Raw genomic sequence first — 72,089 nt, 5'->3', positions numbered from 1 at the left:
TTTAGATGCGATGGTGATTCTCATACAAAACTTTTTCACTGTGATACCTACCTTTTGTTAGCAAAAATAAGCCAATTTCAACTAAATTGCTGTAGGCATAGAGTTCTTTTTAGATTGTTCGAGCATTCGGGTTAAAGTTTCTGAAAAACTAGCCCTCGTTTAAAACTTAGAAGCGTCAAGGCAATAAAACACTCTCGCTCGAAGTGCTAAATCACTAATTGTAACTGTTGTAGAACGAAATTAACAACTAAGTGGATGTATATTGACTTGATGGAATGTGGAGAGTTTGTTGTTATTTTTAAACGATTTTTATAAAGAAAATAAAAATACTTTTTAATTTTTGATGTTATTAATATTATGTAATATGGTATAACATAGGCAGGTAATGGTATTAATTAAAATATAATTAAATTAGTTGGAATCGAACTTACAACAATCGTCAAAGTAACTACCTGAATGAATGAAAATTGTATAAAAAATCTAAATAGGTTCTTGGTGTGTCCCGCATATAACAGGGAATAGAGGAATTCTAGTGTCAAAACACTCTGTTACCCACTTTCCGCCTAGCTATTGAAACATTGCGTTTGAGTAACGGAGCTTAACGCCACGTTTTTTCTTGTTACAGAGCGAGAAAATTATAATAATTGATTTCCCCGACTAAGAATCAAACCCTACATTTCCGCCATGATGGCCTCAAAAAATCTAAAACAGTGTTATAATGATAATGTAGTAAGTTAGGTTAGTTACTATTCATTAAAATATGCTTTCACTAACAACTGTACAACAGAAAGGTGTAAGCTATCATAGCCAATCGTGGGCCTTCCGTTTTGTGGTTCAGCTAAGTGCTGGTGAACTTGATTCTTGGAACGCTAACTGTACAGATGAATTACTTCTCTAAGCTATATTGATATAAAGGTGATAATGATGATAGCAAATTTAAATCTATTACTTTATGAAACACTGTTCGTGACTCACCTCAAGTGTTATCTACTTGGTTTGATTGATGGAAAGCTGTTTAAAGTGTTCTTGTTAATAAAATCAAAAGAAAAAAAAAGAAGGGGAAGAAATGTATAGTAAATAAGTAAATATAATGAGAGAACCACTTCACGCTGTATCCCACATATAGCAGGGTAGATAGAGGACAAGCCTAGTGTTAAGACACTTGGCTCTTCACTTTCTGCCGAATTTTTCAAGGCCGAATGTTGCAAGATTTTGTGGCGGAAATCATAGAAAAAAAGGAAATCATAGGAAGAAATAAAAATAATAAGAAATAACAATTCATTCCCCCGTGGGGAGATCGAACCCGCAACCGTCGCGTTACAGCGACACCCTTGTGCCCCTACGCCACAACAGTCTCACTAAGTTATACTATGTATATATTTTTTTACTATAAAACTTAATAGATATTTACTAAGAAACCATCGATGTGGCTAAAACGTTAACAAATAGTTTGAGGCAGATATTTAGATTACCCTAAATGTTGGCGTACAGGAAACTGCTTTTGACAGCACTTTGAACTAGCCAATATTAATTAAAGTTTTCAAATAAGGATACTTGTATCTCGACGTGAACCACTTATATGAAATTTTATATGGCTTAGATTTTTCTTGAAATAGTATGTCTTTGATATCTCGGTAGATATTTTTATTACCTACTCGTATCTTTTGAGTTTAATCCAAAGGCATTTTTTTTTAATTTTAACTTTATAACGATTAATTTAAAACTTAGACATGAATTCATGAAATCGTAAAAATGTAATATAAATAAATGGATGAAAATGCCCCTCCAGCTTTTAAGAGTTAAATGTTATATTTACAAACTAGTTATAACATTTTCATTGTATTAAGCTTAATTTATAATAAATAAAATGTTAATTTAAATACAATAACTCAGCCCAGCGACTGTAAACTCGATTTACAAGTCGTTCTGGTAACAGGACAAACTACGCAGCTTCGTCGCTTCACAGACGGAGTGCTTTAACACTACTTTCCCTCCACCCATACCCAATAGCTAAATTTAAAATAAAAAAAAAAGTCGTCACCTTTAACAATAATTCCAATTACATGAAAATTTATCATTTGAATCAATGTCAGTCAATCCAATTACAGAGCATCCATACATCAAGCTGTTACATGGGCATACCAAATACGTTGTTAAATTCCACTCAGAAAACGCACCTCGCGTCGTGCCAAAACTGTATTTATACTGCAATAGTGAGTGGTGCTACCAAAGCAGAAATTATTGGTTGGTGGCGACTGGTTTACTAATAGCTCGCATCGAACTATTAATATAACTTTGAATTCGAAATGTATGACAGAATTATAATTTATGTATATGTACATTTTAACTATGTGCTGAGGCCATTCGTAGTGCTTAGCACAAATGTGGGACTGTATGTGATAGGGTGGGAGTTCGATCTCCACTCGGGGAAATGAAATTTAATGTTTTCATTTCTTTACTCTGGTCGGTGGAACGAGCGAAATCTGGACAACGCTGATATTTGAATATTTACATTGTCTGGTGGGGCCATTTCTCAGAATTATACCAAACTGTAATAATGACCATAAAGGAAGCATCAGCTTTCTAATAAAAAAAGTCGAAAATTCTAAGATAACAAACACAAAAGAAGTATAATAGAATTGATAACCTCCTCCTTTTAAAGAAGTCGGTTAGGTACTAAAAAAAATATAACTCAATGTAAAGATTAGAAAAATATGAAAATATTTGACAACAATAGAAAATTTTCAATTTGTTTGTATTGTACGTATGAAATTGCATAGTTAATGAAAAATAACGAATGCCGGCGGCGCGGTGTGTCGCAATCAATAATTTTGATTTACTATTTCAAACGGTTGGCTGTCACCAACTAAAATCACTGACTTCTATTACATTTTGTCAATCGCTTTATTAAATTAAATATTTTCGAGGTAACTCTGGCCGCAAGTTACATCAAAATTATTAATATTACGGAAGTCTGTAGTCTTCCTCATAAAGTAAATAAACTATTCAGCTTTCTTTCTCTAGACATAACACGTTGGGCAGAGGGAACCTGGGAACCTAATGATATGTCTCCATTTCCGTTAAGACTCTTTCGTTTCTTACTTTCCGCCGTATTCTGGAAGCATTGCGTGTTGTAACTCAACGCCAAGCTTTGCCTCGTTACCAGAGCGCAGAAATGAAAATATTTAATATTTAATTTCCTCGAATGGGATACGAACTCACAACTTGTCGCATTACAGTCGCACGTTTGTGCACTTACGCCATGAGTGTTCCTTTTTACCTTTATAATATTAGTAGGTAACAATTAATTCTAAAACTTTATAGAACAGAACACTAACATTTTCTCCATAATAAACGTAGGAGTAAATTCAAACTGAACGTGTTATAAACTATACCGTGTAAGGTTATATTTTCAGACTTGGGGAAAACGCTTTGAATATGCGTTAGGAATGCATATTAATAATTTTATTTATATTTATAATCTATGTTTTTATATAGTTTTGAATGTGCGAAATACTCCTGAAAGTTACTTAGATGGGAATCCTACTCTAGATTTCCCACAATTTCCAGTGGAAGAAAAAAAATTAAGAATAATATTCTAACAAATTTTATGGTATAAAGTAAAAATTCTGAAAAAATATGTACAATTTTCATATGAAGCTTCATGTAAAATTTTAATATTTTCAAAAATAAAAGACGCACGCAATTCCCTCGCAATATTAACTTTTAATACGCGATATTACCAATTCGGGGTGGTGGTTAACTGTTCACGCGATAATAACCTATAATTTTGTACAATGCAGTTTTTCGCTTGTAGGCATTACGGGAGCGTATAAAAATGTATTTTTGATAGCTAGTGCCATATAGCACTACGTCATCGTGACGCAGTGTGGTGTGTTATGTATTCACAGTGATTGTGGGTTCGATTCCCACGCAGGGTAGTGAAGATAAGGTAGAAAGAGAAATAAATAAGTCTTTGTAGTCTCTGCTTATTTTTTTTACAAGGGTTTTAAATTTAAGATTGGTGATAATTTTTCTCCTTCGCGGCTTGTCCTTCGACAAAGGCCTATTCTTTGGCGCCTTTACTCTTCTCCATTTTTCGCTGTTCTGATCTACTGGATCGGCCACAATTTTAATATCATCTTCCCTTTATTTCATTTTATTTCTTCTACTAAATAATATTGAATGAGCCTGTTTGTGTGCATTGTTGACACCCCAGGGTGTCAAATTCACGGCACCCAAAGACTCATCTGCCCCAACCGCTATCATTCCGTTGACAGACATATCCAGCCCACTACTTCAAGTATTATATAAGCTCCTAAGCACTAGCTAAAAAAGTCTCGTTCCCTAAAAACCTAAGGTTTCGTTGTATTAAGAAAACGATCACCCATCTAATTTAAATTCAGTCACGGCCATCGCACCCAAATCAAGGGTGTTTATTTATACCTTTTCCCCCTTTCCTTCGAATACCTTGTTCTGGCTTTGCAATTGACCTCTTGTTTATTTCACAGTTGATCGCGCTGCGGTATTTTCTTTATGGGCTTCCTTTGTAAGAATAATATATTTTACATTTTCAACTCTTTCCCTAAAGGAATAGGGTTAAAATGTTTTGGTAGCTTTGAATATTTCAAAACACGTTGGACTAAAGTTTTTTGCGTTTATCAAGAAACAAGTTAAGTGTAAGCGACTACCCATTGGTCTGTTTAGTTAAAATTTTCATAATAAATTAATTATCTTGTGAGTTGAGGCCAGTCTTGGCGCACGGGAGAAATTACCTGCGATTTTTTTTTAAATTTAATGTAAATAAAAAAATATTATACAAGATTTTTTTTCAGCTTCACGCTGTATTCCACATGTTGCAGTTCCCAATTCCGCCGAATTCTGCATTCGTTGCGTGATAAGTGGCGGAACTGAACGCCGCGTTTCGCTTCGACCAGGGCGAATTAAAAGAAAATATAACATTTTTCATTCCCACGAGTAGAACGAACTCCTATCGTATCCTATATTCTTTTAATATAATTATTATAAATAGATTTACAATAAAACTAGTCTATTTATCAATATAAAAGAGCGATCAGGCTTAGGCTACCTAACAGGCGCACGGTAACACTTGGCAGTTTGTTTAGGATGATCCTATATTGTCTCTACTCTGTGTTTATACACCCCTTCATACAATTTCATTTGCAAACATACGTTATTTTCATTACTTGATTAATTTCTATATTCTTTTATAATTCAGATACGTTTTTAAGGTTTTATTGAAAAAAATGAAACATTTATTTAGATTTTCTTTTCTGATTTTTACTAAAATTTGTATAGGATTCCTGGTGATTTTGACATTTTGGTTGTTTTTTATTCCAATAAGTACTAATAGTAATATTTAACTAAATGACATGTACCTGACGTCATGCTCTACAGAGTCCCCATATCCCTTTTACGTGACCTTTCTCTTATATTGAACCCGTTTTCGAAGGTCGATTTTTAAATTTTAGATATATGTTCTTTCTTCTTTGTAAATAATTTACAATTACTTATTTATTTACAAATTTTAGTTCTAATAATAACTTATTATTATGAAAATAAGCAATTCTGTTGTAGCTTTCGTGGCGCTGATTTCTTGCACAGGCGTGTGACTATAAATAAACACAAAGATTGTAAGTTCGATTACCACTCCGGGAAATGAAATATTTCATATTTTCATTTCATCACTCTGATTAGGATTATGAGATAAAACTTGAAAAGGTCCGAGAATTCAACACGAAAGTGGGTACCGAATTCTCTTAATGGGAACGTAGTGTTTTAACACTAAGTTCACAGTGATATAGCGTGAAGGTGAAAAAAAGTTTGGTTTTCTTCGTAGTGCAACAGTACAGCGTCTGATTGTAAAACGCGCGCGAAGGTTTAATATTCGATTCCCACTTACACGAATGAGTTTAATTTCATTTTCATTTCCCTAAATAAAATAAATAAAAATTGTTTATTAACCAATTTGTTTTATAACGAAAACCTGTGAGATCACCCAATTTTTTTTTGGTTAAATAAAAAACTTACACATAGAATTTAAGTTACTTCCTTGAAATAGGTATTCCGTTGAAGTGAAGTTTGGGAGCAAAAATCTCATATAAATCTTCACATCATGTAAGTTACGAGCAGTTTCGCGATAATAATTTTGCCAAGTCTGTATCAGAGGGTCGAAACTTTATGATATTAAGATTAGCTTCCTATGTACTGATTCATATATTAAAATGTAGAGTGCATACGCTTTGAAAGTATCAACAGATAAGTTTATTTTTAAATATTTTTAAAGTGTTATTCTACACTTAGGCAAGGAAAAAAATATTTATTAAGAAAACGTATAAAAATTTGTACGTAGCGGGATTTGAAACCGCACCTCTTTGGAAACCGTACAGGCGCTCTAACTATGGCTTAGTAGGTAGGCAGAGGGAACCTAGTGCTAAGACACTCGGCCCCCCACTTTCCGCCGAATTCGGGAGGCATTGCCTGTTGAATTGCGGAACTTAACGCCGCGCTTTGCCTCGGCACAAGAGCGAAGAAATCAAATCCTCCCCTTTCACCCCATGACTGACCTCCATTGTACTTTATTCATTAAAGTTACTTTAAGTGATTCTTATTATATCTACTCATTTAAAAATATACTCTAATTTTTATTACTAGCAAAATTGAAATATTACTAATACAGCACTCAAATCTCTTAAATTTATATATAAACAATTTACTATATTTTTCCTCTGAATATTCAAATTCTCTCTAAACAACTGCAATGGTTTCTATTTCTTACGCTCCACGGCACTACCTTTTCACCCGGTTCAATTTACCCTAAGCCCTGTAATGGACATAAAGAGGAACGCTCATGCAAAATGACAAGAATCTTACATCAGAGTTATATATATTTAGGAAATTTTAATAATAAATATTAATGTTTTTTTTTTGTTAATATACGGTGTGATTCGAAAATGCTAACTGTTATGCAAAAATAATGGATTTCGTGTAAATTTTCAAATTGAAATAAATAAATTTAGAATAATTTAATTTACGTTTTTTTTTTACTTTGGTTCATGTATATGCATCTAGGTTCGGTATAGAGTACTCAATAAGAAGATATTTGTTCTCCATCATCCGCCCAATTTTCGAAATATCGTGCTAAGGACAGCGCAACCTAACACCGCGGCCTAACTTTACTTATCTTTTCAATTTTTTCAATGTTTTAAAGTATTTTTATATTTACTATTTTTTATATACATTGTAGTTTCATACAAAATTTACAAGTACCAGATATATTTTCAAGATATGAATGCTTAACGGATGGCGGAACAAGCTTTCAAATCAGATTCTATAAAGGAACCGAGCTTGTTACGTAACGTAGAGTTATTCTTTACTAAAAAATTCACATTCTAAATCAAGACGACAGCTATTGCAATTTAAAAGACGTACATGTAGTAAGAAAAGTGAAGTATCTAACATTATTTAAAGCTTAATTTCTTCATGTTACTTTGGAAAGATTAAACATACAATTATTAGAATATCTTATTGGATAGATAAATATATGAGATATAAGATAGGTAAAAGAATATATTAGATTTATAGTATATAGTAGAATATATAATATATGATAATATATTAGATATAAGATAGATATAGATTTTACATGATTATTCGAAAGGTGAGGCAAGTCCTGGTGCAGGGGCACAAGCGTGTGACTAATTGCGACAGGTTGTGAGTTTGATCCCCATCATCTTCCCATAAGGAAATGAAATATTTAATATTTTCATTTCTTCGCTCTGGTCCAGAATTCCTCAAAAAGTGAGGAGCTGAGTATATTAACACAAAGCTCCCTCTGTCCTCATCTCCTCTCTATCTTAAAAATATTGCCAAAGACCCACTTCCACTCTCTCCAAGATTTCAGTTCACATATTTAGTCATTTAGTCCAACAAATAAATAAACCATGGTCTCTCTACCCTACCACTCCGAACTACGAATATGACAAGGAGTGTTAAAATCAACTAATTCTGAACAGATCGACCGAGGGTCACTTTACAATGGCAACGCAAATTGTTATAAGCGATAGAAGGGTTAATTGCTACCGTTCTAGTTCGAATCGTTCGGGTTTAATGACGATTTAACGGAGTATTCATGGGTCTTTTGGAGGCTTTCTATGTTGCGATAACGTTGAAGTGGATTAAATTCTACGAACTTGTATGGATTTCGCTAAAAATAGTAGTGTAAGAGTTTGTAGGCTGATAATATTTTTTTTATACTGCAGGGTAGACAGAGGGAAACTAGTGTTAAGGCACTTCGTTTCCGATTTTCCGGAGCCATTGCGTGTTGAGTGCGCGGAAACTCGGATCTCGACTAGCAAAGAAAATGGAAATTTAAATATTTTCTCGAGTGAAATTCGAACCTAGAACCTGTCGTGCTTACGGCCACACCTGTGCCATCACTGGCTTCAATAGAACGAGAGCGAAAGAGTTTGTGGGTTTATAATATATCTTTAATGCTTATTTATAGCTGTTGCGATGTCAATTTGTATAAATAAATAATATTTAACCAAGATTTAATAAGGAAAAATATTCTTCTATTTATATTTTTGTATATTTTTTGTGTATACCTTTTACTAAACTCTCATTATTATAGGACTAGCTTCTACTGAAAATAAGTAAAAAAACCCTCAAAGAATAACGTCGCTTACACACCTAACATTAACATGGAAATTTATTAAGCAAAAAATATATAAATACTGCAATTTAATTTTCAATATGCCTTTTATAACACTCGAAGACTTTGTAACTAACTATTATAGCAGAAACACTAACTAAATTTGTTGCAATTTTAAAAATGAAAATTACCGTACAAGCTTTTACTGCGATAAGTAAAGCTGCATGATGTTATTATAGCACGATTCGTCGATAAAGAAAATAATGACTTCGCCTTTTTACTTGTATCGTATGTTTTTAAACTGCAACATTGCTTCTATTAAAATCGAATGATAATATCGATATTAGTTTTCTTAAAAAATATTTTTCTATATTTTTTGCATCATATTACTGTTATGGTGTAGGGGCACAAGCGTGCGGATAAAACTGGAGCAGGACATTGTGGGCTCAATTCCCACTTGAGGAAATAAAATCTTTAATATTTTCATTTCCTTTGGGAAATTTCCTTTCATTCCCAAAAAATTCGGCAAAAAATGGGGAACGAAAATGTCTTAGTAGTAACAGACTGTCTTAACACTAGGTTCCCACATTTCCCTTGCCTACCCTGCTAGCGATATACAGCGTGAAGTACTTGTGAGCAAGTACTAACTTCTAATGAAAAAAAATGTTTAAAATTATTTTAATGATTCTCAGTAAAAGTTAATAGTATTTAATAGAAAAACTTTAAGTTTAATAAATATATATTTATTAATAAACTTCAAGTATTTTCTTACAAGTATGAGCTATTCTCTAAAGACTAATAAAGTTTATGAATCGCATGGATGGAGTGGGGTAATTGACTAACATTAGGACATATAATGTTTCAGCGAGGCTATAATATTTCTTAATATAATATGTTTTATAATTTTATCTTATTAGGCTATAATTATATATTTGAACATTGCACTGTCTACAAGGTAAACAAAGTAAACATAGAGTTAAAACACTCCATTTCCCTCTTGCTACATAATATCATAGACAATGCTTATCAAATGGCGGAACTCAACGCCGTGCTATTTCTATTACGTATAACCTAGCTAACTTTTATAGCTACATGTCGAAAAATTGAAAATTTTGTTTTCTACTACGAAAATCACAAATAATCGAAATTGAAAGAAATATATTTAAAGTCAGCTTTTACAGACGGCCACCATATCCCAGGAAACACTTCAAATCAATGACGTCATTCTGGACATCATGGTCAAAACCTAACACTTTTCAAGGCAATATAAAAAAATGTCAAAAGTAAATTATTAAGGTACTTTTAACTTAACGGAGACTATTCTGATCTCGTTCGATAATTTAACGAAAGAAGAAAAAAATCTGGAAAGACAAATGTTGTAGTCCTTGCCCTATTACAAATATTTCCATATTTAGCGCAAAACCGAATTATAAACTTTCTCTCAATATAAATAGGGTTGAAATTTGTATGGCGAGTAAATTTTTGCCGGCCGTTTAAGCTATTGAACTACGATAGTAATGTAGGACTGTTATCGGCGCCAACTCGATTTATCGTTTCTATGTTAAAGACTACGACCTCTGGGGTAGCGAAAATACGGAAGACTTGGGGCAATTTTACAATACATTTAGCTTGTTTGTGTTCTTGCGTAATGGCTGTGTTAGATTTAGGTGTTTCGAAAATTTGAAAATATACCTACATATTATTATGCTTTTAAAATTCAGCTTCACGCTATATCCCGCATACAGCAGAGGGAATCTAGTATTTAAGCACTCCGTTCGCCATTTTTCTGAAGGCATTGCGTGCAAGAAAAGAGAAGAAAATATAAATTTAAATAATCATTTAATTTCCTCGAGTGGGGATCGAACCCACGACCAGTCGCGCTTACAGTGACACACTTGTGTCCCAGCGCCACGACTGGTCTCATTTAATTTTATATCTAAGACTTTGAAAATAAGAGTATCTGTAATTTTCAAAGTCAACTTTGGTTTCCAGTTACCGTAATTTATTAAGAGCTATTAATTATGAAATCAGACACCGTAAGTAGCTAATTAGATAAATTCTATTACAAGTACCTTCTGAGGTATATTATTGTTTTTAGGTAATTTAAGTGTTTAATGTCGTTTTACTTTCTTGAAATTATTTACAGATATTTCTACTTACGTAACAGTTATGGATTCGATTCCCATTTGAGGGAATAAATAAATTCGGTGTGAGCGGAAGTATAGTAATGGAGAATGGAGTTTCTTGACACTAGGTTCCCATGTTCCCTGTGCCCACCCTGCTATGTACGGGATACAGCATGAACCTAAAGAACTGAATAAAAAATAAAACTGGAGAGACTGCTCTTAATCTCTCTTTTTTTTCTGTCTTATTGTGAAAATGCTAAAAAATAATATATTTATTTATACATACATTGGACCTGATTAGATTTAGTTCCAAATTAACTTGCACAAGCTAATCTAACCAAATTAACTTTTGATCCCCGAAATTTTGTTTGTTGCCGTAGAAGTTTCCTAATTCACTATTTTGGCTTAATTTGAAACAGTACCAACTATTCACAATATTATGCGCTGATGCTGGACCCGAGAGGCCAGGAGTCGGAGGTTACGAGGTTGATTAATTTTATATGAAAGAAGCAATTTAATGTTAACAATTTTTATTGACATAATATATGAAAAGACATGTCTATAATATCAAATATCAATTCGAAAGGTCTTACAATAATGTAATGTAAGAAAATAGCGTTACGAATTTTCTTGTTTAGCAGGTTAGGTACAGGGAACCTACAGTTAGGACACTCTTCTCTACTTTCCGCTTATTTTTTGAGTAGTGTGTTGTGCTGAATTCAACCCCGTAATTGTAATATTATTATTGATGGTCTCAATAACAATATTATTATTAATGTTATGAGAATCAAACCTACTACCTTTTGCTTAGTAATTTGAACCATCAAGCGCTATACCTAAAAAGTTATCCCAAATTACCTCTACTAGATATTAATATGATAATAATAGATGAAACCAACTGTGAATCTAGGTTATATGATAATGAATCTATACCGCCGCTATACCTTCTATTTACTATATAAATATGTATTTATATGTATAATATACGATAGTTTATTATTAAGGAACAGTTGATTAATTATTCTTCGTATGTCTGAGGTATTTACAATAATTAATTATATTATATTATTATATAGACAAATAAACATAATAATGTTTATTTGTCTTCATTTCGGTAGTCTTTTGAGGTGTTTTATGTCGTAGGTTTGTGGATTCTATTTCCATTAAAGGTAAATATTAAATATTTTTATTTTTCTATACACGCGGCGCATCTATACACTATATAAAACAGATTAACAAAATTAAGTCAAAAAAAATATATGAAAAAGTAAATTTCTTCAAATGTTTTCTTTTTAACGTAAAGCTGTATCCCACTAGTACCCAGGTAGGCAGAGAGAATCTTAGTATTAAGATATTCCGGTTCCTGCTAGAACCGTTCCCTATTTACCGCTGAATAATGAAAATATTTCATTATTGCGAGTGGGAATCGAACAGGCAACCGTCGCGCACGAACGCCTTTATAAATATACACAATATATAAAAAAAATTGTTTCCATAGTCGTCGGCGTACTTCCTAACTAACAGCTTTGTTGTTTATTTCATGTATATTTAATAACACTACAAAGTCCATCATCAATATGCGACAGCGTGCTGCATAATTTTTTCCACTTCCAACTATGAGAGCTTAAAAGTACTTCAAATTGATTGAAATTGCTGTAAAACTATTAATATAATATGAAAAATGGTAGCGTCTGCCTTTATACTTAAAATATATAATAAATCGAACCCGTCGTGGTGTTGTGGCACAAGTGTGCGAATGTAAACGCGATGAGTGTGGGTTCGAGTGCCATTTGCGAGAATGAAATATTTATTGTTTTCAATTCCTCGCGTTAGTGATAGAGCAGAGATTTTAACCAATAACATGGAGTGCCTCCAGAATTTGGTGAAAAATGCTGAGTAATTAAAGCTGTAGCATTTTGTAATATTGATAAGAAATCGTCTGTCTGTTTAAATATTAGGTAAATAACAATCTTTACTATGAATACAAATTTATAATGTTTTTTTGTTCAATTAATTTTGTAGAAAAAAAAACTAATTTAAAATAACATGCAAATAACTAATTTTAAATAACAGCAAATTATACGATTGCTATTACCTTCGTAAAAAATCTGTACCACCAAGAAAATAATACAACGCTTATTTTAATGCAGAAACAAAAAAAAAAACATTTTCACAGTCCCCATAAAAAAAAACTATTTACCATTCATTTACTAGGTACAGGTACACCACAAACACAGAAGCGCTGGTGAAGCGAAGCGAACAATCACATTAATTAATCACCCGCCACCTATGAAATGGTTTTAATGAGCTATCAATCAGTGTCATTATGTTTTTATTTGTGGAAACATCATTTTTTATCTGTTTTTTTTTAAGTAAAAGTCATTATTTTTGTAGCTTTCGAAGCTTTCGACGTGATTGTACATTGAAGGGTTTCTACGGATAAAGAGTAATGTTTTTCTGCGTTACTTCTCTTCAACGCACGAGGCACGAAGTGTGCTGCAAATTTCACTGATTGTGGGTTCGATCCCCACTTGAGGAAAGGAAATATTTAATTAAATTCAATTTTCATTTCTTCGCTCTAGTGTCGAAGCGAAACGCGGCGTTGAGTTTCCCCACTCAACACGCAATAGCTCCAGAATTCGGCGGAAAGTGGGAAACGGTGTGTCTTAACACGAGGTTCCCTCAGTCTACCCTGCTGTGAAATGGAAATATAAATTTAGATAAATGTTTCATTTGCTCGAGTGGGGATCGAACCCAGAACCGTTGCAGTCACACCCTTGTGCCTCTGGGCCGTAACGGCCTCAAATTATAACAGAATATTTTAAAACTAAATTTTCTCTAAGAAAGAAAGCTAGTAACGAGATGCGTGAAAGTTAAAAAATAATATACCCCTGTTATCGACAGTTTAATAAAACTACGTTTACTATAAACTGAGCTAAAATAGTATTTAAAGTATATGAAGAGACTTAAGTTATTCATTCAATTTAATAAAGTGATGGAAAGTTTAATTTGTAATTTTAATGTGGCGTAACTTCGGACTAATCTAGCGTAGTCAGGGCCGGATTAAATAAGAAGTTTGTGAATTTATTTTACAGTATTTTTTATTTAGTTTCTCTCTGTATATAGAAGGTTAAGCAGAGGGAACCTGGGAACTTGGTGTTAAGACCGTTTCCATTAAGATACTTTTATTCTCCACTTTCCCGAAATCGTTACCGTAGCGAGGGAATGAAAACATTTAATGGAGTGAGATTCGAGAGTGGGATTCGAACCCATAACCTTCCCGCGCACACAACAATCACACGCTTGATATCGTATGCACTTATTTTTAGGAAATTAGTTATAAATTTGTTTGAAAAAATACGTAGTTTGATACCTCCAAGCCATCTCGAGATAAATATTAACAAATATTCTGTAAAGGTTCCATTTTTCCTTTTGAAGCACGAAACCCTAAAAAACCCCATTCACCTACACACCAATTAAAAACCAAAGTAACTCCATTAATTGAAAATGCAAATAAATCGCAAGAAAAACTTTTTATTTTCAAACAACAAGTAAGTTAGTGAAGAAAATTGAAAAACTAGTTCCTGGCCCCATCATTCCGCATTAGCCGCTCTCCTCGTTAATCAGCCGTTTAAGCACAGCTTAAACTGTACTTAGGTATTACTCAAACTTTGATCCGGTGTCGGAACTAGGGTAGCTGGGTGTTTTATAGTGCAAAATTAAGCATGGCTATTTTATTTAGAGGGAAGTAGCGTGAATGACAAACTTTTAATCTATGCACGTTAAACAACTTAGTTGCGGGTAAGTAGTTCGTGTAACACACTAGTTCTATTTTATAATGGCTATTGTTTACTTTAAAGCGATATTTGTAATATAGTAGTATTAGTTGGGTAAAAGTTTGAAAATTTTATAGGTAAAGCTTACCCATGAAGCTCTTGTAACGATTTTGTACCGTCATTGGTTTAGAAGACCTTCGTGGTGTTGCGGCCCGACGCCTGACTGTAAAAGCAACGAATGAGAATTCAATTCTTACTCAGGGCAATGAATTATTTCTAATTCCTGTGTCCTAACACTAAGTAAGAGATAGCATAACGTTAAAATATATATATAGCCAATAGATAAAAATAAATAGAAAAAATATTATCACTTTTAAAATTTTGAATATAAACAAATTTCTAACTCCAGTTCTAAAAAGCACGAGTTCAATATCTGATACAGTCAACGAATTGTATTGAATTTTAATAAATTCAAAGCCTAAGCCAGCCACGCATAAACACGATCAAACAATTATGCTTATACTTCTTTTGTTTTTTATATATATAGGTATTAATGTTTTGCCATCGCTGCAATCGCGGTGCAGTAGACAGTACTACAGTACAGATTGTAAAAATTTACATAAAATTATGGAATTATATTGAAATTCGAATTATATTACGAAATTATTCATTACAAAAAAATACGGCGTTGAGTCACTGAGAAAGTGAAGAGAAGTATTGTAATGGAAACAGAGTGTCTTAACACTAGGTTCCCAGGTTCCCTCTGCCTACCCTGCTATGTTACGGATACAGCGTGAAGTTGAAAAAATGTTACTTTCACATAAACTCAATTACACAAATGAAATATAAAAAACACAATAATTACACAATTTTGAAACGTCAACAATACTGATAGTTGCAAGAATAAATTGCAAGTTTCCCGCGCCGTCGCGCGCCGTATTGACGTTGACACTTAACGCCGTATAAATCTAGTGGATAATTAAATTAAATTGCTGCATAGACACTGCAGTTCGAGATTGATGCGTTTTAGATGACTGAATTATTTGATTGTGATCTGGAGCTTCACGCTGTATCCCGCTAATAGTAAAGTACGCAGAGGGAACCTGGGAACCTTATCATCAATTCGATTTTTTGTTTTTTGTATGTACGAGAATGTTCATTCTTATGTATATATATATGCCAATTACGATTGGATTTTGGTGATTCTTTTCTGTATCTATATTTACAATTATAATAAAATCGTAAAAGGGTTGGTGTCTGTGTCTTGGAAGATATTTAAAAAAAATGTTATTGGGAACCTTTATTAACCTAATAGAACCCAAAACAATAATTTTTAAATTTTTTGTCTGTTTGTCCGTTTGTCTGTGCGTTTGCTATCGCTAATCTCAGAATCTATTTAACCAGTTTAAGTAAAGACTAGCACATGTTTCAGAGTTTCCATATAAATTTTATAGCATTTAATTCGCCATTTTTACTCTACTTATACTCTACTTATACTCTACTTACAATAGTTCTCTTACACAACATCAACAAAAATAAACAAATATAAATATTTAAGTCCGTTGGTCGTCTTGAGTTAGTATTGCTCCCTTTATTATTAAGGTGCATTACTTATTTAAACGTGCTAAAGTATCGGTAGATTTCATTAATTAGTTTATAACTTTTGATATAATTAATTATTTTCTTTCTATATAAGTTTATTTTGCTAAGTATTTATTAACGATCAAGGAAGGAGGAGGATCTGTTACAAACAGAAAAGTTCAGCTTCACGCTGCATCCCGCACACAGCAGAGCATAGGGAACCTATGAAGTGCTAAGACACTCTGTTTTCCATTTTCCGCCGAATTCTGGACGCATTCTGTATTGAGTAGGGCAAGTTGACGATGCGCTTTGCCTCGACACCACAATGAAGAAATGAAAATATAAATTTAAATAAGTATTATATACTTATTTAATTCCTCGAGTGAGGATCGAACCCATAACCAGTAGCTTTCTTCTTCTTAGCACTTTCTGCCTCTGCGCCACGACTGGCCTGTTCAAAAATATTACATAAATCAAGGAAATGCCAGCCATATATTATGTGTCCTAAGATTTTTTACACGCACGATTTCACAGCAACATGTCCCTGCATTACAAAACGAACACAGCTTGTAAACATTAATCAAAAACAAGAAACCAAGTGGAAATCATATGGAATATAACATAATGGCAATAAAACATGAAATTTCTTTTAGAATATTAAAATATTAACTAATTTATTTAAATACTAGAGGCTCCCACGCGGCTTCGCCCGCTTGTATTTAACGAATATTTCTTTAATATTCTTTAGTTAATACTAAACTATATTGCACTTCATAAACCATAATTTAAATCTTTTGAGAATTTCTTTTCAATTTGCTCGCAAAAAAAAAAAAAATAGTATTAGAATGATAAATTATTTCATATATCTCTCTCTTCCTCTCTTTATCAACGAAAGACAGATACGGTTAAGCTGTTACGGAGAAAATAACTATTAGCACTTGCAAAAATACGATCGCTTAGAAATCAAGAACAAAAAGTACATTTTTTATGATTGTTTTTAAATCAATGCTACCAATGTCAATAAAATCCATATTTTTTTTAACAAATTTATTTGTGTAGAAGTACAGCTACACTATTGAATCTTAGTATTGATGATACGATGCCTACAGTGAGAAAGTGGTTTGACTCTACTATTCTAGAAAATATTGATGAGTTTCTTCATACATGTATAGTAGGCAATCAGCAAGAGAACTATCATTGGAGGTTCATTCAAAATATGTACGCGTGTCGTCTATAAGTAAAAGACGTGGCCGTTTTTACACCGTTTTAGAAAAATATATAAGGGAGAAAAAAGAAATATATCTAATTTTTCTTTCCATACATATAAATACAATACATAAAAATTGAAATATGTGTTACTCTATTTTTCTAATTACTTACTCGATGCTAAAACACAAACAAATATGTTTATTTGTGTATTAAATAGGTCGGCACCCCCTTTTCTTCACATTACCTTAGATTTTTTAAAATTTATTCTAAATATTTATTGCATAACTTTTTAATTGAAGTCATCGTGGACGCACTGCCACAAGTCTGTGTCCATGCGACAGTTGTGGATTCATTTCCCAATCGAAGAAATGAATTATTGTTTATTAATATTTTATTTTTTTCGGTCTGCTACCAAGGCAAAAAGCGAGGCGTTGATTTTCGCCACTAAACACGTTATACCTCGAAAAATTGAAAAGAAAGTGGGGAATGGAGTATCTTAACACTAGGTTCCTTCTACTTGCTTTGCTTTATGCGGGATATACCGTTAAGCCAAAACCAAGGCTAGGTAAGTGATGCCTAAACTCTCTTTCCTTATAAACTTTTACCATTTTAATAGTAAACCAACTGTGTAACAAACGCCACAAAAACACCTGAACAGTGTTTGCTTCACGCACGTACGATGAGAAAAATGCGCCTCTCCAAACCAACACTAGAGTGAAAACGAAAATCAGGGAACGCGCTCGACGCTCGTATTTTTCACTAACGAGTGAAATCGAGATGAACTGAGAGGCCCTTGAAAAATGTTGATTGAAACGTCATTGCCGATGTACAACTTGTGCTGACAATATTTTAAAAATTGGCAGAAAATACTGACTCTGTGTCAGTTGAGTTGTGTCTGTTGTGGCATATTAAAACGCGAATTTTAGAGACATTATATATGAAATAGTACAAATCTACATTACACTTTGTATTATAACATTGTGAAAAAAAAAGTGGAACATATGCACAACCACCACCAGGTGTGCTTACTTGTTATAGCATGGTGGTTGATGAAAAATTCAATATTTCATTTCCTAGAGTGGGAATCAAACCTACAAATTGGTGTAAAACTAAGTAATGTCACTCTCTAATTTGACAAATAATGGACAGACGGAACGAAAGTGATCTTTCAAATTTAATTAGTTTAAAAATATTTGTACAATACTAATTAAAGAAAAAACATTACGATTATTAAAAAACAACAATTTTCCTTACCGAAATGACCGAAACGAAAGGTTTATGCAAAGGGATCTTAAAAACATTTTGTAATTTTACATTTTATCCCTAAATATTAAACATTTCAGTTAACTTATAAAAGGCGATACCTCATATAAGTACATCGGTATAAAAACCTAATATAAAAAACAATTGAATATTACTCATCTATATGAACTTATTTTTTAATACGAACTAATTTTAAAACACAACTCAACCAAGTATAATAATAGAGCCATTTTTAAATATATCTCCATCTTCATTAAGGAGATGAACCGTTGAGTGTCTCTCGATATATCACTTAGCCATTCCTCGTGGGTCTCCGCCGATCGGGCGGAAAGAACACGCTCTCCTGATTCGACACTAATATCATTTTCCGCTTCAATGCGTTTACTTAACAAGTTCCTCTTAACTAAACGAGTGTAATAAATAGAAAAAATGCTCTAAGCGGAAAGGTGAGTGTACGAAAAGTTAATTATAAGTTTCTAAATTTATGTAGCAGTTAAAAACTGTATATTTTGTAGACATTTATTTTGTTATTTAAATTAAGAAATGGTGTTAGTTTTGCTGTTCGGTAACTGTTGGTCTACGATAATATTCAAGATAATTTATTATGTCCTAAAATTATTTTGCTCTGTTAAGGGTATTTGAGGCCGTCATAGTACAATGGCGTAGTTTTTGATTGTCGGTTGATAGTTGTCAGTTCGATTTCTTCCTTGCTGCTTGCATTGCTTGCTGACATTGTCTGAAAAATTAAACTGTATGTAGGCAACGAAGTGTCTCGACACTAGATTTCCTCGATCTATTTGGGTATCGCGGAAGCATGAAGATGAAAAAAGTACAGAAATATTATTCGAAAATAAGTTTTTACGGAGAAAAATTAGGACTAATTTTAATTCAATTTTTACATTGACATACCGAAATCTAACTTTTAAAACTTTTTCGAAATAGATCAATTAAAGCTTAAATATAAAATAATAACCGTTCACTACTGAACTAAAAAAGAGATTCGTTTGAATTGAATATTATCTGTCTTATGTAAGTTGAATGGCCGTCGTGGCGTAGAGGCGGAAAATTAGAAACGCAGTGTTTTAACACTAGGATCTTTTGGCTCACTCTACTAAACTCTAATAATACTAAAAAATAAACGTTAAATAATCTATATATATAAAAGGACTTGTCCTCACTGACTGAGGTAAAACGCACGCACAGCCGTAACCGCTGAGGGTAGAAACGTGAAATTTGGACAGATGTTTACTTTTGTAATCTGGACATCCACTAAGAAGGGATATTGAAAAATTTTAACCCTAAAGGGGTGAAATAGGGGTTCAAAGTTTGTATGGAAAAAAATTTAAATCGGCACCGATTTTTATAAAATTTGAAATTTAGATTTTTAAAAGTATTTAATTGAACACGTGTTTCATCGTTTTCTAGAATTCTCCCCCTAAGGGTGCAAATAAGGGGTTGAAATTATAGGTATTTTTTAAATCGTCACCAATTTTTATAAAATTTGAAATTCAGACTCTTAAACGTATATAATTAAACACATGTTTCATGGTTTTCTAGAATTCACCCCCTAAGTGTGCAAATAAGGGGTTGAAAGTTTGTATGGAAAAATCTTTAAATCGCCACCGATTTTTGTAAAATTTGAAATTTAGACTCTTAAAAATATTTCATTGAACACATGTTTCATGGGTTATTACAATTCACCCTTAAATACGCAAGCGAAGCTGCGCGCGTCCGCTAGTTGGTAATAACAGTAAATCAGTTTCCGTTTTCAAAAAGTATTCAATATTAAATTTTAAACTGTAATCATATAGACATTTTTATTGTTTTAATTAACAAACATTTATTGGTGCACACTTCGCGCGGCGCAAATATGAATAACACTCTATACGAGTAAGGCCGTACATTTGATTGAGCTGTTGACTTTATTTTTTGATCAAATAATTGCCGGTACTCAGCTGGCCCTCTACCGGTACTCGTACGGTGTGAGCAAGTTTAAATTTTCTGTAAATCAGCATATTTATCTTTTTTAACTATTATTATATTGTAGGAAATTATTAAAATTTAGCCATCTATGAGAAGAAGTTTTTTCTTCGCATACAACAGGGTGGGCGGAGTGTCAAGACTAAGACTATTAAATATTTAATTTCCATGGAGTGGGAATCGGGCCTACCTCTCTCTTTCTCTCTCTCTCTCTGTGCGCAACGACTAGCCTCTACCTAGCCTAGAATAAATTAATAGCAATATAGTAATACCAATAATGTTTTAATTGATAACATGTTTTAGACAACACAAGAACTTTCGTTGAGGAAAGCGAAAGCCAGTTCCATTAAGAGAACTGCATATGATGTAGAGCAAATGGGCTCCTTTGATGGCAACTAAAACTAATTATACTAAAACTAAAATTCAATTTCATAACACGGTTAGCAAACTTAGCTTAGAAGCTACCTGTGTACCGCACTGTATGGAGTTTGCTCACAGAAAATTAATATTACAAATGATATCTTACTTACCAATAACAATGGATTAAATAAATAAATCTGACTATTTTTTATTACTTCATGGTGTATCTCGTACATAGAAGAGTAAGCAGAGGGAACCTGGGAACCTATTGTTAAGACATTCTGTTTTAATTAAAACACTTCATTTTCCAAACTTTGATGGCATTTCATAAAAATATTTAATATTTAATTTCCTCGAGTGGGAATCGAATCCACAACTTGTCGCACTTACAGTCACACGCTTGTGTCACGATTGCATAAAAATATGCTCATAGCTACTTTAAAAAGCTTAGCACTTACAGACGGACTTTGGAGGTTAAATAACAGACAGTCGCTATTGAAACTACACTTCACTAACGAAATTAAGACTATAAGTCGATCTAACGATGTTTGGGTGTTCGCGTGACTGTAAATGCGACAGGCTTTGGGTTCTATTCCCACTTGAGGACATGAATTATTTAATTTTTTCGTTTTCAACATGCAATGCTATCGCAATTCGATGGAAAGTGGAGAAAGAAAGTGTCTTAATAGGAACGGTGTATGTTAACACTAGGTTTCCAGATGGCATCAGGCACGATGTGCCATGTGCGGGATACAGCATGGAGCTAAAAAGATTATATTTTAAATATAAATCCTCCATATTATCCACAGTTATTTGCAACCCCTACAACTACCCCTACAGCGACCCCCACGTCGATATAACGACGGTGCTATAAAAAAATCTACTTATAAATCATGATAGATTTTATAGTCGCGCTGAAAAATTTTAACACACATGAATAAAACATTTAATTTGGGTTCGGCTAATGTATATTTTATGGTCCTACATTATTCAGTAATGGCCTATTACGTCGGTATAAAGCGTTAATCTAAAATGACAAAGTGTGAAATTTTATTCATCTAACGCCGATTTTTTTCAGAAAAACCTTATTAATTTTCTATAGCGGTGTAAAGGAGCGGGGATTTCGCTTAAATCCGTCTATAATTCTGCTTTCGTGGAAAATTTTGATGATATATTTCTTATCAGCTTGTGTATATTATTATAATATTTTGTATACTTGAGTTATGTTCTGGACTTTTTGAAATAAATTAAAAAGTAGAAAATGTTATTTAAATTATTTACTTATAAGGAAAATTGAAAAATAATACACGAAGTTTATTTGATTTCTATTATTTACTATTTCGAATAGATTTTTTAAATCGGTCTAAATTTGTTTTTTTTTTATTGGGTGTATTTAGTAAGATTTGTACTCTTTAAATATATTTTACATCAACAGTTTTTTAAAGATGGCAAAAAACATTTTTTAAAGTAATGGTTTCTACTATTTTGCTTGCAATAAAATAAATTGTATATCTAAATATGATCGTTCTGTTTGTGGACCATCGACAGAATCGAATTTGAGCCTTGCATCTCATTAAATTTACAGTATTACACGATGCACTAAAGCATATAATATATTTATAGTATTTAAATGTCGATTCCCATTTAAAGGAATGAAATATTTAATATTATAATTTCCTCTGATGGCGATACAATGCGCGGCGTTGAGTTCCTCCAAACATCACCCAATACCTTAGAATTTTGTAGAAAACTTTAACCGGAACAATAGGTTTCCAGCTTCATTCTGACTATCCTACTATGTACGGGGTAGACAGTTAAGCTAAAAAAAAAATATCAACATAGGTATATTATATTGCATACTTAAATTAAAGTTTCGCTACGAGTGCTTTTAGAAAGTGTCCTGCAACTATAAATCATATAAACTTTAACTTCACTATTCAGGATATCTTTCCATCATCAGACCAGCTCGGTGATAATATCACCATAATACCACTTATATGTACCACTGCCATGTTTCGTGAAGATATCATTATTAAATGTGGGTAAAATTAACTTTCTTACATTCTCATATATACGCTTTTCTGTCTGTAATGCCTAAACTCAAATGAGGTAATAGTAAATTCTAAGAGTTCCAATATTCAGGTCCTGGCTCCATCAGCACATTGCCAAGTTTCAAGCGAATACAATTTTTAAAAGTGGTTATAATTGAGATTCTTAGATTTTATTTTATAGTTACCTACAACTCGTGTTCTAGTGCTTTCACGTTGTACCACTGTCCCGCACACAGCAGGATAGGTGGACATAGTGTTAAGGATAAGTGAACATAGTGTTAAGACACTCCGTTCCTCATTTTACTACCAGCGAAGAAAAAATGCAAATGCTAAATATTGGCCCCAATGTTACAAATGATTTTCTAATACCGCATCCACTTTTCATCCCGCTTCCATCACCTACGATCGCTTACCGTACGTTGTGCATCTATTGTTGAAATAACAACAATAGCCTGTAATGGAATAGATTATACCTGCTGTTCTATATAGCAATTGTTTGAGCCACTTGTATAAATATACCTTATATTATATACAGTCTATAATAGGTTATATTTGTATATATGAGATTTATGAAGCAAGAATGAGTGGTAGGAAAGGCAGGAAGAGGTCTTGGTTAACCTTCGAATTCATAGTATTGACAAATTTGGAGGAAATTATAATGGACTTTTTGGAGGCTATATAGATAGAGAGAAGAGGTTGATAATGATGACTGACTGTGAATAATCATGTAGTTCAAGCGGGCGAAGCCGCGGGTGGGCTGCTATATTAAATATTTTATTAGCTCGAGAGGGAATTGAATCCACTACCGTATTGTTTATAGTCACAGCCACGACGGCGAGAATACATATTGTTTGTTAATGAATTCCATTTAATTATTAACATTTTTAATCTAAATTTGAACTCAAAACTATCGCATGTTAAATAGACATTACGACTGCACTGTATCTGTATTAGAAAATTGCACCACATTAATTTTAATTATACCTTACATGCATTTAATTATGGTATTAATATTACTTTTAATGTTTCAAATAACATTAATTCATGCAAATAACTCTGTTGCACGATAAAACAAACATATTTTCTATATGAGATACTGTTCCCCACTTTTCGAGGTATTGCGTATTGGGTGACGTAACTCAACGCCGCATTTTGTCAGAACGGGGACGTCAATGTAATTAGTTCTTCAACTTCACGCTTCTCGCATAAGCGGGATACACTGGCATATGTCTATGTCTAGGTAGACAGAGGGAAACTCATGTTTTTATAAATATTTAAATAGGAATCGAACCCACAATAATAAAGTTTACACTAAAACACTACCCCAATATTCTACGATAGCACATTTTTATTTTATTTTACTTCACTTTCTACGGGACGACTTTCTCATTTTCATAATATTTTACACCAAACAGGAAAGAACCAACGACCTCTGCACTCAAAATTCTAATCAAACATAATAAAAACAAAAAAGTCATTAATTATTTCAAATATTGTACTAGAAGTATTATAAACTATCAATTATTTTAATAACTAATAATTGCAATTTATTTCAATAATACGTTATGCTAATGTTTTTGATAAAGCTGTAATAGCATTGACGTGCTAATTTTGATTTAGTATTTTATTATAGAAAATGTTCTGGAAATAAATATATTTTAAATCTCTTTATTAAAGCAACATTATTTACTGAAGAATATTTAACATGATTTATCTTCTTCTTCCTCCTGGCATTAATCCCGGCTATTGCCAGGGTCTGCCTTCCTACACAACCTACTCCACTTTGCACGGTCTTTTGCATCCTGGGTGGTTAGACCATTGGCTCTCATGTCCTGCATCACGACATCCAACCAGCGCTTCCTTGGGCGTCCGGGAGGTCGCACCCCAGGGACTGGTATAGCAAGGCACTTGCGTCCGACATAGTTCTTAGGCCGGCGCGTAACGTGGCCAAACCATCTCAAGCGACTCTCTTGGAGCTTATCCGCTACGTCACGGACCCCAAGACTACCTCGAATGAATGTGTTGCGTATGCGGTCAGACCGCGTTACGCCGCACATACACCTCAGCATCTTCATTTCCGTGACGTGAAGCTCCTGAGTGTGCCGAGATAGTGCTGGCCAACATTCGCTGCCGTATAAAAGAACCGGTCGGACGATGCTCTTGTATATCAGCCCCTTGAGCTTGGGCGGTATTCTGCGGTCGTGGACCACACCAGTGACCTCCCGCCATTTGGCCCAGGCAGCACTTATCCGGCCATGGACATCGTGATCGATGCCTCCAGACTCGTGCATAACGGATCCAAGGTACCTGAACTTCTCCGACTTAACGGCTGGCTCAGGACCTATAAGGATGGTGCTCGAGTCCCGGCTCCCGCAGGCCATGTACTCTGTCTTCGACACATTTAGTTTAAGACCGCCGTTCTCAAGCGTACCCTTCCAGAGGTTCACTTTACGCTCCAGCGTCAGTCGGTTCTCGGCAATGAGTGCTATGTCGTCGGCATACATCATCAGCCATGGAGGCTGGTCCTGGATGTGAGCCGAGACAGTATCGAGCACTACATTGAATAAGAACGGACTAAGAGCCGAGCCCTGGTGAACCCCCACCGTAATCGGGAAGGGTCTAGTGTCGCCAACAGCAGTCCTAACCATAGAAGCGGAATCGTGGTACATGTCTCTGATAATCTCAATATAGGCCTCAGGGATCCCTTTGGATCGCAATGCCCACCAGATACACTGACGAGGCACACAGTCAAAGGCCTTCTGCAGATCTAAAAAGGCCACATGCAGAGCTCTCCTTTTTTCCCTGTATGCCTCCATCAAAGTTCTGAGGGCGAAAATGGCGTCCATGGTGCCCGATCCTGGCTGAAATCCATATTGAGACTCAGAGATAGTACACTCTCGGCGGAGCCTGAGGTCGATCATGCGCTCGAAGAGCTTCATGGTATGACTCATAAGCTTAATGCCCCTATAACTACCACAATCTTGAACACTGCCCCTTCCTTTGTAAATAGGGGTAATGAAGCTAAGCCGCCACTGATGCGGCATCTTACCAGTGTTCAAGATATGGTTAAAAAGGTCAGTAAGCATGAGCACACCAACAGAGCCCAACGATTTCCACGCTTCGATCGGAATGTCGTCAGGCCCCACCGCTTTTCCGTTCTTCATGCGTCGAAGGCAATTACGTGTTTCGTCAAGGGTTATTGGGGCAATAAGTCCGAGGTTAGGCGGTGGGTCGTGATGAAGACTGCATGGGTGCTGAGTATTCAGCAACTCCTGGAAGTAGCTTCTCCACCTCTCCTTCACAGAGGCATGACTACAGAGCAGCGTGCCCTGGGAATCTTTGACGCAAAGACATTTTGCGATATCTTACGTCACTTTATCCCGGGAACGTGCCAGTTTTGTGTGTTTATAATGAATTCTTCAATTAAGTTCAAATGCACAGGAGCTGCAAAAATTTACTTAAATGGTAAGGTACAGTACAGTAGTTGAATTAGGTTCATCCTGAAGTTGTTTTTTTCTAAATTTTTATTCAGCCTTGAAGAAATGATCAAAAGTAACAAAAATCCTAAAATTAAATCTGCTTAATCACCGTTAAACAAAGTAAATTTGTACATTTAGGACATGTATGGTAGACATAATCGATACAAACTCTTGCAAACCAAAATAATGAGAGAAAAGTTTCTGGGAAAAGGAAAAGTAATGGTTAAGGAATATCAAAGTATGGACGGGAATTAAAAGCGCCGTAGATATACTTCATCTGGCTAGGAACAGGACTAAATATGCCAAGTTGACTGCCAACCTTCACTAGTTGGAGAGACACTATAAGATGAAGAAGTCATGTAGGGCTTCAGGGCAACCAGGACTCGTCAACCATAATGTAGGTAGAGAGTGTCAAGATACTTTGTTCTCCACCCGAAGAGTGAGATATTGTGTGTTAAGTGGTGGAAAAACATTATACTTTATTTAATAGAAGAAAATATTAATCAATACATCAGTTCCAAGCGGACCTATTGGCTATTCAGCCGGAACTACACAGCTAAGGAATTTTCTTTTTTTGTTAATTGGCCTAGCTGCGGGATGTTTCAAGGGTTGCATTACGACATGGGTAACTTAAAAAAGCACCTCTTTCTCCACTTTAAAGGGTGGCAATCAACCTGTAGCTCCTTTTTTACACAAGGACGTTGGCTATGGTGTATGTATACCTTTCCTTATATATATAGAAAAATTTTCTATCAGTACTACCTGCTAACCGACTGTGATAAAACGTACGCCAGAAATTAGTAACGACAGACAACTGAAACTTAGTATGTAATTTCCTTTAAGTGTGGAAGAGATCATCTAATAGAGTAAGTTAATATTCCCACAGGAATATTAAAATAGGGGTCGAAAAGTCTTGACCAATACTTACGAACGAACTTTTAAATTTATTGATTCCTACAAAAGGGTTCCTAACTAACGGCCTAGTATTATCTTTCCATTGTAAACAAAAATATAAAGCACTAAATTCTATTTAGTTTCATTTTATTTTTATATAAATACAGTTTAACTTAAATAATATTTCTTTGATATTTTGTATAATAAGCTCCTTAATAATAAATTGAGCTGTTTACAGATAATCCCACAAACGTTTACAAGGCATCGGCATTATGTTTTAAGTCCTTTGGCGCGAATTTATAATCTTCACAAATACTGAAGATTTTTTTTCTTATTATTTTTATTTATTTTTTTACTTATAACAAAAAAATTGTTATTGAAAAAAGTATTTTACGTCTTTTTTAAGTATTTCATAAATTTGTTATTAAAAAAAAATCAGATTCACACTGTATCCCGTACACAGGAAAGAGGAAACCTAGTGTTAAAGCACTCCGTTTCTCACTTTCCGCCAAATTCTGGAGGCATTCCGCATTGAGTGGCGGAACTCAAAGCCGCGAAACCAAAGCTATAAAATAAATATTTCATTTTCTAGAGTGGGACACGAATCCATAACCGTCGCGTTTTAATAAATTGAAAAATTCATTTTTTATTGTTTCCCATAACAATGCAGTTAAAATCAAAATATAATACAAATATGAGAAATAAAATTATCAAAATCAAACTTCAATCAACTAACTAACCAAATGTATACGAATACGTACAAAAATAATAATACGTGCGTTCGTATGTACGTCTGTACAAAGTAAATTCGTTTCCGTAAATTGAAACAGCAAATGTTTGCCGCGATTTAAGATAATTCACATATGACAGGCCAACTCGGCACCCTAATTTGATTTCACCATAAGGATGTCATCTTCAAACTTCTAAGATTACGGCCAGCTTTTCAAATATAGAGTAGATTTAATGTAGAGGCTTTGAGAAATCTATCTTTTATGTTATTTTTTTTTGCATATTTTATGTCATTTTCTTTAGGTTCACGATGTATCCCACATATAGCGGGGTATCCAAAGGGAACCTACTGTTAAGAAACTCTGTTACTCATTTTTGGCCAAATTTTTCTTCGCTTGGTGTCGACGCGAGATCGAAAAAATGGAAATATTAAATATTTCATTTTCTCGAATGAGAATGGAATCCACTACCCGTCGCGCTACGCTTCTGCTCCTGCGACACGACGAGCTTCGCCTTTTATCTTCATGTTATTTTTAATTATCTGTTCTAACATTGTAATACTGAATAGTTTATTTGTTTGTACATAATACACAGTACCTCCAGAACTTCGAACCGGAAATTTCTTAATGGAAACGGAGTGTTTTAACACTAGACTCCCAGGTTCCCTCTATCTACCCTCCTATATATTGGATAGACAATCATCTTAAACAGAATTCAATTGTTCTGATACAAATCAATTAGCTATTACTATTCCCAAATGATCAAAATCAATCGACTTCTAGGCTTTGACGGGATTCTCTTTGTCTGATTGTTAGTTTAATACCATTATAGTGTACTATAATAGTTAATTAGTTCCTACTATATTACCTTCGCCTTTCGCACACTGTTAAAAAATGGTAGATTGTAAAGTCAGTCTTGATGATAGTGTAGCATATTCACACTAAATTTCTTTCCTTTGGTGTCGAGGCGAAAGCGTGGCGTTGAGTTACGCCACTCAATACGCAATGCCTGACAATTCAGTGGAAAATGGAAAGCGGACTATTTTAGCACTAGGCTCTCTCTGCTTACCCTGCTGTGTGCGGGATACAGCGTGAAGCTGTTTTTTTTTTTATTTAAAAAAAAAACATTTATTATAGATTGTTTTTATATGACCCAGAGTAATATTTTCTACGGTAGTCAATTATAATATGTAATTCATCATGGTATTGTCCAGTTTCCATTCAGTTTCACATAATATACGAAGTTCCAAAGCTCTTTTGTTTTGAAAGTAAATTGTATAGTCAATATAAATATTCGCTCAGCGTAATGAGTCGTTAGATTAAGTGAATATTATTAAGTGAAAGTGGGGAAGTTAGTGTCTTAACACAAGGTTCCCTCTGCTTTATGCGGAATACTGTGTGAACCTAAAAAAGGTATATATTTGCCATACAGGTTCCTTGAAGAGTGTAAGGAAGCAACGAGAACGGTTTAACCGAGATTACTGCACGAATAACAAACACCAGATTTTAAGTTTTCTAACCTAAACAATCAAGTTCTTTTTAAACTGAGGGTAAAATTACAAAATTAATTGAAAATTGTTACTAAAAGCTGTTTAATCATCGTATATTAATATAAAAAAGAGCTTTGAATAATGAAAAAGCTTTTAAAATAATTGTTGTATTATTAATTGAGTATTGTGATAAAATAAGTACAAATAAAAATTAAATATAAATCAGATGCTTGGCTTAATTAAAATGTTTGTTTATATTTTAAAATTGTCGATATAAAGACCATTTCGAAGATTCTATATTGATCCCACAAAATGGCAATATTTTGGCTCAGATAACTTTAATTCAGAGGTTGTCACATGTACAAAAAACTTATAAAATGAAATATTTCGCACCTTTTATCCACATTACACTGTGCAACAGTAACAAGAGACAAAGTTAGTGTTAATAAAACCTTTATCTGACCTTCCATCGGTCCTAAACTTAAATTGATGCTACCTTAAACTCCCGTATCAAGTTAAGCTCGTTTTGTACTGCATTTATCTTTTCATCTAGTTTGAAATCTTATGCTCCAACTATTCCTTGTATTGAAGGGTAAATGTTTTATTTTCGTTGGAGCCGTCTTGGTGCAGTGAAACAGCATCAGATTGTAGTGGGTTCGATTTCTGCTTGGGGGAATTATTTACGTTTTGGTAAAGTACATTATTAATCTATATATATAAAAGGACTTGTCCTCTCTGACTGAGGTAAGACGCGCGCACAGCCGAAACCGCTGATGGTAGAAACGTGAAATTTGGACAGATGTTTACTTTCGTATTCTGGACATCCACTAGGAAGGGATTTTGAAAAATTTTAGCCCTAAAGGGGTGAAATAGGGGTCGAAAGTTTGTATAGAAAAAAAATTAAATAGGCACCGATTTTAATGAAATTTGAAATTCAGACTCTTAAAAGTATTTCATTGAATACATGTTTCATGGTTTTTTAGAATTCTCCCCCCTCCCCCCCCTAAGGGTGCAAATAAGGGGTTGAAAGTTTGTATGGAAAAATCTTTAATCGCCACCGATTTTTATAAAATGTTAAATTTAGACTCTTAAAAATATTTCATTGAATACATGTTTCGTGGTTTATCAGAACTCATCCCTAAATAAGCAAGCAAAGCTGCGCGCGTCCGCTAGTCTTTAAAGTAGTCTGCTAAAATAACAAATCAACAACACATAGAGACATCAATTAAAATAAACTACAATTAAATCAATACTCGGAAGACTCATTTAATCATACGAAATGTTTAATTACAATAAGTTTCTCAAATTTAAAAGAAACAAATGCGTTAGACACTTTAGATATTAATTAATACTCAAATTGCCCCCTAAGGAAGATTTATGATGTCGAGTAATTTGTATTTTAGAAGTGACAAATTGATACATATATATAGTAAGAAATCTTTTAATACCTGCGCTTTCTTAATGTGTTTACCAACTGTCGCTCCCTCCCCCTTGGATAATCTAGCGAAACTAATAGCCGTGGTTCTTTGTGAGATTTTTAAGGGGAGGTTATATTTTTTTGTTTTATATATATTTTATTTTCTTATATACAGCTGGATATAATTGAGAGTTAGGTCACTCCGTTCTCTACTCTATATTTAGATATTTGTCAACCCAATGTAACCAAAATTGATAATATATTTTTTTCCGTTCCACCCCTTATACGTATAGGTAGAGTGTCAGAACAACTAGTGTCAAAACAATCTTTTCCCTTTTTTCCTTCAGAATTCAAAACATTATCCGCTGATTGATGGAAATACATATCAGGTTTAGCCTTACCAGAGCAGGAGATCCCACCAACCACACACGATCCTACTCTCTTTAAGTATAGGGATCAAATTATTTGAGACCTGGCTTCACAATAAAGAGATGTAAACAATTTATTCTTTAGACCCAGAATAGTACCGACAACCATAGTCATAGCGTTGTCAGTCAGACCCTGGCTGAGCCATGATGGCCTCTAGAATTTTCATCATATCTTCGAAAAACCAAAAGAGAATGTACGAGTACCCTTAAATGCATATTTCCATGCAATATTCGCAGCACGTCGTTACATTATCGCATGCGAGTTGTCACTGTGGGGCGTAATGCCGCTTATTTATATGACAATCGTTTATTATACGTCATAATATAATAATACAACACTAGGGAAGGACTGTTTGAGGAAATATTTCTTTAATTTATTTTTAACTAGTAGGCCCCGCGCGGCTTCGCCCGCTTCTTTTTAATTTGATATTATTTAAGTGTATTTAGGACATTGGTTGGTTGTTTCATTATCTGTATTTTTATCTATAGTCACTGTTATACTTATAATTTAAATAGTTTATTAAGTATTTATATTTATTTCAAGCAACAGACAAGGCAAACGAGCGTACCGTTTAGGTGATGATTAGTGATCGACAAGATAGTGTATTAACACTAGGCCTAAACTTATAATTATTTAAAACTTGTTAATCAATAAGTTTAATATTTTAAAATATTCCGACAAAAATGATTAAACGTTGCTTCAAGCAGTATCGCCTTGCAGGTTGCAACGCCTCATTAAGGAGACAAAGTGTGTTATAAAATGGATACTATATAGAAAATCCAGACTGATCAGAAATCTGACATGCTTTACTTAGCTAGTTCAGTTCGTAATTATTAAAAAAAATATATTTAAGATGTTTATCAATTAATATTACGCAACATAATAAAGTTGGGTGCCATTGGAGAGGCCTATATCCAACAGTGGACGAGGACAGGCTGATGACGATGATGATGATGATGAACATAACAAAAAAATTAGGAATATGAAATTTAAAATTTAAATACATATAATCCCTTCTATTATTTAATGTTCAAATAGTACGAGTATCCAATTTAATGTTCATACAATAATTTAATATGTTATTCTAACAAAATCCACGAAGAAATTGGTTACAGAATGGAATTTAATTTCCGGTTTTTATGAAAACAATTATACAACAACATCTGTTTCGGTCTGGAATAAGTAAATGTTGACTGCAAATTGTAATTACAAATTTGAAATTCTAATTGTGGCCCTAATAATTAATTAAAATTATAGATTGGTTTGTTTTGTTAGAAAATAAATATTAAATTAATTTATTGTAAATGACCACGTATGCCGAGTGGTGAGAGTCAGAGTGCTTGAACGGTTTTCAACAGGAATGGGTTCAAACTCCACTGCTTTCAAATTTGTTAACATTTTCCTAAAAGTATAAATGTTATCATTCCCTATAAGTATCGAACCCAATACCATCCAGCTTACCAACAAATATTTTTCCTATCGCGTAAAAAACTATTCTACAATTATACAGTACATTTGTTTGCTAAAGTTGGTATAAATTTTTCATTTAATTTCATGCTCAATTTAACGCGAAGTTGGCAACTTCTTACATTTCTGACGCTTGGTTGCTGGCAGCAAATTGCTGATAAAGTATTTATTATGTTTTTATTGTATCTAGATAAAAAGTATGCCAGATTCACAAGAAAATCATTAATATAATATATACTTACCATACATTATACGCTACAATTTCATCTTTTTTTTCAATTTCTATATACTTTTCAAATAGAAATAACCTCTTTCCATATACGATCATGGGCGTATGCACATATATTTTCTGGATTGGACCTGGATTCCTGGATTACGGCTTTGAACTGATATGCTCATGTCAATTTTTTTTTATTCTTTAAGGCTACGTTTTTATTAGTATAATTTCTGGGATGGACATGAACCAACCTTCCGTCCTCCCCCTTATCCCTCTACCTTCATTTCTACGATTAATTTCTCATCGCTAACCCATGCATAAATCATATTGACCTTTGCCAATTATGTTAAAACATCCCCCCAATTTACATTTCAGATATCAAGCGCAATAGACTTGTAAACAAATTTAGCCGGCACCTTCCAAAGTAAACACAAACAAGCCTATTATTGTTATTACAACAGAAAATAACTCTATAGAAAATCAAGATGTTCGTTGTTTTTGTACGAATCGTTGTTTAATGGTTGATGATTAATTGGTACCTTCTTATTTAATGAGTGTTTTGAGTATTAGAGAAGTGGCAGTGATATTTCACTTTTTTTTTATTATGTAGAAATATACGTGTGTAGATTACACCGTTCTTTGAGTACTAAATAAATACCTACTTGTACAGATTTCTTTACAATATGGAACTGTGGAAATAGAAATATCGATGACAAGCAACTAGATTTTTGTTTAAAACAATTTATAAATAAATTTACTAATGAAATTGTGTTTTTAACCGACTTCTGTAAGAAAAGGAGGTTATCAATTCGACTGTATTTTTTTTTTAAATTTTTTTTTTTAATGTTTGTTACCTCATAACTTTTAAATGGGTGAACCGATTTTGATAATGATTTTATTTGTAAGGTATAGCTTCTCGAATGGTCGCATTTTTTTTGGTCCATGTCTGACAATGGTATCCATGAGAAAATCACATAAGTCTTAAATTTGCATTAGGTATGTGCGCGACAAATAGCCGAACAACTCAATGTTGCACCAACCGATTTTGATGACTCTTTCTTGACTTCAAAATTATAAAATCTTTGTAAAATTATTTTTCACTTTTTAGTTCGTTGTTAGAAGTCGGTTTTTCTTTTTGTTAAAAAATAATTTTTATTAAAAATTAACGGACCCTTAACTGCCAAAATAATGCCAAAAAATACCCCACAAAAATATATTTATGTATCTTGTCTCTACCAGTAGCTTAGCTTTATAATATACAGTAGCTTAAGATTCAATAAATTAGACATTTTTCTGTAAGTTATAAATAAGTAAAATATTGGGATATGAAAGAAAAGAATAAAAGAAAAAGTATCAATTTATTCTCACACAGTTCTTATATTAAATGAATAAAATATCTAATCTATGATATATTTACATTCTGATACTTAAGTATATTAGGGTGATATGGCTTAAAATAATCTTTGGTATTTATAAAAAAAGCTAATTATATATAATCTGAAAAATAAACTTAAAATTTGTCTTAAAATTAAAACACAATGTTATTTATTTAACATGAAAATATTTATTAAAATAACAAATAATAATAAAATCAAATAAAAATAACTATATTTTTTATATTTTATCCCATAGGAACGAGTCACTCTGCTTTCCATGTAATCTTTATAAAAGACCCAGTTTAGATTATTTGGTCCATTTTAATGTAAAGAAATAATGTTTAATATTTTATTCCACGACAGAAATAGTATAGTATGCCAGAAAAAAAATAGCGTACTGGGACTCGAACCTGCACCGCTCGAAGATCTAATTTACAAGTCTTTTTATATGTTTTCTCAAAAACAAACAACTTATTTAATTCGAACTCTCCTCCTTGTTACATTTTTTAATAAGTTTAAATTTATGGCTCTTAATAAACTTGAAATTAAATATAACTAAATTCTCTACTAAACTAACTAATACAGGAAAATTACATGCTTTCACGTCCACTGAAAAGGTTACTTGAACGTATCTTTGCTAGTAATCTACTAAGTGATAGACTTACTAATTAAAATAGACTGAATCAATACGTTTATTTAAATTTCAACGTAATAAAATTTAAAGATGGAGAACTGAGTGTCTTAACACTATGTTCCTTGTACTTGCCCCGCTGTGTGCGGGATATAGCGTGAAACTGATTAAATTTGATTTTAAAATGTAAAAGAATCGATGCCTCTTTCTAACATTATATTACCATCAAGAAATCTTTGAAAAATGTTTTATAGAAATAACGACAAAATTATTTTTTTGTGTAATTTATGATGAATTTAATTATTCATAGAATTGTTTGTACTTGAACAAATTAATTTGATACCTTTACATATTAAAAAATAAAGTTAAACAATAGCATCTTATAAAATATAATTATCGAAATAAAAGTATTAAAAGTACATTTTGAGTGAAATTTAAGTATTACGATAGATTATTGATATAATACCATTTTCTAAACTTCTAAAATGTCTAAAGAAAAATGCTAACCACGGAATGCTATAAACATGCATATATTATGTAAAACTAAATAAATAAATGGAAAAATCAACAAGTTTTTATATTAATTATAAGTAAAAAAAAAACAAAATGCCTCCAGAGCTCGGCGGAAGTTTGGGATTAGAAGTGTCTTAATGGTAACGGAGTGTCTTAACACAGGTTCCCAGGTTCCCTGTACTTACACTGCTAACTACTCACACAATTGTAATTTAAAGATTTAAATAATCTCTTACATTCATATATTTGTGTTCATATACCCTCTTGCATTCTATTTTAGAGCTGAAAGTACATTTAGTTTTCTCAGGAGTATAATTTAAAAGCAGATCTTATCCTAATATAATGTGCTTCTAGGAAATTGCTGTACGTTTGTATGCAAATGCTTCTTTTAATGATAGTAAAAAACGTATTTAGTATTTATCTTAATTCATACAGTTAATGTTATTTACAATGATATTTAAATGGAGGAATAACTAAATGGTTCATTATATGGATGAGCTGGTGATAAATTTAATAAGAAAAAGATCTCTTGTCTCTACAATATAAGTTTTCTAGTTTTATATTATTTGAATTTGAGATCAATTAGCGAATCATTTTTAAAGAAGATAATATGAAAAATTTGTAACTAAATTTTATGGTAAGTTAATATTAAACACTAAAAAAAACTAACAATTACGACAAAACACTAATAGAAACGATTATGATGATATAAGGCTGGTTTTAGTATTAAATTTCAATTATTCTACAATGACGCTACAAAATCTTCACCAATATTAACAAAATTAATAAACTTATACTAATATTTTCTAAGGAATTAGCGCCAGATGTCTTATAATATTTCACCTCATCCTGTGTAGGAGGAGAGTAAGAAGCTTCATAGCTAAGTTTATTAGCACAAGGCAGCATATCTACTGGAATTTCCATCAACTTCCTCCTGTACTCTCTTTTAGAAACATCATTACCGTTATCCTGATCTTGCATTTCATCATAAACATCATCAAAACTATCATCTTCATCATCAATTTTATCTGAACTTTGCTTAATACCTTTTAAGTCAGTATTTTCTATTTTAATATTTCCCAAGTTGGTTTTTAATTTGGTGTCCATTATACAGTTGAGCCGCTCAAGAGACGCTTTGACGCGTCTACTTCGGGTTTCGTTACGTAATTTGTGCAGCCACGATAAACGGCAGTCGCATGCTAGCTTGTTACCTGTTAAAAGAAATATTATATCATGAGATTATATATTTTTGGTATAATTAAATATTTTTCTAATGCTATAATTTTTGGAGGTAAGTCGTGGTGTTAGAGGGGTGTCAAATAGGACAGGTTCTAGAGTGGATTCCCGCTATACAATATTAAATATTTAAGTTCTTCGGTAAGGAGGCAAAGCACGGCGTTTACTTCCACCACTCAACACGCAATGCCTCGGGAATTCGGCGGAAAGCGGGGAATGAAAGTGTATTAATAAAAACGGACTGTATAGCGTGAATCATTAATTTTAAATAATGATTAAAACGTAAATTTCACTGAAATCGAACTGAAATCAACGCAGCGCTCACCGTTTACCGTTTTACCAGAGCAAGAAAAAGAACTACTTTACTATTTTAATCCAAAAACTCAGCTATCTTTATAATTTACGTTCATTTACACATATTACATCCAAAATTACCAGCAAAACTGGTACACAATAAAAAAGGGGTTACCTACCACCAAATAAATTAAAACAATAATATTATTAAATCATACAGAAAGCAAGTAACGTACAATTTTGCGGCAAATATAATATCTCTGGACCGCGAAATATACTACCATTAAAATGTCACAATGGAACAAACAAAAATAAATCAAGGCTTGAATTATAGACTGTTGCTATGAATGTATTAGCTGTATACTCGTACTTATACAAGCTTTGACCGTTAAAAGATTTGATATCTCATCAAGGAATTGTAAACCATATGTTTTAGACAGTAAGAGTCAAATTTGTATTTGAATGATGACAATTTTGACCCTTTAGATGGGTGCACCAGATGCTTGCACCCTTCCATGGTGTAAATTTTACTTGCGTGTGTTAAAGCGCATGGTTTATAGTGTACGAATTTCGGGGCTGTATTTTAGTTAAGAGTTGACGTATGAATATGTTGTATATATTTGTACGTCGTGGGTAGAGTGTTCTATGATTTAGGTCTTTGTATGTACAAAATTAGGAATAGGCCTAGAAATTTATTATTTTTTTAGCTATAGCGCGGCGTTGAGTTCTGCCAATCAATCAAAGTGAGGGACAGATTGTTTTAACACTAGGTTCCCTCTGCCTACCCTGCTGTATGCGGGATTCTGATTTAATTTTGATTTAAATTTTTAGCTTCACGCTCTGCACCTAGCAAAGAGCCTGGGAACCTACAGTTAAGACACTCCGTTCCAATTAAGACACTTCCTTTTTCCACTTTTTGCCGAGTTATGAAGGGCAAGTGAAGGTTGAACTTAACGCCGCGCTTATCTCGTTACCAGAGCAAGGAAAAAAGATATTAAATAAAAGAAAAAAAATACTATTAGCTTCACGACTTGCTGACCGTACAGAAAGGTAGTTTACAAGGCAATTCGCTTTATCCAACACTAAAGAGTAGGAAGAGAAAAGATAGCATTATTGCATTTTCCACTTAAATTTAAATCGCGGAACACAACGCCGCAACTTATATGGGACCAATAAAATTAAATAATCATTTTCTCAAATGGGGATCGAACTGGCAACCATTTAGGTACTAGGACCTATAGAGTCAGATTTTATCCTGCCCCATGATGGTTATAGCATTAATATAATTATCATGTCTAAACAAAACAGAATTGACAGTTTAATATTTTAATATGAGAATTGTACATCAATTTAGCGTTTGGGAATTAACGAACACGTTGATTACTTTATTTGTCGTTCAAATATTCTGCAATTTTAATAATGGAACCAATTAAATAAATTACATTTTTAGATAAATATTTTACAATAATTGATGAAAAAAAAAACTTTATAAGTTTATAATAAATCATTAATGCTATTTATTTACTACAATATATTGCTTGCACTGAAATTTGTGAGCTAGAGGGCTGAGTGAAAAGAGGGTTCGGTGTCCTGACCATTTTCTGCTTCCCATACCCTCGAGGAAATGGAGGAGGGGAGTCCTAAAAGAATGCCCATGATACATCATGAAGGTGAAGAGGGCCTGCAATTTGTGGGCGTTACCCCGTGTCTCATTCGACATTCCTGCGACGTCTCATTTAGGTGGAGAGATTTCCGCTGGGTTTTAGTGGATTGTATCGTGTTCTCTTAACGATGAGTCCCACTTTATTCGAATATCAATTGACATTTTTAACACGAAAGATATTTTTGTACACATAGAAAAATATTTTCAGACAACGCAAAAAACTTAAACGTAGGATTCGATCCGCGCTTCTTGAAAATTATCCATTATCATTTCTTTGAAATAATAGTATTTTTAAACAGGCGTATTTACTTCATTAACCCTCATCTATAAGCCACGTTCATTAAAATATTTTTTAAAAAATCCACAAATTTACTAACATCTGCATAGTTATTATAAAAAATCTATTGTTTTCACACAAAACTAATTTTTTGACATTTACCTTAATAAAAAATAATCAATATATTCAAATTTCAAGGATAAACAGGACTATAGCTAAACAACGCGTAGGTTTCTGATCCCGACGGCTCTACCCACATACGATGTACTGAAAATTTCACAGTGAATAGTTACACTCGAGAACAATTAACAAATGTTGAACTTTAGTATGAGTTAATTAAGCTTTATTACTACGCAGTAAATTTAAATTGTCTACGGTACGGGACTGTTTGTAGGTATGTCTATTTAAATTGAAAGTTCTATTTAACCTGTATTAACCAGTTAGATACTTATTATACAATTTTTAGACATTATATATATGAGGCCAGTCGTGATATAAAATATTAAAAAAATTCCTTTCTTCTGGCGTCGAAAAGGAGGAACTTAATTCCCCTTAGTGAGGTTCGAACCCACAACTACCAGCCATCACTGACAAACTATTTTTTTTATAATAACTACAATTACATTTACATATACTATACTGTGCAACAATATGACTAATACAAATAAAATAATCTAGTACTAATAACATATTTGAAATTAAATTATTTATAATATGAAATGACAAAGTCCACGTTGTAATTATAAATCATACTGGTTGGTAATGGTTAATTAATCCCTCATTGAGTGGTCCATGGGATCAGTTCACGTTGAAATACCACAGAATCACTGTTTTGTGGTCTCTAGTGTATTTAAATGAAGTAAATATTATAACACTCGCGATATTTTCGATTGTGACTTTTTTTATAAATGGAGAAGTGTATTCACTTACGGTCAACGGTACTAAAAATACTAATTTAGCAATATATACTATAAATTTTATATTAATTTCCCCCCTCCATCAAAACACATGCAGCATTAAGTTCCGTCACTCTTAAGATATAACGTTTAGAACCACGTGAAAAGCGGAAAATGGAATTTCTACACACGGAAACACTAGGATTTTTCTCCCTAGTCTGCTTTCCGGGAGAAAGCGTGAAGCTGCTATTCAAATGACTTGTTTTTGACAGTAATAAGAGTTTATTATTAAATTATGGACGGCTGGAAAAACTAAATAAATAATTACAAAACTCACCATCCAAAGAAATTAAGGCATAATTCGACTTCATGTTTTCCATGACACTTCTCAGCGTCTCCTGCTTCAACGTCTCCAATTTATTATTCCTCAAGTCCAAAACATTCAATTTTTGCACGTCGTCCAGCACCCCGTCGTCCAACATAACCAAATGATTATCGGCTACAGAAAGTTTCTTCAGCTGAGTCAATCCACCGAAGCCTCGTTCCGATATAAATTCTATTTCGTTACCGTCCAAGTACAGTTCCTGTAGGCTCCAAAGTTCCGCGAAGGCCAGATCGCCTATCATCATCAATTTATTGTTCCTCATGTCCAACGTAATGAGATTTGACAGACCCTGGAAGTTCTCCCTAATGACCACCGTCAACAAATTACTATTGAGATCCAATTTGATTAAGTTATTTAGATGCTTGAAACAGCCATCGTGTAATACGCTAATTGTATTCTTGGACACGTGGAGCCTTTGCAAGTTGGGTAGATAGTAAAAAACATCCCTTTGCAACTCTGATAGCTGGTTCTCAACGAGACTTATGTTCGCCAGCATAACTAAATGGGCAAACGACATTTTTTCCAATTTCCCAATTTTATTTTTAGGCAACGATATCTCTCTCAAGGTTGTTGAATTCGTGAACGCGAACGACGGTATACTAAATATGTTGGCATACTGTATATTAAGGTACTGCAATCGATCTAGTCTAACAATAACTTTCGCTGGTATATACGTGAGTCCCCCGTCAGCTCGCACGTTGAACGTGAGTCTCTCTATTTTCGGCTGCGAATAAAAGTTGGACCAGAAAGGGTCGTCCTCAGCGATGCCCCCATTGAAAACCCAACAGTCCGCCTTGGTGGCAGTTTTTAGTTTTATACTTTCACAGTAACAGTGTACTTTAGAGACTCGGTCTTGTATGTCGCATATATTTACGTAATGGGAGTAAGACTTCTCCGATTTCCACCGTCGTTTGTCACTTTGACGGCTTTCTGTCAAGTTTATCTCGACGGTTGCGAAGGCTATCATTAAAATGAAATATTTTAAATCCATTTTGTTCTTCTCTTTACATCGGTTTCTGGAACAAGGGAAAGTAAAATTTTAATGTTAAAAAGAATAGTATAATATAATTTAAGTACACGTAAAACATTTTATGTTTTTGCCGTAAAAAAATGCGCTCTATTGTTTTTCTAATTGTAGTGTTCTACGCCGCGTAGTTCCGGTTTGGTATTTTCTGTGAGTTAGTCAGTAACAACAAAGTTTTACATTACAGTAACATATTATGACCTTTTCCGAAAATGTATAAAAAAATTAAGGCAAGTGGCATTTGAACCCGCCTCCCTTGGAAAACGTCTAACCAACCAGTTTTCTCAAAAAAAATTTTTCTTACTCAGTGTAAAATACAACTTTAAAAATGTAAAAAATAACATCTTTTGTCTTCGGTTCCCGTTTATTTTAATAAAACGTTCGTAGCTCATACATAATTCATAACCATATTTGTCCTTTAACGTTTGGCAACTGACAATATTAAAATTTAAACTAAATAAATACTACAATTAATCATATTCATTTTATATTAATAAAGCAATTTTGGTATTGCAATTTATTGAAATCAATTTTAACATGGTAGCGCAACGGCACAGCGTCTGAACGTAACGGCAATGGTTGTTGGTTTGATTCCCGTCCAACGGAATCCTTTTTCCCTTGTTCCCAGAACAAGACAGTGCATAGCGTTGAGTTCCGCAACTCAACACGCAACGCCTCTAAAATAGGGTGGAGCCGGGGTAATGAAGTTTAACTCTAGGTTCCCTCTACCTACCCTGCTATTTCCGGGAGTGTGAAGACATAAAAGGTTATAAGCCAAGTAAATAACCGTTACAAACTCGACAATGTGCCCTCGAAACATAACACGAGAAAGTTTTCAAATTTCTCCTCAGTTTATGACGGAGGAACTGATCGCTGAATTTTTAGTGCGACTTAAAATATTCAAAATTTCTAAAGTTATGTACCACAAGCTACGACAGCTGCATTTTCGTAGAAGCTCGCTCTTGCTTCTATGTGTTATAAAAATCATTTATACAAGTAAACGTCCTGAGTAGGTAAACTTTCATAAAAGGAACTTGTTATTAAAAGACAATATTAACCAATAATTTTCTAATATTGATTTTTTCACTTAACCCTATGTCCTGCACCTAGCAGGGTAGACAAAGGGGACCTAGGAACCTAATATTAAGATACTCAGTGCCCTACTTTTCGCCGATTATTGGAGATATCGCTTGTAGAGTGGTGGAACTCAGCGCTGTCTCGTTACCTGTTTTCTAATATAATATACTTATAAAAATATTTTATAATTAAAAAAAAATATATAATTAAAAACGTTAAACTTTATAATTAAAATTTTACTAACGATTTTTAGACACCTAACGTTTTGGCTGCACAAAAATAGAAAATGAGAATAACAACGAAAATCCATTTCAAAATTTCATCTAAATGTACAAATATAAACAAAAACTTGCAAGTATTTTTTTGTTATTATTTTAAAGTAAACATAATTAAAACAAAAACAAACGATATTATTTTTCCGGACGGTAAACTAACGGTAGCTGCTATTTTTGGAATTGCTCGGTACCTATATGGGTACATTTTATTAGTTTTTGCTGTGCCCGTGCGCCTCTACTGGCCTCTTTGTTTTTGTTGTAGTTATTTTTTACTTTGCTATATACAGTTAAATTCATAACATCTTAAATTTTAAAATTGGTTAAAAATAGTATGCATTTCCAATATCATAACTATAACAAAGGATCAAATTAGCTACAATTAGACTACAACGAAAATTGTAAAGACACTTATTTAAAATTGAATTTCGCCATTCTTTTTCGAAGTGTTTTAACAGTAGGTTCCCTCTGCCTACCTTGCTATGTGCGGGATACAGCGTGAGCCGATTTATTTTGTCTACCTAAAGCAGAATTAATATTTTACATAATAATAATATCAGTCAAAGTAATTAACGATAGATTAATCTTTCAAGTACATATCGAATGGTGGAATAATGGCACAAACTTTGTCCTGCTATGTCGTTAACAACAAATGTTTAACTTAGCGACAGTTAAGCTGGCCATACATTATATATGGGCTAAAGTTAAACTTAACCTAAAACATACAGTTATACATAGAAATATTTGTATTTCAATTTTTTTTTGACAACTATCTAATATCTTAATTTTTAGCATTGTTTCTATACGACGTAATTCAATCTACTGCATTTTTTTATAAGTATAGAGGTAAATAAAAGATTTTGACCGTTGGCCGTGCGAACCTAAAAACCTTTGACGTTTACAGTTCCATGACTGACGGATTTGATTCCCATTTGAAGAAAAAGCGCAGCTTAGAGTTTCGCCACTCAACACGCAATTCCTCCAGAATAGGCGGAATAGTATGTCTTAACACTAGTTACAAACAGCTCTAGCAACACTACATGCAATATTTTTTTATTAAGTACATTCACTAACTTTATATATTTTATAAGTTTAACATATAAAAAGTACTGCTAAATAGCACTAGCAACACTGTATAGTAATTATTCTATTTTCTATCGTATAACTTTTATTTTAAGACATCTAAATGATGCACTATTTTCAATTCAATTAATGACACTACTGGAACACACCTAGTGTTCCGAAGTGCCTTTACAGCGTGAAGCTAAAAAATAATTTCATTTTATTTATACTCTGAACCACGAAATATGTACATAAAAGAAGAAAACTAGACAAGAAGTTATGAAATATGAATAAATATTGGTGCCGATGCCATCTATCTATGCTCAGCTTACATAATTCTCTAAGTTCGTTCAAATCAATTTATACAGTTTATTTTAGGAAAAAATCGATACTTCTATTAAGATATTGAAGAAAAAAAAATTATGATAAAATATTTTTTCACTCAATTCTCTAACGCTATTATGCGAACTTAGTTTAAAATACATTTCAATAAAAGCTAAAGGTCAATTTGTATACAATATACATTACTCGTATAAGGAAAACTAACAATAACTATAGAAATTCTAAGTAGTGTTTAACAACAATTTTAACTAACATTAAACAAGAACATAATGTCTTTAATACAGCGCCAGTAATCCTTTCGTTCCGCCAGTAATGTCAATTAAGTTTAATTAGTTCATTAAAAGTGACGTTTTATTAATAACGTCGTCTTAGTGCTCTTGTTAAAATACAAATGTGAGGATTCGATGTGCTTTTATGCTGAAGTTTTATTTTGTTTCACGCTGTATCCCGCATTTAATAGCAAAATAGGTGGAGGGAACCTTGTGTTGATACACTCCGTTCCCCATGTACTGCCCAGTTTTCAAGAGATTGTTGTTACTGAGTTACTGAGTTATTAACTGACTACAGACTGACAATCCATAAGGATCTTTGGGGAAAGTACTCTTAAAGTATTTTGTTATAATTTCCATATCTAAACACTTATCTGCACCACAACATGAAAAATATATAAATAATTTTATATTATATTAATATTAGAAATATTTAGTAAAAATCTTATTATTCTTATATTAAATATTAAACGTATATAGAAAAATAATATTCATATTAAGTTAGGCATAGCGACCTTTAATTACATTTTTGATAAATTTCAATTAGGCAGGCATAATATATTCGTATTATTACGTAGGCTATATTTATTATGAAAATATATTATTCTCACATTCCTCGTACCAATTAGGTTTAACTTATAAAATAAAGCTTATAATAAATGTGGTTTTCTTTTAATATTTCATAAAATTGTTTTCTATTACTTAGAGGGTGAAATGGGAACGAAGTGTCTTAACACTAAATCTTCACTATATATTCCGCTAAAAGTGAGATAATATCTATAATCGATTCTCTCTAGCCGGTGTATGTAATTTTATTCTCCGCGTTATCCTATGGTTGTAAAGCAAGCGTCACTAATAATAGAAAAAAAAATATTTATTTTAATATATTAAAAGAAAAAATTATGATAATGTGCTATCTACTTAAATAAATTTTATTTAAATAACATTAAAAAATATTTTGTAAATAATTAAAAAAACTAAGATGTAGACACGTGTACATAGTTTGTAAGTAATTTCATGGTGTCGGTTTTTCGACACGACGTGAAAATTAGCTCTCATCATTTTTTCCTTACCCACCAAAGGAAGTATAAATTCAAAAAATAAAATTTTAAATATGAAATATTTACTAAAACATACAAAATAAAATGTACACGAAACAAATATTTATTCATAATTTTCATAATTTACAGCGCCATATGACTGTATTCATTCGCTTAATTATCATGATTTACTTTATCACCCTTCTGTTATGTGCCGTACCTTAGAACAAAGGAACGTTGTAGAGATAGCTAATGCGCTTTAAAAATTCTAAATTACAAATAGGTGCACTTTTATAGCATTTATGTATATTTTAACTATAATAGTATGTCTTAATATAATATTTTTTAGCTTCACGTCGTATCCCGCAGCAGGGTAAACACAGGGTGTTAATAATACTCTGTTCCCTAATTTCCCACTAAATTTCGAGACATTTGATTTAAGGGAACTCAACGCCATGCTTTGTCTTCTTAACAAAACAAAAATATAAAAAGAAATTGATTCCCAGGGGAATCGAACTCGTAACCGTCGCAACGCTACTACCTCGAATACGATAAGTTGATTTAATTAAAAATTCTAACAATAAAAATTGTTTCCCTTACAAAAAAATAAGTTGGAACAATTTCTACGACATATTCTATGGGCACCGCTCATAAGCTCCTGGGCACCGACTACTTTGTAGAGGTCGTTAAATACTATAATGAACCCTACCCGCTACGTACAATTGTATTTTGATGTAGTTTGCTAGTGTTGGTGCATTTATTTACGTTATTTTAGACATTTTACCCAATTACGGCGGAGAGGAATGGTAATGTGTTTAATATATGTTTATTTTTAGTTTCACATAGCAGGGTAAGCAGAGGGAATTTGAGAAGGTAATGTTAGGACGCTCCGTTCTCATTAAGATATTTCTGTTCCGCACTTTTCATCGAATTCTGGAGGCAATTCGTGTTGAGTGGCGGTACTTAACGCCACGCTTTGCCTCGTTCCAAAAATATATAATACTAAAAATATGCAATTAATCTTGGTAAATAGTTTTAGTATGTACCTATGTAATAATTACATACTTTTTAGATATCTTGAGTTCATAGACTTAAAACAAATAATTCACAAATATTTAATTACTTAAGCTTCTCAATAACGTCATATCTTCTCTGTTCCAACAAAAGAGTAAACTTTAGCGAATTCGTATAATAAGAATAGAGCACAGAGCAGATAAAGCTGGAGTTCAGTAATTATTCTTTCCAACACGAATATAAACATTAATCAGCTAAAAAGTAATTACAATTTCGCTGTACAAGTCTTCATTTAGTCTGTATCAAAGATTTTTTTTGTTAAAACAGTCAGTCTATAGCAGCAAAACGACTAAGTGAGAAGCTCTACGAAGGCGTCGTAGCAGGCCATTGTGATGCGAAACAAAGATATTAATTTTGATGACTTTTTCAGTAGACGTTTGGAAGTTTTGGAAGCCCTTTTTTGAAACAATAATAATGACTTAATAATAATTTTTTTTTTGTTGTTTTTTGAAAGGAGTTAGGAAGAATTTATTACAAATTAGAAATTTTGGCCCTAATTTATGTTTACTTGTTTATATAACTATTGCTTTAATTGTATAATTGGGTTAGTTTAATTTTATTTACACCAAAACATTTTTTTATCAAAGTCGACTTCCGCTACTCAACACGCTATGTCTGAGAAATTGGACGGAAAATGGGCAAGGACGTATCTTAACACTAGGTTCCCTCTGACTATACTGCTATATGCAGGAATATATTGTGAAGCTAAAAAATTTTTTTTTATTTAATTAATAATAATAATAATAATAATAAAAACTACCAAAAATATATTATAAAAAAATCCAATTTAAATACCGATATATGTAGACGATGCAATAGGGCTTCTGAAACGATACAACATATAACCGGTGCTTGTATGTCAATCGCTCAGACTGATTACAAACACCGGCACGATCAAGTTACACATATAATTCATCAGAAATTATCAATAAAATATAAACTGAGTTCTGCATTACCAGTACCATATTACAAATGCATCCCAGAATGTGTATTGGAAAACGAATTTTATCGGTTATATTTTGATAGAGCTATATTGACTGATAAAACTGTACCATACAATAGACCGGACATCACATTCATAGATAAAATTAATAAAACTGCACAAATTATAGACATTGCAATACCGAATTCTCATAATATACAAAACACTTTTTCAGAAAAACTTACTAAATATGAAGAATTAAAAGACGAAGTCATTAGAATGTGGAAATTGAAAAAAGTAACAATAGTACCAGTAGTTATTTCTAGCACAGGTGTCATTCCCAAAAATCTTCACCAATCCATAAAACATTAGATTTGCCCCCATATACTTATGCCCTTCTACAAAAAGCAGCGATTTTAAACACGTGCAGGATTGTTAGGAAATTTTTAAGCATCACAAACAGTTAATTTCATTATTAATATGTATATATATATTTATATATTTGGCTTTCACTTGACTTAGGTCCGTGACTGTCAATATGCCGGTATTAATTTACCGAGACTACGAAGTAGAATAAAAATCCCATCAAAAACATAAATGTAAAAAGAAAGCCAAGTTCTGTAATAAAACGTATGCTTTCAGCGATAAAAGAAGTGAGATGTAAATGTATGCCAAGTTCAATGGTCAGTCCTGAAATTTATTTTTAACAATATAAAATATTTTATAACAACTGAAAATGCCCATTCTTCTTACAACTTGGAGACTTTATTTGTGTGTAATATCTGACTTGGCTAGTTTTCAAATTAATTTACATCGATATTAATGAATGTATTCAAATTCTATTCTATTGTATTCAGATTCTATTGTAAATTCATATGAAAACTAGCCAAGTCAGATATTACACATAAATAAAGTCTCCAAGTTGTAAGAAGAATGGGCATTTTCAGTTGTTATAAAATATTTTATATTGTTAAAAATAAATTTCAGGACTGACCATTGAACTTGGCATACATTTACATCTCACTTCTTTTATCGCTGAAAGCATACGTTTTATTACAGAACTTGGCTTTCTTTTTACATTTATGTTTTTGATGGGATATCATTAGTTTTTGTACAGAAATTATAAGGTTCATAATGTTATCAAAATCAAAATATTCTTTATTCAATTTGGCCATTACAAGTACTTTTCCTATAGGAAGCTACTATAGCAAGAAACTCAAGAGTTGCTCTTTTTAAAACATAGTTTAGAGTAAGCGCTTCATAGGACATTTCTCTTCGCCGAATAAACCAAGTAGGACACCATTGTGATAATACACTTCTATCTTAATATTGTACAAATCTACTGCAGCCTTTATCTCGGAAGTAGCTCCGTACGTAGTTAAGCAAAGCATGTCTTCTTTAGAAGAGTAAGGATTCCCGTTTCGAGCGCTAGTGTAGATACTTAAATCATTCCAGTTACGACATACGTACTCTACTATAGTCTCGCGCAATTTATTAGTTTGTTGTATATCAATACGCTCAAACAAAGAATATGCAAAAGCATGGAAGAGACAGCTCCCATCGGGAGGCATTGGAACAATTCGGTGTAAGGTTCTTGTTTCACCCACAAGTAATTCTATTGATTGACTCATTGTTCAACATGTCTTGGAAAAAATATAAACAATAAGTTTATTAAGTGCTGACGGTACCAATCTGAATTGATATGATCCCAAGGTCGACTTCGTTCTCTGCCGTTTTTACATGTATTCCTAAAACCAGTAAAATCATGAAACCCAGGCCAAAAAAAACATTAAAATATGAGCGCCTTCGTACAATAAAATGTATCTAATATAATTAGGTATTTACTTTTTTTATTATAGTCAATAATATTATGTTTTATTACTCTTAAGATGATATTTAATTATATATGAATTTACATTATATTTATCTATGAATCTCGACTATAGTTTTTATTTTGTTGATTAAATGACAGTTGTCAGATTAAAAAGTGATTAATGTATGCTGCGTTTAGAAATCTGATAAATTTATTATTATTTTTTTCTAATTTTATTATTTCGTTGGAATAACTCAACACGCAATGCCTCCAGAGTTTGATGGAAAGAGGGGAACTGAGTGCCTTAACATTAGGTTCCCTCTGTCTACCCCGCTATGTGTGGGATACACCGTAAAGGGGATTTATTTATTGGAACGAAGTTCCTTACGGCAGGCTTGGAAGGGATAGGGATTTCGCTTCGTGACCGAACTGAAAAAAATGTGATAGTAAAACCGTAAGAAAAATGCGTGGAATAAAACCGTTAAATGAGACGTGCGCAGGCGCGACAGTCGCATACACAGACGAGTAATGTATAATACCTTTCTCTTTCTCCCTCTTTCTTTTTTTAGTTGATAATTTGAATTACGATGTTTTTTTATTTTAAGTAATTTATTATTTCCTAAAATACTGAATTTTCTAAATACTTTCTTGTACTTAAATAAAAACAAATCAGCAAAATTTAAGAGAAAAATCAAGAAAACCTACATAAAATTGAGCACGACTTTTTTTGCAATTTGTGTCGATTCTACATTAGCCGAAGGACTCGTCGTTCGTCAAACTTCGTTCCTACCTGGTGTCCCACGACACCACATTTTGTTTTTTTTTTATTATTTTGTTTAAGTATTTTTTAATTTTCTCTTTTTTTCTCTTATTTTTTTATTAACAATTACTTAAATTTTTACTGTTAATAATTACTTTATAATTACTTCTGTTAAGATAGATGGTAGGCTGACAATGTTTCAAAATAAAAATCAAATCAGCTTCACTCTGTATCCCGCACACAGAAGAGTAGACAGAGAGAACCTAGTGTTAAAACACTCAGTAACTAGTAACCAGTAACCAGTCAGGTTTTACAGTCACTCTTTATGCCCCTGTGCCACGACTGACCTTACAGATAGTATATTATTATTAAATTTTATACATATTTCTATCAATATAATTACTTTTTAAAAGCTTTTATTTATATTTATTTTTTAGTGTATTTTTTTCTGTTTTAGGATTCTGTACCTCGAAAGCAATAAAACAGAACCCTTATAGGACTTAGTACTTAAATATTGTAATAATAATTTGTTATTTGTTATCATTGTGCCGATAGTGGTTTCGGTTAACGGTTTAATAGCGAAAAGCCTCGACCAACACCTTAAGAGGCTATCGCTTAGCTGTTGGATCAAGAACCGGATACAGAAGGCAGTATTACTTGAGATGGCACGTATTGTGCGGAGGTTCCTCTCTCTGGAGCCCTAGCCACCGATGGCTTGGACCCTTGTCCCGCCCTCGGAAGAGTGGTTTTTTTATATTTTTAAATGTATCTTTTTTATAATAATTTATATTTAAAAATGTAAAAGTGATTCACTAATTTAATAAAATTTCTTCAGGTATTTAATATCAAATACGTTAATCGACTATGCAAATACTCTTAGTATAATAAGTACTAAAATGTTTAAATTATCTATATATATAAAAGGACTTGTCCTCACTGACTGAGGTAAGACGCACGCACAGCCTTAACCACTGATGGTAGAAACGTTAAATTTGGACAAAAGTTTACTTTCGTAATCTGGACATCCACTAAAAAGGGATTTCGAAAAATTTTTACCTTAAAGAGATGAAATAGCGGTTCAAAGTTTTTATGGAAAAAAATTTAAATCGGCACCGATTTTTATAAAATTTGAAATTTAGATTTTTAAAGGTATTTAATTGAACACGTGTTTCATCGTTTTCTAGAATTTTCCCCTCTTATTATTCCCCCCCTAGAGAGAACCCTTAGGGGTGCAAATATTCATAAATTTTCATAAAATTTGAAATTCAGACTCTTAAACGTATATAATTAAACATATGTTGTATGGTTTTCTAGAATTCACCCCCTAAGGGTGCAAATAAGGGGTTGAAAGTTTATATAGAAAAATATTTAAAACGCCACCGATTATTATAAAAATTGAAATTTAGACTTAAAAATATTTCATTGAACACATGTTTTATGGGTAATTAGAATTCACCCTTAAATAGGCAAGCGAAGCTGCGCGCGTCCGCTAGTAATAAATAATAATGAAGGATGTTAATCCATTTATTATATTTTTATATTTTTACGTGAAGCCCTTGAAGTCCACATGATGGCAGGCTTTCTCAGGACATAAATTAGAGTCATTTTCAGCAACAAATGGAGACATATCTTATCTTAAAATATACTTGAAAGCATCGTGTTGTTTGAGATGGCTTACGTAAGTAATAGTGAAGTTAGTCTACAAAATAAATAAAATATTTACTAACGCGTGACATAAATTAAAGCAACATATGTATAAATAATGCATTGCTCTTATTTTGTTGGCAGGCGCTATGCCTAAAAATCAGTTATCATTAACTTTGATTGCTATGCTTTCATTACAGGTGCTATAAGTAAATGTTCCTAATTGAATCTATTTATTGAAAAATTATAAGAAAATATTTAAAAAAATACTAGTTTCGGATTTTTCCCTTGACATACACCCAATTACTTAACCGGATGCTAAATATCACCATTCTAGATCATCTGGAACTTGGTTAACATTAAGGTCTATAGGTCAGTCACCCCCCTAAAAATTTACGATTTTTGGACGTCATTATCTAAATAACTGTTTGAGCTGTGTTTATGAAATTTTATGCACGCATACAGGTAGGGGGTCTAAATATTTCAGCCAAATATGACAGCTTTAGGTGGAATAGTTTTTGAGTTACGAATAGGTAAAAAGTGGCTTCAAATGGTTCGTGTAAAATAACACACGGTGCTGCTCGCCAGTTCTGAAACCCAGAAACTTGGCACGCGCTCCGCGCGTTTTAAATAATAATAATAATAATTAAAAAATAAATAAATCAGAAAGCACTTTACATTCTGCAATAATAGATTTAGATGATAATTTCACTCCACTTAATTTAAAAAATAGATCAATTTCATTCAAACCACTTCAAGACCATGTAGAACAACAATTCAATAATTGGCGTAAAAAAGAACTACATGGTCGACACCTTCATGACTTGGAACAGGTGCATATTGACTCGGAGGCTTCGAACAAATGGCTAAAATTAGGTTCTTTGTTCCCAGAAACCGAAGGTTTTATGATAGCCATCCAAGATCAAATCATAGCAACAAAAAATTATAGAAAATTCATTGTTAGGGATCGTAATATACAAAATGATAGATGTAGACAATGTCATCGACAACCGGAAACTATCCAGCATATAACTAGCGCTTGTTCTTGCTTAGCACAGACAGATTATACTCATAGACACAATCAAGTTGTACAAATTGTACATACTATCAATACGTACCAAAACCTGTGTTGGAGAGCCCCAATTACAAGATGTACTATGATAGAGCAATTCTAACTGACAAAACAATACACTACAATAGACTTGATATAACATTTATAGACAAAATAAATAAACAAACATACTTGATAGATATCACAATTCCGAATACCCATAATCTGCAAAAATCTATAACAGAAAAAAATTATAAATACACAGAATTAAAAGAAGAAGTTACAAGAATATGGAAAATGAACAAAGTATATATTGTACCATTGGTGCTTTCCAGCACAGGAGTTATACCAAAAAGTCTTTTACACTATTTAGAGTAGATAAAATTGCCTATAAACATATACATAACTATGCAAAAAGCCGCAATCCTTAATACTTGTCGCATTGTAAGGAAGTTTTTACAGGAAGACATTACTTCCCAACCAATTCCAGGAAATGGACCACACTTGGCTTGAAGATCGTGGGGTTTATATTAACCGAAATTATATTTCGAGAAAAAATATATATAAAAAATAAATAATAATAACTTTTATTTCTCACACAATACAAATTTACAAAAAGTTACATTTATGTGTAGGTACATATAATACAACTTACAATTATGTGAGACTGACGCTTGTACTAACCTAGGCCTGTGTTATTAGTCGCCAGGTTCTCACTTGTGGTAGGGGATTAAAAAAAATAATGTATACCCATAGTTCAAAGAGGATTACAGGATGACAACTGTATTCAGAGGAGAAAATAGATACATATAGAAAATACATGACAATTTGGAGGTACAAATACTATTTGTTAAAAATGACAAAAAAGTTATTACTAGCGGTTACAAACGTAAGTACGAATATGAATATTGAGGAAGGTGTGGAGAATAAGTGTGTGCTATTTTGCGTGTGTGTGTGTTTGTGTGTGTGTGCATGCGTGTGTGGGTGGGTGTGTGTGTGTGTGTGTGTGTGTGTGTGTGTAATCTAATAATGAATTTCATGTTTTAATTTATTTAAAAAAAAACAAGGCAATGGAGCTTGAGGAAATAGATGCGCTTTTTGAAAGCACCCAAGTCATATCGACCTGAAAATACTGGTAGAACATTTTACAGTTGCGTGGTGCGTGTAGTTAAGTACCACATATCCCGATGGCGTAAACGGTATTTGAGTTTATGACATACTGTGCGGCTCGAAAATTCGATGGCAGGTAAAAAGCACTTCATAAAAACTTCTTGTTAAAATCAAATAATAGATAATAGTATTACCAAATTTTAATTTAATTTAATTTAATTTAATTTTTTATTTCATTTAATTTTAGTATTACCAAATAATTTACATAAACTACTAGAAAACGAGATGTGATAGACAACTACCATTCTGTGATGCAGTACTTATTCAAAGGACAAAGGTATTCATTATGGACATTGCACTTTAGATTTACATACGTTATATGTCTCTTGTGCTAAGTAATTTTACCTACTATATAATATCCTTTGTATAATATAAGTTATTTAATAAGCTTTTTTCTTAAGTTGGACACTCGTAATACGAAATCCATGCAATATAGCTAAGAAGTAAATAATTATATAATATAGTCCGCGAGGTCTCAGGTGAGGTTTATATTTGTTTGAATGTACCCGTATAAACTCAACGTAAATAAGCTCCGTTTTCTATTTTTTCCGTACATAAGAGACGCTAGGCCAATCTCAATGTTTAGATATAATAACCCTTCTTTAGCAGTCGGGAAAAACATTACATTTATAATAGCATAAATTAAAAAATATATTATATTAAATATACAAGCGAATCCAGGTTACGATAGTAAAGAATAGTTTTTCAAGTATTCTAACTACAGTATTCTATCAACGCACTGAAGTCCGGAAACCAGACTTGTGACATATCGCGTTCCACTTGTGTCTTTTTGTTACGCTTTGTTCATACCGACACGGATACGATACGATGGACGGTGACAATATTTTTTTTATTTATTTTGTCATTATATATGTAAGTCAGCTTTTGTAGGTTATTTCTTTTAATATACAGAGTGTACTAGTTTAATAATTTACAATTGCAATTTTAAGTTATAGTTACATAATATTTTAATGCTACATTTCATTGAAATAATAATGATAATTTTATATTATTTCTTTAAAAAAATATCTACAAATATTTTTTAATAAATAATGAAACTTTCCACAAATTTGACATGAGAATTTAATGAAAAATTAATACGAATCTAATTCAATTTAAATTAATTTATAATTTTAAAGTTCACAATTTAATTAACGGGTCTCGAGATATACATGAAAATATTACGTACATAAATACTATTACAATAGTTTTGTACGTCAAATACTGTATAAAAATACTGATTTTAAGCATTTATTTTGGGCGTTATCGCTAATAGCGATTCAAATGCGTGTTTTGTGGCGATTTCAGCTACGCCTTATTTTTTACAAGCCTTAGAAATATTTCTAAAATAATTAAAATTATTTTGAACAATTTATTTTAAGCAATTGTAAAAAATATTGTTTTGATCCCGTATATAGCAGGATAGGAAAAGGAGACCAATTGTTTAGAAGTGTCTTAAAACTAGATCAGAGAGAGATGGCCATATATATCTATCTACCTCTGCCATCACCTATGATATCAGGTGCGGGATGGACTTGCCCGTAGAGGGTTCTGTACTAATTTCTAAGATATAGGGTAATAGAAACTACAACTTATAAAAGTGGACATAATTCAATTTGCACTCATTTTGTATGAAACTAACGACATTAGCTTATAATAATTTTATCTGTAATAATTGATTAAGTTCGATTTTTTCTATTCTTGAAAGGACGTTACATCTGAATATTTGATATTATTTTAGATTATAGAATTCTTAATAAAAGTTACCATCCTAGAAAACAAAAAAACCTATATTATAACAAAAAATGTCGTATGTAAAATGCATCAGATTAAACAGTAAAGCTCAAAAGAATTCAGGAACTAACTAATTATCGGCTATAATTAAAAAGTTTCCAGATGTAAATATAAACTGCGGCATTATCCATGAACGGCAACGAGTATAGCAATTTTACTTGTAAATTGATTACAATCTAAGGGTAGTTCGCGCTTAAAAGCTTATACACACGCGACTTCCTTTTTCATATTTAACCGATTGTGATTGTAAAGGTGAATCATGTGTTTGTAAATTTGTAACTCAATGCAATTAATTATCTTAGTTAGATTAGATTTAGACTTAGATACTATATAAGTCTTCAATCTACGGTTGTACGGTGCCTTCGTCGTGGGAGTATTTATTTACAAAGTAATATTTAATACTTAATTACATAAATACTTTTAATAAAAAAGAGTTTTTGAAAGAGAAAGTAAAGATGAGTTTCAACACTATGTTCTCTCTGCCTACTCTGCTAAAGAAAGAAAAATGGTTGAAACTCTTTAGAAATCATAAAACTAGTATAGGCAGTAAAAAAATATAGTAATAAGTTATCTTTTTTTATTTTCTACATCTTTAACATGTTTTCCGTTTATTATGTAAAAATTAAAATTTAATTCATACGTCCAAAATGTTAACGTTGAAAAGCGTTTTATGAAATGAAAACAAAAGATTGTGACGAGCTGTGATTTTTTAGGAGATAAAAACAACCCTATTTTGTTTGCATACGAGTACACCATTTAGGTATAATGGGGTCGTATATAATGGGGATACATCTATACTAATGCCATGAAACTGAAGAGAATATTTGGCTAATCTCAGGAACTACTCGTAATGTAATATATGTAATCGAATGGAAAACAAAAAAATATCTTTTTGTGTGTTCACGCTGTATCCCGCACATAGCAGAGTAGGCAGAGGGAACCTGCGAAACCTGTTCCTCAATGTCCACGCTTACAGTCGTACCCTTGTGACCCTGCCAAAAACTCAATTCTGGCCAAACCTTCAGAATATATATAATCAATATCAAAAAAAATAAAAAGGGAAAAATACTTTGATTTCACTCTAGCATAAACTATCTTCCACAATATGGTCGCTCCACGACCGTACAATAGAAAACGAAGTCAGTGCTCCACAACCTTGTTTTACACACCATTGAATGGTGAATCAGGGCAACCGTGTGAAAACTGTCTCTCACTTGAGACAGCGCGATGTTTTTTATGTATTCTGTTAGAAAAAAAATTATTAGTATTGATAATTAGGTATTTTTAATATATAAAATATTACGTTTCGTAAATAGTGATCACGACAAATGTGGGTTAGAATCCCACTGGAGTAATTAAATATTTTATTTTCTAAAAAAGACAAATCGCAGAATTGAGCCTAGTAATTTGGGTGATATATGGGGAATGGAATGACTTAACACTAGGTCCCCTCTACCTATCCTTATACATTACATCTAAAATAAATTATTGAGTTACGATAGAATTATTTTCAACATCCAGATCTGGAAGACAGTGCGGTGTAGAGCCTATAGCTATTTTCAATGCGGAAAGAAGATAACTATTTATTAAATATCTACATTTGCAGAAGATACAGAGTGGCAAAGTACGTACCAAAAGTTAATATTTAACCGACTTCTCTTTTCAAAAATGAAAAGGTTCTATATTCGTACAACTCTATTTTTATAGCACGAAAACATAATATAAAACAATTGTATATAACAAAAATAAATTACTCTTGTACATATATATACGTACATTCGTAGATACACTGAGAAAACCACATCCGATTGAGTCTCGGCCACGGCACTGCGATAGCCGATACCGTACAATAGCTTCGTTAATCTACATTTTGAGAAGTACCTGCACGTAATTACGCAATACAGTAATATGTTTTTATATCAGTATATACTATTCCGTTGACTTTTCGCTTCCGTGGATTATTCCGTTCCATTATATATAATATCGCTTTGGATTTTGACATAGAGAAAAACTAACCGGTTGCTTTCTTTTTAACACGAAAAGGAACTAATAATCAACTTCAATAAGTAACTAATAATTACGATCGTAAATAACTATATCGAAACATGAACTATTATTTTTCACGTGCCATCAATTCTATGACACTGGGCCACAATTGCCTATATCTATATCTGGTCTTATTTCATCATGAGAGAATCGAACCTACGACCATCGCTTTTACAGTTACACGATACCCCACTCCACTCCACACACGACCGTACTAAAGGGGCAGTGTAATTTAAATTAAACCTAAAACCTGTTAATTATTCCAAGCTTACTTTAGCACAGATAAAAAAATATTGAAAATAGACAAAATTAAAATAGCGGGCGGTCCATTCGATTAAATAAACCACAACCGATCGAGTTTCGAGTTAATTGCAGTGTAAAAACGCTTGAAACGTACAATGGCTTCATTAGCGTATATTTCGAGATGTGCTCAGCGACTATAATTAATCGATTATAATCGACTATAATAATGTGTTATTCGATTTATCGCTTGTTATGTGGAAGGGTTAGTTGTCGCTGGAACATGTGACATTGCTGACATTTTCAATTGACATTGACAGTTTAAAAGCTCGATATGCCATAAATTAAAAACAGAACAGAACAGTTTAAAAGTTTTTTTTAAAAAGACAATAATTATTTTTTTAAAGTCGAGACGAGACGGTTATGAGTTCGATTCCAACTCGGGAAATGAAATATTTTATATTTGTCATTTCTTAGCTCTGGTGACAAGGCAACGTTGAGTTTCACCACTCAACACGCAATGCCTCGAGCGACGTAAATTGCGGGACAGAGTATCTTAGGTTCCCTCTGCCTATCCTGCTATTTGCGGGATACAGCTTAAAGCTGATTTGTAGGATTTTTTTTCTCATATTCTAATTGATCTTTTTCATTAGGTTAACAAGGGTTGATATTTTATTTCGCTTTTAATTTGTAAGTTTTCATTATTTTTATTACATTTTGGTGAAGTAATTCCATCGAATTCTCGATAATTTTAGTATTATTTTACTAACTAAACGTTAGTAATTAAGAACTAAGATGCAAATTAGGGAGGTCAAATCTCAAGCTTGAGACTTAATAATATAATTGTTTGTAGCTAGGTCAGGTCGAAAAAGTAATTGGTCTATATAGAAACCTCGTTGATTTTTTTGGATATTATATTTATTAACATTATATTATGAGGCCAGTAGTGGCGCAAGGCTCAAGTCACATGCTTGTGACTGTAAACGTGGTTTTAGGTTCGATTCCCACTCGAGGAAATGAAATATTGAATATTTTCGTTTCCTTGCTCTGATAACGTGGCGAAAGTGGAGAACGGAAGTATCTAAATGGTAATGGAATGTCTTAACATTACGTTCTCAGGTTCCCTATGCCTTCCCTGCTGTGTAAAGAAAACAGCGTGAATCTAAAAAAATAAATAATATATAGTAATATTATATTTAGAAAGCCTTGACATACTTTTTAATTTTGGCTTAAACGACAAATTTAATTAATAATTAAAAATTTTATATATAAAGAGTTTTTATTAAGTCGTTTCAAAGAGACCACGGAAAAGACGTGTATGAAATTAATTGAAATAAAGTCACTTAACAAGTGTTTTCAAACTAATGAAATTGAATAAGGCTAGGTTCGTCCGACCTTATCCAGAATAATTTTCAAATTTGCTTTTCTCCTCTCTGTTCTGGTTCTGCATAACTTACTACTGTGCATACAGCGTACAGCTAAAATAAACTTAGTAAAATTAATACATCTTCTTACAACATGATAAAATTACTTCAACATTTATAACAATCTATCACAGTCTTTAAAGTATTACAATCAAAATCTTATAGAGTTTCTTTATGTCACGCACTCGATTTCGAGAAGCTACGTAGAATTCATCTTTTACTTTGTAAGTAAAGGACAAATTTCTCTAAATGATTGACAGATTGCCGAAGTCTGAGGCTGATAAGCTTAAATTTAAATAAATGAGCGCGGTTGAGATCTCTTTGGAACAGGTTTTGTGTAGGAGGGTATCACTTCATTATGAAATACACCTACAGTATCTATGTATCTATATTTGCCTTATAAACGAGATTTTGTACGGTCTTTTACGGTATATTTTTATATGCAGGGGAGGTAAAGGGAACCTAATATTAAGATACTCTATTCCTCACTATCAACCCAATTTTCCACATTTATCTTGCTTCCAAAGAAACCGAGGATATCAAAATCATTCATTTCACCGATTATGTTTTTAATTAGTAATAGTTCCTGAGTTAACAAAACACTATTAACCCACACTTATATACTAGATTTTCATGAGAAAATTACATTTATATAACAAATAAGGCTACAGCCATTTCTTATATTCCTTCCTCTGCAATGTCGCGTAACCAGAATTAATTTAGACGAGGCGAACCAAAGTTCAGGGCCTTCGGAGCGGCGTGGAACTACAATTTAGTTAAACACACATTTGGACACTATCCAAACATTTACATTATAAATACCGTATTGTAGCGAAAGAGAGCTTTAGAGATTTTCCTTTTTCAAATTATTTTATTGAAATTATTATTTGTATTATTATTATTTTGTGTAAATAGATAATAATGTTAGCAGTATTATAGATGTTATTATTGATTATTTAATATTTAATTGTAGTTATTATTAAACTTAAATACATAATAATAGCTTAATATGTAGTCTCTATAAGCGAAATTCACATCGGATAGAGTTAAAATGTCATCACGTTTCATAAAGCTTCTCTCTGTAAAAGCTTTTTATTTAAATTAAAATAGCATTTATCTTGTTTTAGACCAGGAAACCTATTTATATTTTTAGTTTTTTTCCCCCGTACATAACAGGGTGAGCAGAGGGAACCTGTGAACCTAGTGTTGAGACACTCCAATGTCGGATTTTGTTCAGTTCATTTCGAACATTCGTGACAACGCTATATTTAATATCAATATATACAAATTTCCTCGATTTGGTAACGAGGAACGTCGCGACGTTGAGTTCCGCCACTCACAGTTTTGTATATTCGTAGGAGTATCTTTTACTTTCACCTTCCAGATAATTGGTTCATTAGGTTATAAATGATTAAAAACATTTTTTTTATTCTTGTCTCTGAAATTAACTCCAAGTACAAGATTGTTATATAAATCTGTGATATGCCTAAAAATGATATAATATGTACGCATCAACGAAATCTTTAAAAAATATGTTTTAAGAAAAATATCTATAGACATCAGAACATAAATAACTACACTCGTAAATGGAAAAAAGTCTGTTTTACAGCTTAAGTTTAATAAAGCCATTAAAACATTTACTGCCATAGTTTTTCGTATATTTATCACTATAATAAAATTATATGACCTTTTAACCATTTCGAAATGTTTAAAATGAAGTAGAGACGGAAGCTAAGCCTAAAGTGTAAATGAAAGAAATATTTTGTAGGAGTTAGGAGTTTTTTCCCAGCAGGGTAGGCAGAGGAAACCTAAAGTTAAGACACTATGTTCCCCACTTTCCCCCGAATTGTGGAGGCATTGCGTGTTGAGTGGTGGAACTCAACGCCGCGCTTTATCTCCACACCAAAGAAAAGAAATGAGAAATTCATTTTCAAAAACTTATTATCAATCAATATTGTACCTACTAGTAAAATAAATAAAAGGTAATGACGACTTTCCTTGATTTTATTATTCACTAATGTAATTCACGCTTATTTTGATTTATTATTGGGCGTCTTACTGGCCGCAAGAAAGAATTATTTTCGAAGTTATCAAATTACTTTAGGTTAATGTATTTGTGTACATTTGTATGTTTTAATATGTAAATTTTGTTGTATTAAGATACGTAGTGTCTTAATGGGAACGGAGCATCTTAACATTAGGTTCCCAGGTTTTCTTTGTCGTACCTTTATGTACCGTAATTTAATACTAAACATCCCACACAATAAATTGGGCGAAATTGTAGAAAATCGAAAGAAATGATTTCTGGATTTGTTTTATAAATTCATTATTTTGAATTAGAACTGGCAACCTATGTAAATCAACCAAATTCTTTTTTTTAGTTTCACGCTCAGTCACGCATATGTAAGGCCTGGGAACCTAATTTGAAGTCCCATTTCCACTCCGTTCCCATCAAAACATTCCGTTCTCTACTTGCTTGCATTTTTGGAGACATTGTGTGTTGAGTGGCGGAACTCGACGCCACGGTGATCGTTACCAGAGCAAAGATTTTAAATATTTAATTTTCTCGAATGGAAATCAAGCCCACAAGCTGTTCTCTTTACGCTTCTACCCCAGACCAGACCATATACCGCACTAAATCACAAGAAAAATACTTTAAAATTCAAGATGTTGAAACAGCAATTATGGTCTCACTGTAAAATACTTAAAAGGTTTAGGATTTTAGCTCAGACTGTTAGAATTTAATTCGTCTGCGTCAGTTTTCTTTTTTACTTAAAGCCGTAGGGTGTATAATTTGTATCTTAAATGTTTAGTGCAGGAAAAAAGGCTAGTCCAGTATGTAATTGTAAACTTGACTGGTTGTGTGTTCGATTCTTACTCCAGAAAATACAATATTTATTTAAATTTATATTTTCATATCTTCGCTCTGGTGTGCAGGCGAAACGCGGTAATGAATTTCACCAGTCAACATATAATTCCTTAAATAATATTTATACAGTTTAAGCGGGCGCACCCACGCGTAGGCCGCTTGTATATTTGTTTTTAATTATTTATCACTCGCTTTATAGCATTCATGATTATATCACTTTTTTCTACTTGTGATAGTTAAAAATTTATGCATCACCGCTTTTAATTAACGTTAAAATTTTAACCAATAAAAATGCCCTTTCACTAAAATTAAATAGTCCAGGTGAGGTGAGGGTTGATAAGTGCATATGGTTAATTAATTGAATAATTCATAGTAAAATGCACCCTCCTGTGTGTTATATCAAATTAGGTAAAATAATTATTATAATTTTAGATTTATGTCTGTACAGCACGGCACTGGTAACGTAAGTTTAACTGTAAGCGAGACAGGTGTGGGTTCGATTCCCACTTGAATTTATTTACTCTGGATATAAAATAAAATGCAGCGGCGAATTCCGCCTTTCAAGATGGAACGGCTCGTAAATTGGGTGGGAGTGTTTCAATAATAGGTTCCTTCTACCTACCCTGCTATATGCGGGATACAGCCTAATGCAAAATATAAGAAAATATATAGGAAAATATGAAGGTAGCCTTGAGTTCGATTATATTATGATAAAAAAAATTAAAAAACTCCACCCAAAATGTCATTACCTTATTTTGGAAATGTGCTTATACCACCACCGAGATAAAACAGGCTGTCGATTAAAAAAACCACACTCAAATTAATTTAATCTTTCGGTAGCTACAGACAAATACACAAATACACCGATTGACAGACAGGTGAAACTAATAACACTTTTTGAAATTATAGGTATTCAATAAACAGAAAATGAACTAATACATTTAATTTAAAGAAAAGGAAAAAGTAAAGAAAATCATATTTCTTCCATTCCATAATAGAATTAAATCTGGTGAAAATTATTGCTTAAAATCGACATAAACCTTAGTATTTTAATAAGTTAAAGATGTAAGGAATGTGAGTGATTTTAAAACTACTATTATTCTAACTTCTAACTACTCTTAAATAAACTTTCAACATAGTTTTCGTTGAAATCGAACTCACAACCAATGCGTGACACTACGTCACTCCAGCACCTTATTACCCCAAAACATGGTAAAAATACGCTGTTTAAAGAGGGTGAAAGTAGTTATATTGGGGTAAAATGATTAATTTGGTATAATAAAACACTTTGAAATATGATCATCTAGCATGACTTGTAAAGTCAAAATTTTACGAGGTGATATCGTCATTTATCATCACCATCTACTACGTATAATATCATGTAAGGTTATTTGATTAAAATAACACTTCAATGACGCCGTAATTGAGGCCAGTCAATTGGATTATAAGCGCGATAGGTTGTGGGTTCGATTTCCACTCGAGGAAATGAAATTGTTAACATTACCGTTTTCTTCACTCTGGTGTCGAGAGAAAGCGTGGTGTTGAGTTCCACTACTCAATACGCAATGCCTCCGGAATTCGACGGGAAATTAACACTAGGTTCCCATTGTTTATCCTGGTGCCTGCGGGATACACTGGGACGCAATGAGGCCATCGTAATTTATTTAATATATTTTTTTTTATTTCCTCGCTCTGTTAAAAGGACAAAGTGCGGCGTTGAGTTCCGCAGTATCTAAGATTGAGTGGAAAGTGGGGAACAAGGCTCCTTATAGATATTTTTTAATAAAATTAATTTTAATATAACCTTTTTTACGAATTTCAAATAGACAAGTCATTAGTAAGAATTAGTTTTAAAGAATTTAACAGTTGTAACGGTGTTAAAGACTAATTAGAAAGTAATTAAAGAACAAAGTTCTAATTGACTTCTGTAATAGCATGTGAAAAGTTAGTATTACGCATTTTTTTAACTCAGTATAATAATTATGTGTTTGGAAAAAACATCTTATAGGTATAGGAAGAAGTGTTTGGCGCACTTAGGCCTATATTTATAAATCTCAACTCTGAGATCGATCTTGATAGCGATCTTGGGACGCTGTTCTCATTCATAATTTATAATCTATAAATAAAAACGCCATCTCAAGATCGCTCTCGCGAAAACGGGAGAAGAAGCTTTGACTTAGGACAGCGTTCCTAACTTTCCACCCAATTTATAAATATTAATACCCAGTTAATAATAGTTATTAATTCCTCTAGTGGATGGAACCAACATCCATCGCGAGTATGTGAACACTTGTCAACTGGGCCACGACCATGACATCAAAAAATGACCTTTTGTTCCTACTAATTGTCCTTTTAAACAAACTATCGATAAAAAAACTTTATTCTACGAGTATATGTAATGGCGGCGTATACATAAAAACTAATGTGTGGCTGCGCTATACCGATTTTATATTCGTCCCTAACGCAATGCAATTTTACAGAGGAAAATGTTAAATTTTGTTGAAAATTGTTTTGCTCTTTCGGTTTAGAGGTGAATGTTGTATCAAAATATATATGCAAAATAATGGTAAATATAGGAAAAATATTTTAAATAAAAGTCTGTAACCGCATCAATCGCATATATTTAGTATAATATATATTTTTTTGGAAACAGCGTGGATCATTCTAAGAACATATCTGCTCCTCCCTAACGAGAATGTAGACCTATGGATGAATGTAGATAATGGCCAGAAAAAATTATGAAACGCTTTGTCTTTTTAACCGACTTCTGTAAGAAAAGGAGGTTATAAATTCGACTGTATTTTTTTTTTTTTTTTTATGTTTGTTACCTCATAACTTTTAACTGGGTGAACCGATTTTGATATTTTTTTTTTATTTGAAAGGTATAGCTTCCCGAATGGTCCCATTTTTTTTTGGTCCATGTCTGACAATGGTATCCATGAGAAAATCACATAAGTCTTAAATTTGCATTATGCATGTGCGCGACTAATAGCCGAATAACTCAATGTCGCGCCAACCGATTTTGATGATTCTTTTTTTATTTGAAAGGATACACTTCAAGGATAATTTAGTGAAAGTTTGGTTAGGTTTCGATCATGGAATCTGGAGAAATTTGAGAAAGTTTGTTTTTTTTTGTAAAAAATTGATTATACTGTAATAGTTACAAGCAAAAACTTTTTAAATTGATGTCAGAAGTGAGATTCCTGATGGTTGTATTTCTTTTCAACCAACCTCAAAAAAGAGGATGTTCTCATTTTCAACCAACTTCAAAGAAGGGAGATTCCCAATTCGCCCGAATACTTTTTATGTATGTTCTTGTCAATATACCAAAATGTTACTTTGCACAAAAATAATACCTAATTAAATGAAGTTTTATATGGGACAACCACAACCACTCGTTGACAACCACTACCACCACCATCACCACTCGTTTAAGAATCATTTTAAGATCTACCCATCACTTAAAATCGTAAAATAAATTAATTTTTGACAAAAACAAAAACCGACTTCTAACAACGAACTAAAAAGTGAAAAATAATTTAACAAAGATTTTATAATTTTGAAGTCGGTGCCAAGTAAAACAAACAGGCTTAGTAATTAGATATTGTAGTAAAGGTATTGTAGCATTAGCTTGACACCGACTTCAAAATTATAAAATCTTTGTAAAATTATTTTTCACTTTTTAGTTCGTTGTTAGAAGTCGGTTTTTGTTTTTGTTAAAAATTAATTTTATTACTTTTAGTACTATTTACTGATGGAATCGAATCCACACCTGTCGCATTTACATTCGCACGTTTCTACTCCTGCGCCAAGACTAGCTCAGTATATCAAAACATCAACAAAAAATTGAAAAAGCTATCCACTTTTTATCATCAAGTTACTAGCTTTAATAGATTAACAAAGAAATTTTTAAAAACGTTTTTTTAACAAGGCATGCTATTAAACGTTTATAGGTAAATGTTAGCTTATTCAAAGAGAATGCATAATAGATTTTAGAAAATTTAATCGTTGAGCTATTTCTTATTTATTTTATTTTTTTTATATTTACTTACTAAATATATTATTCAATAGAATTGCTTATTTAGAAATGGAACCCATGACCACCTCCTAACTATTATGATCTTAAATAAACGTTTCAAAGATATCAGACCTTTCCTACGCTAACTTAATCGACTATAGCTATTTGAAGATCCATTTACCCTCACAAAGTATACGATTTATGATACGAAAAAGAATATAAAGGATTTTTTTTTGGAACTTTTCTTCAGTTTGAAGTACCTAGTAGAAATACAAAGTAATTATATTATGTCTTTACAGCTTTGATAAAATATAACCACATCTGAACAATGTACGAGTATTTGAATTTAGTAATATTTGTTTTAGCTTCACACTGTACCGTTGGTGGAGGGAACCCAGGACACTAATATTGAGACACTGTTTCCCATTAAGAAACTTGCGTTTCCCACTTCACGTGGTGGAACTCAACGCCGCGCTATGCCTTTTTACCAGAGCGAGGACATAAATTAAAGCTTTTGCTTTATTCGTACATATGACGTATATTACTGTGAAATATCCTCATTTAAATCTGTTCTATAGTTTTTACATGAAAGTAACACAAACTTCAATCCTCACAAAGTTTTACATTTATAATATAAATTTAATAATAATTAACATTTAAATTTTTTTTCTTTGCTACAGGAATTTTGAAGAAAGACCAAGTAAATGACCATTTTTAATTTACTAGAATCGAACTCCGAACCGCTAATTAAATTTAAACCTTCTGCGGTCTACGTCAAATAGCCTTCGTTAGGTAAGGCAGCCGTGACATTACTATGGTATAATTATTATGATTCTCATAGAAACGAGGTCGAAACTTACTACGACCTTATTATATAACTAAAATATTAATTTATTTACTAATATTTCTTACAATAACTAAAAATAAATAAAATAGAATTTTTTTTTCTTAAACAGTGAAAATTTTAGTTTCTCAACAAAATTATATTTATTTAATTTACGGTACATATAACAAAAAGAAATGCGTTAAACTAAACTAAAAATCATACATAAGTAATAGCTCATATCGATAATATAATGAAAACCTAGGTCTATTTTTTTTGGGAAAAACCTAGATCTTTATGCTTAAGTTATTTTTCAAAATGATATATCATTGAAGTAAAATTTTATTGTTCTGACAGTAATATAAATAAAAAACAATTAAAGATTTGAGACAATCGAGTGACATTCAGTTCTGCCACTAAACAAGCAATGCCTCGAAAATTCGGCGGAAAAGTGGGGAACAGAAGTGCCTTAATGGGAACGCGGTTCTATCACTTGGTTCCCAGGTTCCCTATACCTATCTTGCTACGTGCAGGATACAGCGTGAAGCTAAAAAAATAAAATATTAAAAACAGAAATGAAAACAAACAATATTCGTACGTAAAAATTCTCATCACGTACAAATTTTACATATTCTAGACATAATCCGTTATTCTGGGCACTTTTCAATAATACGAATTAACTGGTAGACCTATTTATGTAACGAACTGAAATATACCGAGTTAGATTCAATTTTATAACAAGTATTCGCCTCCCTAGCTGACTTAACTATATGAGTTGAGTTTTCGCTACTAGAAAGTCTTTGTAATACATTAAAATATGATAGAAATATTAAAAAGACAGATATATTGGTATCTATCTTTTATTATTTTTTAATGCAAGAAATAAATATACGATAATAAATTCTAATAATTTTATTTTTATAACAACTTTGATATTTATTTCTTAATAATATAGGAAAAATAATAAGCTACGTATTGGATGGCGGAACACAACGCCACACTTGTCCTCATTAACAAAGATCGAAGAAAATGAAAATAATAAATAAATATTACATTCACCTGAGTTGGAATCGAATCCACAAACATCGTGTTTACAGTCGAATACTTGTGCTACTACTAATGTCAAGACACTCCGTTCTTCACTTTCCGACTGAATCCAATGCATCGCGTATTTAATGGCGGAACTCAACGACGGAAAATGAAAAAATGGAGTATGTGGAAAACGATCCTATAACTAACCTGTTTACATATACACATAACGATACAATATATTAAAAAAATGACTACTAAATTAATTTTAAAAATTAATTCATTTTATTTGTTTAAAACAAAAAAATTAACCATAACAAAATTTTAATAAAACTCGATACGAAATCTCCTTCGACAGATTGAAAATATACAAAAAGCTTAGGAAAAACGCCCCTTACGCTAGTTGAATATTTTATCAGGCTGCCTTCATTTTTAGCTTAAATTATTTAAAGGAATGTAACGATGGGATTTTAATTATACCATAGAACATAATAATAGTGTTACCAGTGTTTCCATATGTATAAAGTATTAATAGAGAAGTTTTCTTTTTTTTATTTAACCTGTATATATTAAATGTAGATTAAAAATATATTAAGATATGTATTGATTTCAATGGAAAACAATATTTCACACGATTTATTACGTACGTTTGAGTGAATTGCTTTTTTTTTGTTGCCAGATGTTACACATAATAATTTTGAATATTATTTATTGGTTTACAATAAAATTGCTAGAAGTAAAAAGGTATAAAGTTCCTTCTTTTTATAGTCAGTTCTCTCTGACGCGGAGCTCTAAATATTATGGTCTCTACATATATGTTTCGCCTCTTCCACTGTCATCAACAGAGGTTGAGGATCGTGAGGATCCCCTGAGGGCATGTATGAAGAGTCATACTCCTAGGATCCTCATGCTGAAGAATCTTTATATTAAATTGACATTTATATCTACAAACATATACACCAATAAATTTACAAATACATAGGATATGAATACGAGTATATATTTAACAAAAATATATATTTAAATATATATATGTGATAACTAATAAGAAATATTAATAATAACGATATGGATGAACGATATGAAGACGAAATATGTATATCAGTTTTTAATATGAAAAAAATATCTAGCATAAAAAAATATATATACAGTCGAATTGATAACCTCCTTACAGAAGTCGGTTAAAAAGATACAAGGACAATCGACTTATCAATTATATAGCAAAACAAATCAAAACATTTATATACCTACCAGGAACAAAGAACACAATTTTAAAACAAAAAATAACACTTATATTGACATTAAATAAAAAGCACTTAGACCCTCTTCAAATATGTTTGAAAGATCAATAAATAACTTTATATTACTATTTTATAGGGTTGTTATGTTTCCCCTAGACGGCCACTTTTACCTTAATTTTTTACTATCAAACACAAAGTTTTTAAAGCATATCCTTTTCATTTCAAGAATAAATTATTATTTATTAATATTTTCATTTCATCAGCTCTGGCAAGGCAAAAGTCTGGCGTTGAGTTCCTTGAAAATGGAAAACGGAGTGTCATAACACTAGGTTCCCTCTGCCTGCAGCGTTAAGCTGATTAATTACTATTATATAGGCCTATTACGTTTCCCCCAGATAGGCACCTTTACCCTATTTTTTACTATCAAGCAAAAGTTATTAAAAGTACATCCTTTTACCTTTAATATTTCACGTTGAAGTATCTTTATTACGAAACTTAAATTACCCTCGGGATATTTAAAGCTTAACTAAACTTCTTCATTTAACGAAATCCGATATTAAGATTTATTATAGTAATTAATTATTATATTGACTTGTAATAAGTCTTAGAGTTTTTTTTTTTTTAATTTCTTAGCTCTAGTGTCGAGGCAAAACGCGACGTTGAGTTTCGCTGCTCAACACGCAATGCTTACAGAATTCGGCGGAAAGTGGAGAACCGAGTGTCTTTAAGACTAGGTTCCTTCTGCCTATCCTGCTAGGTACGGGCTACAGCGGGAAGCTGATCTTTTAGTTTTAACAAATATTTTCACATAATAATAAAATAACAAACAAAAACATTAAAATAACTCGAGTGAATCTCACTATAAATATGAAGCACCACTAGATGTGACTTACAGAGTGCACTGGAATGACTAAAAAATCCACGTAAAATATACACTGTAGAGTTAATTAAATGAAACAAACATTTTAAATTTTCCCACTTAATTACGAAAAATAGTAAAAACTTATTAAAATTACTTTAAAGTTAATAGGTTTTTTTACTTAAATTATTATTAATAATAATAATATTATGAAATACGAACCGGATATAAATGATAATAACGTGAACGTTAAAACTACGTGTTTGTAAAGTCCACGCCACACGATACACCGCTACGGCGGTGACGGCACGACTGAACTTTGAAAGCTTGAAGGAAGCTTTCATGTATGGAAGTTATATATCTTGCTTAATTATTTTATTAGTTTATATTATGTTTGGGAGTTATTTTCATATGAACGTGTTTTTTTTATTTAAACGGTTGTCTGACTATGAATGCGGTGGTTGTGGATTCAGTTCTCAACTGGGGGGATGAATTATTTTAATTTTCTCGTTGTGGTTATAATTTTTATTTATTTTATTATCTTAAAATTGAGCGGAAAGAGTGGAATGGAGTAAGTGGATATATTATAGGGTTTCACGTGCATGCGTGGGTACAGCGTCAAGTATTTTTTTCTATAATATTTTTGAGTTAGTTAAAATTTCAAGGAAAGAATAGTTTTTGTAACTTAAGCAGGCGACCACAGTCAAAAATATTTTTACAAAATAAACATATAATAAGTTTTCGTTTTTTGCAGATAAAACGTATAAAAAACATTGATTTATTTCATTTGGAAAAAACATTTTAAATTTTTTTCCCGGAAACAGGATCAGCAGTGAGAAAGTGTTAAAAAACTCTGTTCTCTCTTTCCGTGTCGATTTTTCAGACAATGCATCTGAAGTGGTGAAAATCAACGCCGCGCTTTGTCTATCCATATTTGTTCATTCCCCTGAGAGGAATTGAACTTACAACTGTTACAGTCTGTCCTACTGAGCCACTACAGCCTCTATACATGTATAATATAATCCTTGGCTCCTTCCAGCAAACTACATATACCTATATTATATAAAAGAAACATCAAAGCGTCTACTTATATCATTAGCCCTCACATTACGCCGGAAAATTAAGAATAACAAAAGTTTTTCTTCTTTTACCGCGCCGTTAAACTTGTCCCTTTATGAAAAATCAGATCTTAAGGCGAAATTTTCAAATTAAAATCTTTATGGCCAATTTTCATTTCTTTTCTCTGGCACCAAGGCAAAAGCCCGGCGTTGTTTTCCGCTTTTAAACACGCAATGTTTCAAAACATTCGGCGGAAAGTAGGTAACGGAGTGGGTTAACATAAGAATTCCCTTTGCCTAACCTGCTATATGCGTGATAAAGCGTGAACCTAAAAATCTTTGATTTTTTAAAAATATAGTTAACTTTGTTGCTAGTTAAGTTAGTTAAATTATATTACATAAGGATAAAAGTTTCGATCAAAGTTATCTCGGACACATAGATTGTATCCTGTATTATATACAACTTTAAGTTGTTTCTATTGGATTATTTTGATATTAAAAATGTTTCCCTTCCTTATATTGCAATACTTCTGGCGATAAAAGTCAGTCAACACTAGTGTAAAAACCTTTATGATTTCTATATATATAACACCTTTAAAATACACATAACACTATAAGGCTTCACGCTGTAACCCGCAAACAGTAGATTAGGCAGAGGGAACCTAGCAGTAAGATACTCTGTTCTCCACGCACCATAAAAAAAAATAATTGCCACGATCGGGAAACGAACCCAAAACCCGTCGCATTTACATTTCG

General features: G+C 32.4%; 1 protein-coding gene across 1 annotated transcript; it reads right to left on the bottom strand.

The window, feature by feature from the left end:
* Nucleotides 1–34,485: 34,485 nt before the first annotated feature.
* Nucleotides 34,486–70,597, bottom strand: LOC146530673 (uncharacterized). Its single transcript, XM_085198913.1, has 3 exons — nt 70,498–70,597; nt 40,365–41,428; nt 34,486–36,872 (listed from the first exon to the last, which is right to left on the bottom strand). Exons 2-3 carry the CDS (start codon nt 41,401–41,403, stop codon nt 36,415–36,417), a joined length of 1,497 nt encoding a protein of 498 aa, XP_085055039.1. The 5' UTR covers nt 41,404–41,428; nt 70,498–70,597; the 3' UTR covers nt 34,486–36,414.
* Nucleotides 70,598–72,089: the final 1,492 nt, after the last annotated feature.

This window comes from Heliconius melpomene, chromosome 16, assembly GCF_056956725.1.
Source record: "Heliconius melpomene rosina isolate 202511_hmr_F chromosome 16, ASM5695672v1, whole genome shotgun sequence".
NCBI classification, from domain to species: domain Eukaryota; kingdom Metazoa; phylum Arthropoda; class Insecta; order Lepidoptera; family Nymphalidae; genus Heliconius; species Heliconius melpomene.
The sequence above is the reverse complement of the archived record's forward strand: the minus strand, read 5'-3'. Positions and strand labels throughout refer to the sequence as shown.

Excerpts from the sequence above, each read along its gene's own strand:
- LOC146530673 (XM_085198913.1), bottom strand. The coding sequence starts at position 41,403 with ATGGATTTAAAATATTTCATTTTAATGATAGCCTTCGCAACCGTCGAG. Across the intron at positions 36,873-40,364 it reads TGCCTTAATTTCTTTGGATG|GTAACAAGCTAGCATGCGAC; the intron begins GTGAGTTTTGTA and ends TTCTTTTAACAG.